General features: G+C 46.4%; 5 non-coding genes and 1 pseudogene across 5 annotated transcripts; all 6 read right to left on the reverse strand.

The window, feature by feature from the left end:
• Nucleotides 1-6,188: 6,188 nt before the first annotated feature.
• On the reverse strand, nt 6,189-20,126 carry LOC113177690 (uncharacterized; annotated as a pseudogene).
• On the reverse strand, nt 19,331-19,424 carry Trnay-gua (transfer RNA tyrosine (anticodon GUA)). Its single transcript has 2 exons — nt 19,388-19,424; nt 19,331-19,366 (listed from the first exon to the last, which is right to left on the reverse strand). It is a non-coding gene; the product is annotated as a tRNA-Tyr (tRNA).
• A 2,947-nt stretch (nt 20,127-23,073) lies between the features above and the next one.
• On the reverse strand, nt 23,074-23,167 carry Trnay-gua (transfer RNA tyrosine (anticodon GUA)). The gene is made up of 2 exons: nt 23,131-23,167; nt 23,074-23,109 (listed from the first exon to the last, which is right to left on the reverse strand). It is a non-coding gene; the product is annotated as a tRNA-Tyr (tRNA).
• A 3,682-nt stretch (nt 23,168-26,849) lies between these two features.
• On the reverse strand, nt 26,850-26,943 carry Trnay-gua (transfer RNA tyrosine (anticodon GUA)). Its single transcript has 2 exons — nt 26,907-26,943; nt 26,850-26,885 (listed from the first exon to the last, which is right to left on the reverse strand). It is a non-coding gene; the product is annotated as a tRNA-Tyr (tRNA).
• Nucleotides 26,944-30,628: 3,685 nt separating this feature from the next.
• Nucleotides 30,629-30,722, reverse strand: Trnay-gua (transfer RNA tyrosine (anticodon GUA)). The gene is made up of 2 exons: nt 30,686-30,722; nt 30,629-30,664 (listed from the first exon to the last, which is right to left on the reverse strand). It is a non-coding gene; the product is annotated as a tRNA-Tyr (tRNA).
• A 3,662-nt stretch (nt 30,723-34,384) lies between these two features.
• Nucleotides 34,385-34,478, reverse strand: Trnay-gua (transfer RNA tyrosine (anticodon GUA)). The gene is made up of 2 exons: nt 34,442-34,478; nt 34,385-34,420 (listed from the first exon to the last, which is right to left on the reverse strand). It is a non-coding gene; the product is annotated as a tRNA-Tyr (tRNA).
• Nucleotides 34,479-59,794: the final 25,316 nt, after the last annotated feature.

Below are 59,794 nucleotides of genomic sequence, written 5' to 3' on the forward strand. Positions count from 1 at the left end.
TTGTGGTACTGGGGATCAAACTCAGTGCCTCCCACATGCTAACCAAGCACTCTACCACTGAGCTACATCCCAGTCCTTTTTTATTTTAAGAGATGATCTCACTAAATTGTCCAGCTTAGCCTAGAATTTTTTATTCTCCTACCTATCTCCCGAGTAGCTGGAATTACAGGTGGGTGCCACTACAATGCACAGACATTGAATTCTTTATTGTTCCTCTGGTTAAATTGTGTTTGGTGCTATTTCTTTATATCATCATTTGATCTCAGTTAAAAAATATTCAAGAAAATTTTAGTCCCTGCCAGAGTGGCAATTACACTTCTCCAATGGCAACAAACATGGATTGAATATTATATAGGCTCTGAGGTATTTTCAAGAATGTGTATGCATCTATGTGTTCATTTATAATAGATACAAATGAACACTGCTCTGCTTCTGTTGGGGTATAAATGGCAGATAATTATAGCTTATGTTTCTATAGTTTTTGTTATTTTAGAATAGCTTATAAAGTGCTTTATATGTGGTCATTCTATTAACTTGAAACAAATAGAAAAATTTTTGTTGCTGTTATTGTTGTTGTTGTTGGTACTGGGGATTAAACCCAGGGGCGCTTAATCACAACAGAGCCACATCCCCAGCCCCTTTTTTTTTTTTTTTTTTACTTTTTTATTTTGAGACAGGTTCTCGCTAAGTTGCTCAAGTCCTCACTAAATTGCTGGGGGTGGTCTCAAACTTGTGATCCTCTTGTCTCAGCCTCTCAAGTCACTGGGATTATAGGCATGCACCACTGGGCCCAGTCCAAGTAGAAATTATTAATGGAACAATTTTTGTAGCAAGCCTATAAGAAGAGAAGGAAGGCGGACCCAGGGCACATGCCTATAATCTCAGTGACTTAGAGGCTGAGGCAGGAGGATCACAAGATTAAGACAAGCAACTTAGCAAAGCCCTAAGCAACTTAATGTTGCTGTCTCAAAATAAAAAATAAAAAGGGCTGGGGATGTAGTTCAGTGGTAAAAGACCCCTGGGTTAAATCCTTAGTATCAAAACAAGCAAGAGAAGAGAAAGGAATGAGCCCCAAGTTTTAAAAAACTAAGTTTTTAAAAAAATATTTTTAGTTGTAGATAGACACAATACCTTTATTTATTTATTTTTTATGTGGTCATTCTATTAACTTGAGAACAAATAGAAAAATTTTTGTTGTTGTTATTGTTGTTGTTGTTGGTACTGGGGATTAAACCCAGGGGCACTTAATCACAACAGAGCCACATCCCCAGTCCTTCCACGGTTGGTGGAGTGGATTCCTTGAATTTGAATTCCTGGCTCTTACTCTCACTGATTATGTTGTCTCAAGGTGCTGAGGATCGAACCCAGTGCCTCACACATGCTAGGCAAGTGCTGTACTGATGAGTTAAAACCCCATCCCTTCTTACACTGTTTGACCTAACAATCTTTTTAACCTTTCTAGAATGAATGATTCCATATGTACTTTTTCATTTGCCAGTCTAAATTTTTACTTAAAATATAATTGGGTTTACATGAGTGATATATACTTTCTATGAAAACATTTGTTGTGTAAACAAAACTTTAATAATCAATATGTACACATTAATGCCTCATGCATCACCCTCAGTTTATGGATCAAGACGATGGCGGTGGCGATGATGATGGCAAGGATGATAATGAAGTTAAAAGCGTGGTTTCTGGCCAAGCACCGAGGTAGGTGCTTATCTGTCATCCCTACTACTGTGGAGGCTGAGACAGACTGGCCAATTTTGAGAACCCCTGTTTCAAAATAAAAAAAGCCTAAGAGTGTAGCTCAGTGGTTCAGTGTCCCTGGGTTCATTCCCAGTGCCAGGCAGGGTGTGGGGGAAGCACGGTTGGTGGAAATGGATTCCTTGAATTTTAATTCCTGGCTCTTGCTCTTACTGATTATGTTGTCTCAAGCAAGTTACTGAGTCTCTGGACTTCAATTCCCTGATCTATGAGAGGTGATGATGATGATAATGATAGTACCTATTCCACAGGACTGTTATGAGGATCAAATGAATTAATATCTGCACAATTTTAAAATAGTGTCTACCACATAAATTCTTAGTAAATTAGAATAGTGCCTAGCATACAGAATGCACAATGTAAATATTTATTAAACAAAGCAATGATAATTAATATGCATTGTAAACTTACTGTGTGCTGATTTCCAAATTTAGCACTTTGAACACATTATTGCTTTTCATTCTCTCAAGATCCCATATGAAGGACACAGATTCAGGTTACAGATGAGGAAAACTGAAACCCAGAGTGCTTAAGTAATTTGCCCAAAGTGGCACAGGAGTGTGTAGCAGAATTGAGGTTGAGTTAGCCCATCTCTATCTAGAAGTTATATTACCACCCACCACATGTTCCTGATGCATTTAAACCATTCTACTAATTGATCAAGTTGATTCTGTACAATTTGGGATCCTCTATAACCCTAATGAGCTGCATAAATATTCAACTTTGTCATTCTCTTCTAAGAACTTTTCTGTAACTATTCAGATAAATCTTAATTATTTATGTTTTTATATCAAGATATACACATTTTTTAAGACAGTGTCTCCTTATGTTGTTTAGGCTGTTCTCAAATTTATAACCCTCCTGCCTTGGCTCTCTGTGTAGCTGGGATTTCAGACATGTGCCACTATGCCTGGAGTGGAGTGTGTTCTCTCTCTCTCTCTCTCTCTCTCTCTCTCTCTCTCTCTATATATATATATATATATATATATATATATATATATATATATACCTTTATTTTTTATTTATTTGTATGTGGTGCTAAGGATAGAACTCAGTGCCTCACACATGCCAGGCAAGAGCTCTGCCAATGAGCCACAACCCCAGCCCCTAGAGATATATTTAATGCCAAACAAAATAACATGGCTGTCTTTAATAAGCATACCAAGGAAAACAAAGATGACTTTAGATTCACAAAAATTCTGTTTTTGCTTATAAGGAGATTACTTGAATAATTGTTTGACCTCAGATTGAATCCTCCTGAACTAAAGCAAGACCAGAGGTACCAGGAATTGAACCCAGGGGTGCTCAACCACTAACCCACATCCATAGCACTTTTTATGTTATTTTGAGACAGGGTGTCCCTAAATTGCTGAGGAACTTGCTAAGTTGCTAAGGCTGACCTCAAACTTGCAATCCTTCTTTGTTAGCCTCCTGAGTAACCAGGATGTCAGGCCTGTACCATCATACCTGGGAAAGTCCATATATTTCAACAAACAATAGGATCATTATGTGGCTCTTGAAATATCAAAAAGGTAAACATACAGTCATGGCATTCTAATACTTTGAATTTTTTTTCTTTCCTAGAGATTAAACCCAGGACCTTATGCATACTAAGCAGGTGCTCTACCAATAAACTACACCCCTAGCTCAGCTTTGAATAATTTTCACTTCCTTTCTTATATTTGTAAATGTTTTTAGTTGTTGTAAGAGATGCTTCAATAAATATAGCTCTACTTCAGGGAGAAAAAGGCAGGATGAAAGAAGTCTCCTAGAGAGTCAAGGTGCATTCCTTTAAAACCCTCCTCCAAGTAAAGGTGTTGGATGGTCCCTCACTCCTGCTCCCCTGGGACCCAGTCCAGACCCATCAGTCATTTTCCCCTCTTGGGATTCATAGTGTCTGTGGTGTTGTGTGCATTGGGAATTGAAGAGGGAGATGGTGTTAGCTGCAAGTCCTCCTAGCCCTAGTAGGGATGGATGATGGAGGAATGACATCCTCATGGACCCCAAGGGAAGACGGTTATCACTGTCCCCTGGAACAGGTATTGGAGACGTTTTCTTGAATGAAAGCAGGACCACCTCCAGTGATGGCTCAGTTCCCAAGAAATTCCTGGGTCCAAGACCAATAATCCTCACAGAGGTGCTTTCTCCATCTACCCAGATCTTCCTGGGCGATGTTCTCCCCACTCCCTTCATATTGGGGGTACTAGGTATTAGTCCCAGGATGCTTTACCACTGAGCTATATTTTTTTTTATTATTTTGAGATAGGATTTTGCTAAGTTGCTGAGGGTCTCACTGAATCGATAAGACTGCCCACCAACTTGACATTCTCCTTCCTCAGCCTCCTGAGTCACGGAGATTGATTACAGGTTTGAACCATGGTTCCCAACTACTCTTTTCCTTCTTCTTAACCCTCTTCCTCTTCATCTTCTTGGTGGTACTGGTAGTTGAACCCATGGACATTCTAGCATGGAGATACATATCCAACCCTTTTTATTATTTTTTTTTTAAATTCTGAGGTAGGGTCTTGCCAATTTGCCCATGCTGGTCTTAAATTTGTGATCTTTCTGTCTTAGTCTCCTGAGTAGCTGAAATTACAGACACACACCATGGTGCTCTAACGTCTTAAAAAACTCTTCCTGGGCCCCAGTGCAGCCACAAATTCTGTTTTCTCTTTCCTTCTTCCTCATGTATCCTTTTGGTTTTAGGAAAAAATCCTTGTATTTTTTTTTTATTTCCTGGATTTCCCTAAAATCCTTCTTTCTCTTCCTCAAACCTAGTCTTTGTTGCTTTATACTAGACTGAAATATTTAGTCTAAGAACCCATTCCTTTCCCTGACTTTAAAAATAGGGAGAAATTGACTGTCGGACTCTTCCAAGATAGGGGAAAAATCATTCTGTATTAATTGCTCTTATTATGCTTATAAAAATGTAATATCAAAATTATTATATTATTATATTATTATAATCATCATTATTATATTATATATAGCATGATTTTTATATTATTATAGCATCTTGTTATTATATTTTGATGTGATTAAATTAAAAACACTATAATATTTTCTCATAACAATATTGTTATATACTTATATAATAATTAATATACATTTTTATATTTAATGTATAATATTCTTTTTTTTAAAGAGAGTGAGAGAGAGACAGAGAGAGAGAGAGAGAGAGAGAGAGAGAGAGAGAGAGAGAGAGAGAATTTTTTAATATTTATTTTTTAGTTCTCGGCGGACACAACATCTTTGTTGGTATGTGGTGCTGAGGATCGAACCCGGGATGCGTGCATGCCAGGCGAGCACGCTACCGCTTGAGCCACATCCCCAGCCCCGTATAATATTCTTATACTATTTTAATGTTATAAATTTTCAAACCTAAATTTAATTAAAACATAAATATAAATTATTACTTTTAGATATTGTTACATCATTATTCCATGAAACTGGCCCAGACATTCACTGTTTGGTTACATTCCACATAGTCTTCACACTTGTGTGTCGTAGGTGGCAGTGTAACTAAGCCTCCGAGTTGGTGGGAGGGACCTGCTCTAAACACTGACGCTAGCCAAAGCATCTGCTTCATCATTCCTTGGGCTAGTCATGGGGGGCATGGCCCATAACATGTCCTATAGTCACCTGTTTCTGGTAGCTTAGCTCCCAAGGTTCTTGCCACAGAACTTGTCCCCAATACACAACTGTCAGTACATATCACTGTTGGGAATGTTTCATTTAGCTCAGCTCACTGGCTTCCTTGTTGTAAACCTGCATCAAACCAGACAGTGCCTGTTTCTGACTCCACAGCCACTGCCATCCACATAGGCAGTTGTCTACAACTGGAGGCATCAGTGTAACAAACACTGAATAGTATGGACGCCTTACCTCCAAGGTATGGGTGATAGATAATAGGCTCTATCACCTCTCTCTTTTTTGGCTCCTGCAAGCTCCTAATACACTTGGGCTCTCTCTTGGCATGCCCACCCCACCTCCACTCCTGGCACACTTGGCTCTTTCCACCCTGCCAGCTTCTAGCACATTTGGGCTCTCTCGGCCTCTGCCAGCTCCTAGTATAGTTGGGCTCCTTTTCAGCCCCTGCTGGCTCCTGGAACATTTGGGCTTTCTGGCCCCTTCCAGCTTCTAGTATACTGGGATTTCTTGGCTCCTGCTGGCTCCCAGCACATCTAAGTCACAAGGTTGTGCAGGAACAATAACACGTAGCACATGGGCGTCTTGCCCCTGTCAGCTACTGGCACCTTTAAATCTCACTAGCATAAAAACAAATTGGCCAGGGTCTCTTGGACTCTGTCCAAATTATTTTCCCAAGTCCACCAACTCCAACTCTGATTTACTTACTGGTGGAACATGGTGAACTTGGTCACTGGGCCGGCCCTGCTGGCAGCTGCGCATTGGAACTATCAGCTGTGCTGTTTCGTTTTCTCCATTACTACTGGCTGGGCTTGCAGGCGCGAATCTTCCTCCTCCTCCTGGGACTCCATCAGCACTATGGGGAGGCTGAGGGGTATTTTCAAGGTATGGAGCTCCTCATTCAGTAACCATACTCTGGCTCTCAAGGCCTCTTCCTTATCTTGTAACTCCTCCACCTTGGCAGTCTCTGGTAAAACTGCATCCGTTTTTGCTCCTAGAGCTGTAAGAAACATTTATCCTATAGAGGGCTATGTGGAATGTAGCCAAACAGTAGGGTCTGCCTTTAATGTGGAATGCCTTGGTAGGGGCTTGCTGGGCATGTGTGGTTTGTGCTCAGAAATATCCACATCCCCATGTCTTGGATCAATGCATGGCCAGGTAATGTGGGGACACATCCCTTTGACATGATGGCAGGTTGACTACATTGCCTTTACTAAGGTCAGAAGGGGCCTTGACAGCAGTGGATATGACTACAGGCTTGTTGTTTGCTTGGCCCAGTTGTCAAGTGAATCAGTGTGCCATGATTTGTGCCCTGATGGGGTTGACAGCCTTGTCTAGTCAGCCCATCACAATGGAAAGACCAAGGGACTCATTTTACAGGTCAGGATGTGCTGCCATGGGCAACTCAGTTACAGATTCAACGGAAGCTGTACGTCCCATATCATCCGCAGGCTGCAGGCATGATGGAGAGATATAAAGGCCTGCTTATGCAAGGATTTAGGACTGCAGTCAACACACCTTTCATGAAAGAGTGGGCACAGTGAGAGCTCTGAAGGAGGGTCCCCAGCAAAGGGGACCAGCTCCTGTGGAAGCTTTGGTGCATTGCACAGCAGCACCAATACAGGTGCAGGTGACAACAAAGGATATTGTAATTAAGCCTGGGTTTGGGAAGCAAGGGAATGTTCTTTTCCCTGCATAGGGGGCAAACTGGATGGGACATGAACTTGGACAATGAAGGTCTCCCACATTCATTGTGTAGCCCTGTTAGCCCCATGGGGAAGAGGTTTGGATTGTGATCTCCAATGGGTAACTAATGAAGCCCCCCACCCTCCACCCGCTGTGACTTGGCCCGTGTACCATAGATGGGACACAGATTTTAAAGTGCATGTTTGTTTTTTCCTTTGACCAATTATGAGTTCCCTGGTTCTGGTGCACACTGAGCTTGCTGGGGTATAGGACCCAGCTGTATGAGTATGATATCACCACTCAGGGAAGCCACCCCAGGTGGCCACTGTGCTTTCCCAGGACTCAAAGCTGGCATGGATTTTCCTAGATGGATGTGATTTACCTGTTCTTTCATCTGCAGGTGTGTCCTTGCCAACACCACTGTGAACTGGACACACACCTACAGCAGAGATGCCTGATGGGTATGCACTGAAATGCCTCTGAGTTTTGCTGGATAACCCTGGTGAATTCAGACTGTCCCTTGACAATTAGATGTGAATGAGAAATACTTTTATCACCACCTCACTATAGGGTGAAACTGGCAATGGCTTTTAGTAATCAGAAGGGATGGGACCTTTCTTTTGGCCGTATGTTATTGTACCTTATATTGTTATAGATACAGGGCTCTGCTCTCCTCGCTAAGGGATCATTGCAGAAGACTTCAGTTGTGTAGATTGAACAATGAGAAATCCTAAATGGGGTGGATTGTTGGGGAAGGCCAAAAGTGGCTGTAGTTAGGCTGCCTTGATGAGACTTCTGGTGGGCTATGTTATGTATCCAGGGCTGGAAACTGACTATGTTATGGCTAGTCAAGGCCAGAAACACTGTGATTCAGCATATACACTCAAGGTCATAAAACATGAACTTGTGAGCATGCACACTGCCCCCTGCTCCTTAGGTAACCTGTTAGTAGCGTGCCTTCTTTTTTTGGCCTGCTATAAAAAGGGCCTATGGAAATGAGTGTGAAGAGGGACTAAAATGAAGATGAAGCTGAGGCCTGGTTAATAGCTATGGTTGCCTCTAAATAAAGGATGACCAATACTCCCTCCATGGCTTGCATTTTCTTCCACCTGCCAAACCCTAAATCTCTTTCTGGGGCCAGAGCCCCTGCTCGACACTTGGTATAATTAAAACCAGTTGAGCTCACTGGTATTTTTTTCCTCTTGAGCTAATGCTGAGACCTTGACATCTCTGAAACATAATTAATACACACAGGTAAACATTAAGGCCTGATGTGTCCTCTACACTCTGAATATACAAAATGAATAAATGTTTCAGATGAGATTTAAGGCAGAACTGAGCTCAAGGAAATCTTTCTCATCCATGTAAGGCAAAGAAAAGATTTTTAAAATCCCACTTTTCTGAAGATTAGAAGATTCAGACACCTGAACCCTGAATCATACTGTTGGTGTGTGTGGCTTTGCTGACCTGGCACTCTGTGGAAGGACGGCCTTGAGGACGTTTACTTAAGGAGGGTAAAAAGATAAGATTGGGACTGAAAAACATGCATGCCTTAATTACATATAATTGAGACTAGGTTCATTTTTCTGCTTGAATTACATGACTTGAATTAGGCAAAAGGACAAGACTAAAGCCAAAAAAAATATGTATTGAATAAATTATCTACATAATTGAAAACAATATTAAAATGTTTTTAAGGCTTGAACCCTATCATCCTATGGCTCATTTTAGATCTTTTAGGGTTTTTTTTTTGTTTTCTTCCACATTGCTCTCATGAGCTCTCCTAAATTGATTTTTGTTGTTGTTGTTGTTGTTGATGATGATGTTGTTTTTGTTTTTGTTTTTGTTTTGAGGTAGTTCTATTAGGGACTTTGCCCATTAAGTTAAATTCGATTAGAAATTAGGTCATAATTGGGCTGGGGTTGTGGCTCAGTGGTAGAGTGCTTGCCTAGTACACATGAGGCCCTGGGTTCAATCCTCAGCACCACATATAAATGAAGTAACGGTATTGTGTTCTCCTACAACTAAAATAAATAAATAAATAAATATTTTTTAAAAAGAAATTAGGTCAAAATTGTAGATAAGTAATATGGCATATTATATATATTAAAGTTCAAAGTAAGATCAGAAGAAAGAATGATTTTACAAATTGTTTGAAGAAGTTACCCTAGAATCCTTTATGTTAAAATGATTATTGTTGAGAGCCACAACCAAGTCAAGATGGCGCCTGGCATTTTGCCAGGGGGAGTGGTTGAGGGGTAGCGCTGGCGGGCCATGAGATAGTGATAATTGGATTAAGCTGTGTATAATTATTGGGATGGTGACTGATTACTGTGGCTGGATGATGCTGGATTGGGGCAGGCTGTGTGTTCAGTTGTTTATATAGACCTCTGCTGTCCGGCAATGGGGCAGCTCCTGCTGCCTCGGGTGCCCGTTGCTTTTGAGTTCTCGCTGAGTTCCCCTTGAGTTCCCGTTGGGTTCTTGCAATAAAGTAGTTTCTGTATGAACCTACAAGTGGCTCGTGACCTCCCGGTTATTTGTGCCCAGCCAGACTGCAGCAGATTATACAGATTTTTTATGTTATGCTCTCAAATTTAATTTAACATCAATAATGTAACTGAATTGTTTTACTTCTTTAAGCCCAGGTAGGCATTTGTAAGCTATCTTTTATGCAATAACAATGCTAGCATTTCTCAGAATTTAGCAAAACCTTAAAGAAACATAATAGGTGCTGGGTGTCATGGCGCATGCAGCTCCAGAGGCCAAGGAAGGAGGATCAAGAGTTCAAAGCCAGCCTCAGCAACAGCGAGGCACTAAGCAACTCAGTGAGACCCTGTCTCTAAATAAAATATAAAAAATAGGGCTGGGGATGTGGCTCAGTGGTCAAGTGTCTCTGAGTTCAAACCCCAGTCTCCTCTCCTCCCCAAAAAAATAAAGAGAAAAGAAACATAATAGGTATGGGCAGGGGGGCTGAGCAGAAATAATTATTGTAGGCAGATAAACCTGGCTTCAGGAACCAGTTTGAGGCTGTAAAAATAAGATGAAAGCAATTTTTAATAAAATAATATGTCTTTCAATATATAACTATTATGCAAACAAACACATTTCAACTGAGAGTGGCTCAAGAGGAAGATTCATCACCTCACTTTCATTGTTTAAATATCCTGGTCAACAGCAATGAGTTGGGTTTGGTTTCTAACCTGCTGGGAAACTTTTATTTTTTCCATCAATTATAGCCCAAGTGAAAATTGGCTGTGACAACACTGTGGTATTTATGGTCTCCAGTGGAAAACAATTAATTTATGTAATGTTAGAATATTATCAGCTACAACCTACAACTTGGAAAACAAAATGGAAATAGCACCCTGGTACTCTGTTTGTCCAGTCTTTGAATAACCAACTCAGTGATTTACATGCTGCTAGCTAAATGAGTTCTTCAAGGCTACTGCATATAATTTTGATAACCAATAGTTAAAAGCCTTTCAAGCCAGTCAGTATTCCAGGCCATGAACATATATTATAGAAATTCATTTTTGTACTTTGCTTCCTTTTTGTTTGTAATATCTCAATTAAAACATAGCAAATAACATACAGACATCAACTCTGCTTGGTTGTAAACAAGTTTCAATGGAAAATGTTTGTAGTTCTTTTGTGTGCTACAAATCTTAACAGTTAAGACAAGTGTAAAAGAATGTGCAAAAACAGTTGCATCCCAAAGGGAAGTCTACAAAAAAAAGGGAAAATGATGGGAACTATAGTGGTACAATAGAAAATTAAGTCTTGTGTATAACGAGTAGCACCTATTTATATATAATTCTGCTTGAAATAGATACAATTTTAAACTATTATTAATTTGTAATACTTGTTTTTTTATATTTATTTTTTAGTTGTAGTTGGACACAATACCTTTATTTTATTTATTTTTTTATGTGGTGTTGAAGATCAAACCCAGGGCCTCCCACGTGCTAGGCAAGCACTCATACAAAGAGCCACAACCCTAGACCTGTAATACTTGTTTGTAAAAATATTTTTAGATAGATGGACACAATATCTTTGTTTATTTATTTATTTAATTATTTATTTTGTGGTGCTGAGGATCAAATCCAGTGCCTCACATGGTTTAGACAAGCACTCTATCACTGAGCTTCAGCCCCACCCTACATAATACTTATTTTTAACAAAACCTTGTAGCATGGAAAAAAATCATAAATAAATTTCATCCATAAATTTAAATGTGAATAAATCTATTCATAATGTTGGTGATGAACTCCCCTTAACTCCATGTTAAAATTGGGAGCCATCTCGTCACAAAGTCTGTTTTACTATAAAAATACTAAGATTTCTATTTGGCCTTACCATAATTTGATGTTTTAAAAACTTGCTTCAGATTTCTGCCTATGCTTTGAACTCACCAGTGCCCGGTTCTCCTTGACCAGATAACAACCTTCCCTGAAATCCCGGCTGCTGGAATCTGAGTTTGCTCCCTACCTTGAGATGCTAAACAATGTAGATCATAAACCTGCTATCTGCCCTTGTATTACGCTTGTCTGAACCCTGTCAGCTGTAAGTTCCCAAGACAACCCCCTTTCTGTAACTTTTTGTGCTATAAAAACTTCTCCGTAATCAGATCAGTTGCTGTTCTCTGGCCCCGATTTTCCAGGTGAGATAGTCACTGATCAGCTCTCTTGTAATCTTGCTTTAATTTGGTTTAAATGGAAGACAGTGGTCTTTTCTTTGTGTCATGGTTCAAGTTGGTACCTTAACATTGTGCTTTGTTTTCCATTTCTTATTTCATTATGATTGTAGAGACCTGGCTTGTGGCCTTTCCTATGTCTTCTAGGAATGGAGGAAAATCTTTCAAACTTGATTCTCTAGGATAGCAACACGTTTTCATAAACATCCTTAGGTCAGTGTTTAGACAAGAAATTCATTGCTGTGATGGATCCTCCTATAGCCTGGCTGGAATGGAGCTTGCTTTGTCATTTGTTTGGTACAGATTCTAGAACAGCCTCCTCTGCTTTATACAGCTGGAACATGATGCTAGACTCACAACCCATAGTCCCTGAGATGACTGGGTGGGTTCCATTCCCAGGGCTTTCTCCTTACTGTACAAACGGTGTCTCTCTCATACTTTTTGTTGAAATCTTGACAGGCCAGCAAGGCTAATTTTTTAAAAAAATGTGGCTCTTCAGAAGAGAAACTTCTGCAAGAAGCTGTTGCTGGTGCCCTTAAAGGAAATCTCTATCTGGCAGTGCTTCCTGAACTTTACTGTGACTCTGAATCATCTGGGGGTGCTGCTAAGGTCAGATTTTGATGCTGGGGTGGGGTCTGAGATTCTGAGATTCTAGCAAGCTCCCTGCTGCTGTTGCTGCTGCTGCTGCTACTGCTAAGGGAACAAGAACTGCAAGGATGTACACACCTGTGCAGAGGCAGGAGACTGCCTTTCAGTGTAGCCAGCTGCTGGCCAGATGATTTGTTTGGGCTGACTTCAAAAGTCATGCTAAACAGTGAAATCTGAACTCACTTTCTCCCACATTGTCACTTGTGCTGGGGGCCACACAGTGGAAGGAGCAAGCTGTAACTTTTGAACAAAAGACACATAAGCAAAAGAAAGCTCCAGAAGGAGTACCCAAGGCCAGCCTGTTGCCATGACACCAGATTAATGACACTGGGCTGGAAGAGGGATGATCCCTGGAGGAGTTATTAAGTGACACCATCTTATTTACTCATTGAAAAGAGTGCTGCTTCCACCAGAGCTTTATTTCCTGATCAATACCCCTGTCTTGTCAAATATGCTTCCTGACCATTTATAACTGAACCTTTGATGTACTTGTCCTGAGAAAGAGAATCACCTTCTCAGCCATCTCTACTTATCAGCAGCCCACATCCCACAGGACTCAGAGACATTTCTGTGTGGAGCTATTCTGAGTGGTTGGAAACTTCTCATCACTTGTTGTGTGTCAGGGACTTGGGGCTATGGATTACAGAGGCAGGCATCTCCCCTTGTAGCCCCTTGTGTTATGCTCCTGAGGCAGACCTCTGTTTGAGGGAAGGGAGGGGGTTCTTGTGAGCCCCTCTTTGAGGCATTTTGCCCTGGGCTTCCTGTTGTTGCCTGAAAGCCTTGTGACTGGCCATTCCATGATGTGCTGAGATACCATGATACCACCTCATTGATTGGAGAGGTTATCGATGAATACAGGGGATTGAATAGTGTCCTTCTAAAGTTTCCGTGTATTCCCTTCCCTGGATGCCTCTGATTAGAGTTAGCCATTCCTTTCTTTCTTTTTTTTTAAACAGGGTTGGTGTTTTTTTATTTCATTTTTTTGAACCTTTATTTTGTTTATTTATATGTGGTGTGGAGAATTGAACCCAGTGCTTCACACATGCTAGGCAAGTGTTCTACCACTGAGCCACAACCCCAGCCTTAGGCATTTCCTTTCCCATGGATCTTTGGTCTCTTCACTGAGGAGGCCTGGAGACTTGGCAGAGTTAGCAGAGAAGTCCCTGTCACAATGCAGTGATGCCAGCTGACACCTTCCTGCTGAAGACCCCTGGACAGAGAAGATATCTTGGTCCTGATGCTTGGCAGTGATCTATAGAAGACCCTCTGTACAGAAGGGAAGTGAACCAGGAACCCAGAACAGCTGGCTTGAGCCTTGAGCACCCCTGTTGGCTGATGCCTTCTTGGGGTTCTCAAAAACTAAAGTGATGGGAATGTGTAGGATCTAGGGTGCCAGGTCCTGCTGCTCCTGATGAAGGCCTAGTTTTTTCAATCGACTCTAATTCCTACCTGTGAGGGTATTGTCTGCACTCAATCATTTCTTCTGCCTAGTTTATCAACTGTGGTGTGTTGATGAGTTCACCTGTGGGGTTCCCAGCCTCAGCCCTGGTCAGGAGGTCAAGTGTTCTACCAGAGGTCAGCAGGGGAGGGGCTCTCTCTGTCAGAAGAGGGCTGCTGGCTTTCCCCACTGGCCTGTGTGGAGCAGTGTGAGCACACAGACAAAGAGCACATTGATGGGGCCTGGTACAGAGAGTCAGCACGGAGGGCCTGTTACCACCTGGCAGGGCCACTTCCCAGGGCTGAGCACCAAACAGATCAGAGACTCTGCCATCCTGCCAAAGCGTGTCTGGGGAAGCCACCACCAGAGGTTGATGAACCAATCACATATGCGCAGCACTGAGAGACTGGTCTGTCCAGAAAGGCTTAGCTTCTGAATGGAAGAGCAGGGCTTGTAGCAGTGCAAGTACAGCCAGTCCCAGAGGATCTTCACAGACCCCTTGGGCAAGTTCCCCCTGCACTTCCTCTTACCAGACAGGGAGAGAAAGCCTTCGTCCTCACCCAGACCATAGCATTCTCGTCCTCTTATTTTATAATTGTGTTTTGTCAATCGTCGTTGATTTCTTCCTCTGTCTTCTCACAGCATCCCTTTTGTGTTTTTCGTGTGTCATGTTGCCTTTAGGGTAATTTTGGTTGTCTATGTTGGACCTCAGCTACTACTAAAGATGAAGTTCCTTGACAGTCAAAAACTTATTACTCAGACTGGGGCTGAAGCTCAGTGGCAGAGAACTTGCCTAGCCTGTGTGAGGCACTGGGTTCGATTCTCAGCACCACATAAAAAATAAATGAAATAAAGTCATGCTGTCCATCTATAACTATAAAATTTTAAAAATTATTATTCATATTTGTCTCCCTCACAACACATCAAAGCTCTGTGCATATACACATTTGCTGAATATTTATTGAGTGAATAATGACAACTGATTGAATTGTTAACTTTCAGATTCCTACAGGGCCGGGTCTGCAATGGCCTGGAAGAGTTACCTGGTAGATGCTTACCTAGGATCTTTACTGTGTCCTTTAAAAAATTATGTAGAATATGATTTTTAAAGCAGATTCTTTTTTAAAAAAGTTTTAATGTATTTTTTAGTTGCTGATGAAAGTTTATTTTATCTTATATGTGGTGCTAAGAATCAAACCCAGTGCCTCACATATTCTAAGCAAGTGCTCTACCACTGAGACACAACCCCAGCTCAGCCCTGCTTTTTATTTTAATTAATGATGTTTACATTCATAGCAAGTTTGTCTTCTTCTTCTTCTTCTTCTTCTTCTTCTTCTTCTTCTTCTGGTGCTGGGGATTGAACCCAGAGTCTTGTACATGTGAAGCAGGTACTCTACCAACTGACCTATATCTTTTAGCCCATAGAATATGATTTTTAAAAAGCTGTACTTATCCATCAAATCTACCTTATTTTATTTTTTGCCATCCTCGGGATTGAACTATGGCCTGGCACATGCTAGGAAGCACTGTGGTGTCCACCTGTGGGATTCCCAGCCTCAGCCCTGGTTAGGAGGTGAAGTGTACTACCAGAGGTCAGCAGGAGAGGGGCTCTCTCTGTTGGAAGAGGGCTGCTGGCTTTCCCCACTGGCCTGTGTAGAGCAATGTGGAGCACACAAAGACCACTGGGTTGCATCTTCAGCCCTGCTTTGTTCTTTTGACAAAGAACATGTATATAAGGATATTTGAGAATTTTTTAAATGACCAAACACATCCCAGGATACATATTATTTGAATAGAATTTATTGTCTGTAGAAGTCTTGGAGCTTCAAATTTCATTGAAAGGAAATACTGATGAAGTCTAAATCAATCACAGTAAGACAAAAATGAAGGTAAATTTGTCACATGGAGTCATTAGGATGGTTTCAAACTAGCCCTTTTTTCCTTTTTTTCTCTGTTTGAAAATGATGTTCAGTTAATCTATACAGCCTTTTACATAAACTAAAAGCACATTCTAAAAGCTATACCTTTAGTCATTAGCTATTGAAATCAAACTCTGATCGTTTTTAAAAATATATTTTTAGTTATACATGGACACAATACCTTTATTTTACTTATTTGTTTTTATGTGGTGCTGAGGATTGAACCCTGTGCCTCATACATGTGAGGCAAGCGCTCTACCACTGAGCCACAGCTCCAGCCCTCAAACTCTACTAGTTTTGATGGTTCACTTCAACAAGCCCTTACTCCACTGGGTCACCATATCCCTCTGTTAGAAAATAAATGCTGTTAAGAAGAAGAAAGAAGGGATGTGACAGTTCATGCTGAGAATGACTCCTCCTGTCCATCCATCTGTCCATTTAGAGCACAGGTGACTCTAAAATGGGTCCGAGACCACCTGGGTTATTTTTATCTATGATACCCAAATATCAAGCGTCCCATAAAACTGTGTGAGGCTAAACCAAATAAAATAAATAACCAAAGGTGAAAAAAAATGAGAACATTTGGAAAATTATACAAAGAAGTTAATAAAAGGGTAGAGATCACTCACTCATACTTGAATTAAATTTTATAGTCATATAATATATTAAATAAGAAGTATTGGGTCTCTGGTTACCATTATCTAGATCTTTAGGCCAGATATGAGTGTTCAATTGATCTGGCACTGTGCAGGACATAATTAAGCCTATGTGAAATGAAAATGTATCTAACAAATATATCACGGGCTTTGTCCGATTCAGGGAAATTAAAATGATACGAATAGGAAAAGAAGAACTCACTATACCTGTTTGCTAATGACATGATTCTATATTTGGAGCACCCAAAAAATTCCACCAGAAAATTTGTACAACTCATAAAATAATTCAGCAAAGTAAAAGAATATAAAATTAACACCCATAAATAATTGTGTTCCTGTACATCAGTGATGAATCCACTAAATGAGAAATTAGGAAAGCTACTCCATTCACAATAGCCTCATAAAAATAAAATAAAATACTTGGGAATCAATCTAACGAAAGAGGTGAAGACCTCTACAATGAAAACTATATAACACTAAAGAAAAAAATTGAAGAAAACCTTAGAATATGGAAAGAGCTCCCATTCTTGGGTAGGCAGAATTAGTATAGTCAAAATGATCATATTACCAAAAGATTTAATGCAATTCCTATTAAAATCCCAATGACATTCTTCATAGAAGTATAAAAAGCAAAAATGAAATTCATTTGAAAAAATAAGGGTCCCAGAATAGCCAAAGCAATTCTTAGCAAGAAGAGTGAAAACCTTAAACTATACTACAAAAAGAGCATGGTATTGGCACCATAACAGACTTGTAGGCCAATGGTACAGAATAGAAGACACAGAAACAAACCCACATGAGCACAGTTCATACTAGACACAGTCACCAAAAATAATTGTGGAGAAAAGATAGTGTCTTCTACAAATTGTGCTGGGAAAACTGGAAATCCATATGTAGCAAAATGAAATTAAATCCCTATGTCTTACACTGGATGAAGCTCAACTCATTTTTTCTGTGGAAGGGCATCTAGGTTGGTTCCATATCTTAGCTATTGTTAATTGAGCTGCTAGGAACATTGAGCCCCATGCACTCTTGGAAGGAACAATTGTCCAGGGGTTTTCCTGTATTCAACCATATTTTGCTCAAAGCATATTTTCCACAGATAATATTCACAGGTGTGACTTAGGAGAACTTTATCATGCTGTAACAAGTTTGAAACAATTTTCTAAATGGAGGCCAACAGAACACTTGAGAATATCATTTACAATACCTTGAAAGATTGACAAAGCATTATCTAATTTCAAAAGACTATAATCCTATGGTCAAAATGTTCAAGATTAAAAGATTTTTTTTTATTCCTACTACTTACTGTGTCTCAGCTTTCTGCATCATTAAAGTTCTTTGGGACATCTGAAGTCATTCTTTTGCAGTGGTGAGGGTCCATAGTCCTAGCTTCTTGAGAGGCTGAAGCAGGAAAATTGCTTGAGCCCAGGAGTTCAGGGCCAGCCTGAGCAACACAATGAGACCTCCATCTCGAAATAAATGAATGAAATATAACATTAAACCACTTAAGCCAAGAAGGGCTGCAGGGAAATTGATTATCAAGGATGGAAACACATGGAGATCACCATTTTATAGAATTGTTCCCTTTTTCTTGAGTTTCCATCATTCACATCTGCCTGTCTCCAGCAATAGGGGAATGTGGCAAAACGCAATGTTTACAGGTCCTCAGCACGGTCCTGACACATAAGAAGCACTGAATGTAATATTTACCATTATTGTTGATTTCTTTTATTATTACTTTGGGTCATTAATACATTATTTTAGGCTTTTTGACAGGTGTGCTTTTAAAATCCACTGAAAGATTTATACATAAAAATACAAGAATCTCAGGGAAATCATCTCAAGCCTCTGCTCCCACTACCACAGCCCACCCCCACCCCACAAGGAAAATAAAAATCTCTGAAACAACAGTTGAGGTATTTTCACTCCCTGGATCCAACAAATGAAAATTTTGAAAGGTGGCATGTCATCTTTCACAAATCCAGCAGGTGGCAGGATTCCCAAATGTAAATGCTCTGGGGCTGAGAAACAGGGGTGATGCCCATGAGGGCAGTGCAGTGTGGAATCTGTTGACTTTCAAAAATCTAATACTTCCTTCAAGAAAAATAAGAAATCAAAACAAACAAACAAATAATATTTTAAGGTCTGGAAAAATTCCTGGTTGCATGTCATCTGCCTGGCCTGGCCTGGCCTGCTGCAAGCTTGAGAAATAAACAAAGACAATGTCTGGTATTCATCATCACTATTCTCAGTGCCTTTGGCTCTGGTACTCTGTTTCCATCCTCCCCATATCTTCCCACTTCTTTGTTTCCTTCCCCTATGGAAAACTATGGTTCAGAGAATAACTGGAATATAAATTTTAAAGAAATGGAAATCCTATGGCTTTTATTTTATTAGCAACACAATCAAGACTGTCACCAAAAATAGGACATGTAATTTCAGGTGTGCTGCCAATATACATATTTAAAGTGGCACAATAGTAGTGGTTTAAAGCAAGACCATTGCAAGGACTCACAGACTACTTTGTGTTCCACTCTCAGGAAACTGTGACAGGAAGATTTCCTTGCTATGACAAAAGAACTGAGAGATCAATCTAATAAGGAAATATTTGTTTGGGTTCATGGTTTCAGAGACTTCAGTTTAAGTCACTTGTCTTCCTCACTTTGGTCCTATAGTGAGCCTGAAGATCCTGGAGGAGGGGTGTGATAGAGAACAAAGAGAAAAAAACCCAGGAGTTGGGGGACAAGATGCAAGGGTTGGCAGTGAAAGAGGTGGGCGGTCTGAACAGGCTGTGCCTGCTCTGGGCTCAGAAGGCAGGATGAGGCTTGCAGGGGCGTGCGTGTGCGTGTGCGCAAAAGCGTGGGGCACTTCCTTCGAGCCGGAATCGAACCAGCGACCTAAGGATGTCCACAGCTGTCTGTTCAGTCTACAGTCCTCCGCTCTACCAGCTGAGCTATCGAAGGGTGCACACCGGCGGGGCCGGGTCCTCTGCCTTTGTGCAGATGGGGGAGGCGAGCTGGCAGGTCCTGTCCCGGGGTGGGGTCCCATTACAACTGTCCGCCTTCCATCCCAGGGAGCCCTCCCTGCCCCGCCCTGCCCTGCCCTGCCCTGCCCTGCCCTGCCCAGACAGGCCCAGTCCTTGCCTTCAGGGCCCAGGACCAACACACACGCACCAACACACGCACGAACACACACGCAAACACACACACACACACACACGCACACTTAAATGCGCACACACCCCTTCAGCATGGGAGCCCCTGGTATCCAGCGGAAGCCTGGCATGCCCAGGACCTGGTGGGGACCTGGCCGGGCGGCGACCACCAAGTCCCGCATCGCAGGGCGCGCAGGGCTCTCTCCTCTGGTGCTCTTGCCCTCTTGCCCCGATGCCAAACCTCTGCGTCCCGCCTTGGGCCGGGGTCTAGGAGGATGGTACTAAGGCGGCCTGAGAGGGCCAGGAGCCGGGCACCAGGTGGAGACTGACCCAGGGGAAGGTTGCCTTCTCCACACCCCTCCCCGCCCGCCCCGGGGAAGGTGGGGGTGTGGATACCGCACGGGTGCGGGTTGGTAATGGAGGAGAACCAGATGGCGCGCGGGGAGGCGGCTGCGCAACTAGCACAGCCACAGTCCCCCGCGGTAGTGTCTGGTGGACACCTGGATCCCATCCGACCCTACCAGCCTGGCCCCTGAAGCCCCGGTCCCGTCCCCCCGTCCGGGTTCCAGGTCCCCGTGCCCCAGCGGACACGCCCTGCTACCCACAGCGCCAGCCCCGCCAGCCGCTCCCTCTTTGGTGCCTTCAGACCTCCTGCACACCACACGTGTGGCGGAAAGGACAGAGGGTTAGGGGAAGTGGCAGCCTCGCGTGCCCCGTCCAGGCCTTGCACAAGCACCAGAGATACTTGTGCCAGGGAGCCAGCCCGGACAGGGCACAGGAGGCCCCGCTTCCTGCCTCTCCTCACCAAATAACTCCACCTGGTCCTGGGCGCTTCCGGGAAAGGCCAAAGGGACACAACAGAGGCGGCCCAGCTGGGCTGGACTCCTGACCCCGGAAGCAGGGCTTCTCCCACCCAGATGGGATCCCAATTCGGTGTGCCCTAACTCCTGGCCCTAAATCACCTCCCTCTCCCAGCCGCTCAGCCCAGATTCCCCGGGGAGGTGGGGATGTGGGGAGGTGCAGGCGGGCTCCTCCGCAGTGACCCAACCCGCCCAGTTTCTTGGGGCTTAGGGGGCGCAGAGGGCCCGCTCGCCCTGGCACAACCCCCAAACCTTCACTCACGCACCAACCCCACACCAAACCCACTCCCACCGGGACAGGGCAAGGGCCCAGCTGCGGGGGCTTCCCAAAACCCAGTGCTGCTGCTCAGCTGCTCAGCTGGCCGGACTGCAAGAGCAGCCTCCAGGGACCCCCTTTCCTCTACCCAAAGCCACAAATCCAGGTGCCAGGACCCAGGGGACAAAGCCCAGGGGGGATACCCAAAGGGCCATTCCTTCTAAGTTGGGACCCCACTGCTGGTCTCTGTTCATGGGGTCACTCAAGTTAGGGGGCTCTCTCTGGCAGCACAACTCTTTTATCCTCTGGAAGCCCTGCGGGCCTCACAGTCTCACCCTGGCACTCCTACTGTTGCTGCCACTGGCACTTGATCTCTTTCGCTTAGAGGTACCCACACAGTGTTGGAGGGAGGGGTGCCTGCAAAGGGAGCCAGGCCACTAAGGAGCCCTCCATGGGTAGAGAGGAACAATCCCTTGTGTCTTTCAGTTTCACATACCCCACCCCCACCATTCCTGCAGGATCCCTTGCTTGTTCTCTCTCTCTCTCTCTCTCTCTCTCTCTCTCTCTCTCTGCCACACACACACACACATACACACACAGAGACATACACAAATACCTGCACTCCATGAAAGCATTCAAGCGCCCAGGGGAATGCAGGTCCAAGGCTGTCCCCTTTCCCTCCCATTTCCAGACTGCATTGAGCTGCCCTCCCATGCAGGCTCCAGTGACCGTCCAGTAGGTGACTGGATTTCTCTGCACATCAAGCTCTGGACTTCTCTTCTCGGGAAAGGCTGAGATCAAGGGACACTCTGGGCTGTTTGTCTGGCAGCCGGCGCACCCCATCCCCTCTTGATTCTCCAAAGCCCAGCCCATTGCCTCCTGCACACTCTCTGGCTGGTCCTCAGCATCTTCTTGCTAGGTAGGTTCCATTTCCAACTGGGCGCTCAAGCCATCAAGCAGCTCACACCCCAGTGGTCTGTGTAAGGAGGGGTGCGATTCCGTGCCCTTTGCCAGACAAGACAATAGCCGCTGCCCAAGGTCACTTGGCTGCCTGCCTTGGAACCGCCAGCTCCCACTCCCTGGGGAGGGGGGGGGAGCCTGAGTTCTGGCCTGACTGGGCTTTTCCTCTCACTCCCCCTCAGCTCACCCCAGGCAGGACGATAGCAACAGGTAGGTGCTTTGGCCACCTTCCCCAGGTGAAGAGCAGAACCTGGCGTGTGCTGGCTCTTCCAGGAGGACCACTGAGTCCTGCTGCGGCTCCAACCCTATTCCTTAAAGTTCAGGAGAGGTGAGGCTGGTGGCATGTGGGCGGGAAGGGCACATCCCACTCTTCAGCCCCAAGGGAAAACAGAACACAGGCCACCGCCACCGCCACCAGGGCACCATGTCACCTAACCAAGCTGGGATGGACACATCCCTCCCTTGTCCATCCACGCATTCCTCACCAATAGACAGAGAAAGAGAGGAGCAGAGACAGGGGTCAGCGTGGGGGACAGAAATGAAGGCGGGGAGGTGGTGAAAGACAGACACAGAGACAGAGACAGAGGCAGAGATTGATTGCCTGTGGCTGGAGAGATGGAGGAGAGTGAGGGAGGAAAGGAGAGAGGTGGCAGGGCATCATGGAAAGGAAAGAAGATGAAAGAGAGAGGTAGAGGCAGACAGAAAGTGAGAAAGATGGAGAGGGGCAGACGTGGGGTGGGGGCACGAGGCCAGTGGCTCCTGGGCCCCGGGCCAGTCGTGGAGAGGGATGGAGCGTGGCGATCCCAGGGAGGATGCCAGGGTGAGATCCCAGGGAGGATGCCAGGGTGATCGCTGAGCAACACATCCATGGCTCTGGACATTTGGCTTTTCCCAAGAGCCAAGTCCATGATGATCCAGGTGGGAAGGGCTGGGTGGCAGGGAAGCCTGCCTGTGTGTTGTCAAGAATCTCAGGCGGGAGGAGTGCCCTGTGGTTGAAAGTGCAGGAGCGGTGGGGGTGCGGCAGGGGCGTCCCTGGCGGCAGCGGCAGGGGCAGCGGCAGCATTAGGGGCCAGGGATAGGGGTGTGGTATGTGGGGGCACGAGTGTTGGGTTGCTTGGGTGAGGCGACCTGAGAGCAGGAACCCCTGCGGGCAGCCAGCGAAGAATGGGCCTTCCCAGAACTGGTGCCTGGCGTTGGCGGGCAGCAGCAGGCAGGACCTAGCTCCTGGGGAGCGCGGGGGAGTTGGGGCCCAAGATGCAAGGGTTGGCGGTGGAAGAGGTGGGCGGTCTGGAGAGGCTGTGCCTGCTCTGGGCTCAGAAGGCAGGATGAGGCTTGCAGGGGCGTGCGTGTGCGTGTGCGTGTGCGCAAAAGCGTGGGGCACTTCCTTCGAGCCGGAATCGAACCAGCGACCTAAGGATGTCCACAGCTGTCTGTTCAGTCTACAGTCCTCCGCTCTACCAGCTGAGCTATCGAAGGGTGCACACCGGCGGGGCCGGGTCCTCTGCCTTTGTGCAGATGGGGGAGGCGAGCTGGCAGGTCCTGTCCCGGGGTGGGGTCCCATTACAACTGTCCGCCTTCCATCCCAGGGAGCCCTCCCTGCCCCGCCCTGCCCTGCCCTGCCCTGCCCTGCCCTGCCCTGCCCTGCCCTGCCCAGACAGGCCCAGTCCTTGCCTTCAGGGCCCAGGACCAACACACACGCACCAACACACGCACGAACACACACGCAAACACACACACACACACACACACGCACACTTAAATGCGCACACACCCCTTCAGCATGGGAGCCCCTGGTATCCAGCGGAAGCCTGGCATGCCCGGGACCTGGTGGGGACCTGGCCGGGCGGCGACCACCAAGTCCCGCATCGCAGGGCGCGCAGGGCTCTCTCCTCTGGTGCTCTTGCCCTCTTGCCCCGATGCCAAACCTCTGCGTCCCGCCTTGGGCCGGGGTCTAGGAGGATGGTACTAAGGCGGCCTGAGAGGGCCAGGAGCCGGGCACCAGGTGGAGACTGACCCAGGGGAAGGTTGCCTTCTCCACACCCCTCCCCGCCCGCCCCGGGGAAGGTGGGGGTGTGGATACCGCACGGGTGCGGGTTGGTAATGGAGGAGAACCAGATGGCGCGCGGGGAGGCGGCTGCGCAACTAGCACAGCCACAGTCCCCCGCGGTAGTGTCTGGTGGACACCTGGATCCCATCCGACCCTACCAGCCTGGCCCCTGAAGCCCCGGTCCCGTCCCCCCGTCCGGGTTCCAGGTCCCCGTGCCCCAGCGGACACGCCCTGCTACCCACAGCGCCAGCCCCGCCAGCCGCTCCCTCTTTGGTGCCTTCAGACCTCCTGCACACCACACGTGTGGCGGAAAGGACAGAGGGTTAGGGGAAGTGGCAGCCTCGCGTGCCCCGTCCAGGCCTTGCACAAGCACCAGAGATACTTGTGCCAGGGAGCCAGCCCGGACAGGGCACAGGAGGCCCCGCTTCCTGCCTCTCCTCACCAAATAACTCCACCTGGTCCTGGGCGCTTCCGGGAAAGGCCAAAGGGACACAACAGAGGCGGCCCAGCTGGGCTGGACTCCTGACCCCGGAAGCAAGGCTTCTCCCACCCAGATGGGATCCCAATTCGGTGTGCCCTAACTCCTGGCCCTAAATCACCTCCCTCTCCCAGCCGCTCAGCCCAGATTCCCCGGGGAGGTGGGGATGTGGGGAGGTGCAGGCGGGCTCCTCCGCAGTGACCCAACCCGCCCAGTTTCTTGGGGCTTAGGGGGCGCAGAGGGCCCGCTCGCCCTGGCACAACCCCCAAACCTTCACTCACGCACCAACCCCACACCAAACCCACTCCCACCGGGACAGGGCAAGGGCCCAGCTGCGGGGGCTTCCCAAAACCCAGTGCTGCTGCTCAGCTGCTCAGCTGGCCGGACTGCAAGAGCAGCCTCCAGGGACCCCCTTTCCTCTACCCAAAGCCACAAATCCAGGTGCCAGGACCCAGGGGACAAAGCCCAGGGGGGATACCCAAAGGGCCATTCCTTCTAAGTTGGGACCCCACTGCTGGTCTCTGTTCATGGGGTCACTCAAGTTAGGGGGCTCTCTCTGGCAGCACAACTCTTTTATCCTCTGGAAGCCCTGCGGGCCTCACAGTCTCACCCTGGCACTCCTACTGTTGCTGCCACTGGCACTTGATCTCTTTCGCTTAGAGGTACCCACACAGTGTTGGAGGGAGGGGTGCCTGCAAAGGGAGCCAGGCCACTAAGGAGCCCTCCATGGGTAGAGAGGAACAATCCCTTGAGTCTTTCAGTTTCACATACCCCACCCCCACCATTCCTGCAGGATCCCTTGCTTGTTCTCTCTCTCTCTCTCTCTCTCTCTCTCTCTCTCTCTCTCTCTCTCTCTCTCTGCCACACACACACACACACATACACACACAGAGACATACACAAATACCTGCACTCCATGAAAGCATTCAAGCGCCCAGGGGAATGCAGGTCCAAGGCTGTCCCCTTTCCCTCCCATTTCCAGACTGCATTGAGCTGCCCTCCCATGCAGGCTCCAGTGACCGTCCAGTAGGTGACTGGATTTCTCTGCACATCAAGCTCTGGACTTCTCTTCTCGGGAAAGGCTGAGATCAAGGGACACTCTGGGCTGTTTGTCTGGCAGCCGGCGCACCCCATCCCCTCTTGATTCTCCAAAGCCCAGCCCATTGCCTCCTGCACACTCTCTGGCTGGTCCTCAGCATCTTCTTGCTAGGTAGGTTCCATTTCCAACTGGGCGCTCAAGCCATCAAGCAGCTCACACCCCAGTGGTCTGTGTAAGGAGGGGTGCGATTCCGTGCCCTTTGCCAGACAAGACAATAGCCGCTGCCCAAGGTCACTTGGCTGCCTGCCTTGGAACCGCCAGCTCCCACTCCCTGGGGAGGGGGGGGGAGCCTGAGTTCTGGCCTGACTGGGCTTTTCCTCTCACTCCCCCTCAGCTCACCCCAGGCAGGACGATAGCAACAGGTAGGTGCTTTGGCCACCTTCCCCAGGTGAAGAGCAGAACCTGGCGTGTGCTGGCTCTTCCAGGAGGACCACTGAGTCCTGCTGCGGCTCCAACCCTATTCCTTAAAGTTCAGGAGAGGTGAGGCTGGTGGCATGTGGGCGGGAAGGGCACATCCCACTCTTCAGCCCCAAGGGAAAACAGAACACAGGCCACCGCCACCGCCACCAGGGCACCATGTCACCTAACCAAGCTGGGATGGACACATCCCTCCCTTGTCCATCCACGCATTCCTCACCAATAGACAGAGAAAGAGAGGAGCAGAGACAGGGGTCAGCGTGGGGGACAGAAATGAAGGCGGGGAGGTGGTGAAAGACAGACACAGAGACAGAGACAGAGGCAGAGATTGATTGCCTGTGGCTGGAGAGATGGAGGAGAGTGAGGGAGGAAAGGAGAGAGGTGGCAGGGCATCATGGAAAGGAAAGAAGATGAAAGAGAGAGGTAGAGGCAGACAGAAAGTGAGAAAGATGGAGAGGGGCAGACGTGGGGTGGGGGCACGAGGCCAGTGGCTCCTGGGCCCCGGGCCAGTCGTGGAGAGGGATGGAGCGTGGCGATCCCAGGGAGGATGCCAGGGTGAGATCCCAGGGAGGATGCCAGGGTGATCGCTGAGCAACACATCCATGGCTCTGGACATTTGGCTTTTCCCAAGAGCCAAGTCCATGATGATCCAGGTGGGAAGGGCTGGGTGGCAGGGAAGCCTGCCTGTGTGTTGTCAAGAATCTCAGGCGGGAGGAGTGCCCTGTGGTTGAAAGTGCAGGAGCGGTGGGGGTGCGGCAGGGGCGTCCCTGGCGGCAGCGGCAGGGGCAGCGGCAGCATTAGGGGCCAGGGATAGGGGTGTGGTATGTGGGGGCACGAGTGTTGGGTTGCTTGGGTGAGGCGACCTGAGAGCAGGAACCCCTGCGGGCAGCCAGCGAAGAATGGGCCTTCCCAGAACTGGTGCCTGGCGTTGGCGGGCAGCAGCAGGCAGGACCTAGCTCCTGGGGAGCGCGGGGGAGTTGGGGCCCAAGATGCAAGGGTTGGCGGTGGAAGAGGTGGGCGGTCTGGAGAGGCTGTGCCTGCTCTGGGCTCAGAAGGCAGGATGAGGCTTGCAGGGGCGTGCGTGTGCGTGTGCGTGTGCGCAAAAGCGTGGGGCACTTCCTTCGAGCCGGAATCGAACCAGCGACCTAAGGATGTCCACAGCTGTCTGTTCAGTCTACAGTCCTCCGCTCTACCAGCTGAGCTATCGAAGGGTGCACACCGGCGGGGCCGGGTCCTCTGCCTTTGTGCAGATGGGGGAGGCGAGCTGGCAGGTCCTGTCCCGGGGTGGGGTCCCATTACAACTGTCCGCCTTCCATCCCAGGGAGCCCTCCCTGCCCCGCCCTGCCCTGCCCTGCCCTGCCCTGCCCTGCCCTGCCCTGCCCTGCCCTGCCCAGACAGGCCCAGTCCTTGCCTTCAGGGCCCAGGACCAACACACACGCACCAACACACGCACGAACACACACGCAAACACACACACACACACACACACGCACACTTAAATGCGCACACACCCCTTCAGCATGGGAGCCCCTGGTATCCAGCGGAAGCCTGGCATGCCCGGGACCTGGTGGGGACCTGGCCGGGCGGCGACCACCAAGTCCCGCATCGCAGGGCGCGCAGGGCTCTCTCCTCTGGTGCTCTTGCCCTCTTGCCCCGATGCCAAACCTCTGCGTCCCGCCTTGGGCCGGGGTCTAGGAGGATGGTACTAAGGCGGCCTGAGAGGGCCAGGAGCCGGGCACCAGGTGGAGACTGACCCAGGGGAAGGTTGCCTTCTCCACACCCCTCCCCGCCCGCCCCGGGGAAGGTGGGGGTGTGGATACCGCACGGGTGCGGGTTGGTAATGGAGGAGAACCAGATGGCGCGCGGGGAGGCGGCTGCGCAACTAGCACAGCCACAGTCCCCCGCGGTAGTGTCTGGTGGACACCTGGATCCCATCCGACCCTACCAGCCTGGCCCCTGAAGCCCCGGTCCCGTCCCCCCGTCCGGGTTCCAGGTCCCCGTGCCCCAGCGGACACGCCCTGCTACCCACAGCGCCAGCCCCGCCAGCCGCTCCCTCTTTGGTGCCTTCAGACCTCCTGCACACCACACGTGTGGCGGAAAGGACAGAGGGTTAGGGGAAGTGGCAGCCTCGCGTGCCCCGTCCAGGCCTTGCACAAGCACCAGAGATACTTGTGCCAGGGAGCCAGCCCGGACAGGGCACAGGAGGCCCCGCTTCCTGCCTCTCCTCACCAAATAACTCCACCTGGTCCTGGGCGCTTCCGGGAAAGGCCAAAGGGACACAACAGAGGCGGCCCAGCTGGGCTGGACTCCTGACCCCGGAAGCAAGGCTTCTCCCACCCAGATGGGATCCCAATTCGGTGTGCCCTAACTCCTGGCCCTAAATCACCTCCCTCTCCCAGCCGCTCAGCCCAGATTCCCCGGGGAGGTGGGGATGTGGGGAGGTGCAGGCGGGCTCCTCCGCAGTGACCCAACCCGCCCAGTTTCTTGGGGCTTAGGGGGCGCAGAGGGCCCGCTCGCCCTGGCACAACCCCCAAACCTTCACTCACGCACCAACCCCACACCAAACCCACTCCCACCGGGACAGGGCAAGGGCCCAGCTGCGGGGGCTTCCCAAAACCCAGTGCTGCTGCTCAGCTGCTCAGCTGGCCGGACTGCAAGAGCAGCCTCCAGGGACCCCCTTTCCTCTACCCAAAGCCACAAATCCAGGTGCCAGGACCCAGGGGACAAAGCCCAGGGGGGATACCCAAAGGGCCATTCCTTCTAAGTTGGGACCCCACTGCTGGTCTCTGTTCATGGGGTCACTCAAGTTAGGGGGCTCTCTCTGGCAGCACAACTCTTTTATCCTCTGGAAGCCCTGCGGGCCTCACAGTCTCACCCTGGCACTCCTACTGTTGCTGCCACTGGCACTTGATCTCTTTCGCTTAGAGGTACCCACACAGTGTTGGAGGGAGGGGTGCCTGCAAAGGGAGCCAGGCCACTAAGGAGCCCTCCATGGGTAGAGAGGAACAATCCCTTGAGTCTTTCAGTTTCACATACCCCACCCCCACCATTCCTGCAGGATCCCTTGCTTGTTCTCTCTCTCTCTCTCTCTCTCTCTCTCTCTCTCTCTCTCTCTCTCTCTCTGCCACACACACACACACACATACACACACAGAGACATACACAAATACCTGCACTCCATGAAAGCATTCAAGCGCCCAGGGGAATGCAGGTCCAAGGCTGTCCCCTTTCCCTCCCATTTCCAGACTGCATTGAGCTGCCCTCCCATGCAGGCTCCAGTGACCGTCCAGTAGGTGACTGGATTTCTCTGCACATCAAGCTCTGGACTTCTCTTCTCGGGAAAGGCTGAGATCAAGGGACACTCTGGGCTGTTTGTCTGGCAGCCGGCGCACCCCATCCCCTCTTGATTCTCCAAAGCCCAGCCCATTGCCTCCTGCACACTCTCTGGCTGGTCCTCAGCATCTTCTTGCTAGGTAGGTTCCATTTCCAACTGGGCGCTCAAGCCATCAAGCAGCTCACACCCCAGTGGTCTGTGTAAGGAGGGGTGCGATTCCGTGCCCTTTGCCAGACAAGACAATAGCCGCTGCCCAAGGTCACTTGGCTGCCTGCCTTGGAACCGCCAGCTCCCACTCCCTGGGGAGGGGGGGGGAGCCTGAGTTCTGGCCTGACTGGGCTTTTCCTCTCACTCCCCCTCAGCTCACCCCAGGCAGGACGATAGCAACAGGTAGGTGCTTTGGCCACCTTCCCCAGGTGAAGAGCAGAACCTGGCGTGTGCTGGCTCTTCCAGGAGGACCACTGAGTCCTGCTGCGGCTCCAACCCTATTCCTTAAAGTTCAGGAGAGGTGAGGCTGGTGGCATGTGGGCGGGAAGGGCACATCCCACTCTTCAGCCCCAAGGGAAAACAGAACACAGGCCACCGCCACCGCCACCAGGGCACCATGTCACCTAACCAAGCTGGGATGGACACATCCCTCCCTTGTCCATCCACGCATTCCTCACCAATAGACAGAGAAAGAGAGGAGCAGAGACAGGGGTCAGCGTGGGGGACAGAAATGAAGGCGGGGAGGTGGTGAAAGACAGACACAGAGACAGAGACAGAGGCAGAGATTGATTGCCTGTGGCTGGAGAGATGGAGGAGAGTGAGGGAGGAAAGGAGAGAGGTGGCAGGGCATCATGGAAAGGAAAGAAGATGAAAGAGAGAGGTAGAGGCAGACAGAAAGTGAGAAAGATGGAGAGGGGCAGACGTGGGGTGGGGGCACGAGGCCAGTGGCTCCTGGGCCCCGGGCCAGTCGTGGAGAGGGATGGAGCGTGGCGATCCCAGGGAGGATGCCAGGGTGAGATCCCAGGGAGGATGCCAGGGTGATCGCTGAGCAACACATCCATGGCTCTGGACATTTGGCTTTTCCCAAGAGCCAAGTCCATGATGATCCAGGTGGGAAGGGCTGGGTGGCAGGGAAGCCTGCCTGTGTGTTGTCAAGAATCTCAGGCGGGAGGAGTGCCCTGTGGTTGAAAGTGCAGGAGCGGTGGGGGTGCGGCAGGGGCGTCCCTGGCGGCAGCGGCAGGGGCAGCGGCAGCATTAGGGGCCAGGGATAGGGGTGTGGTATGTGGGGGCACGAGTGTTGGGTTGCTTGGGTGAGGCGACCTGAGAGCAGGAACCCCTGCGGGCAGCCAGCGAAGAATGGGCCTTCCCAGAACTGGTGCCTGGCGTTGGCGGGCAGCAGCAGGCAGGACCTAGCTCCTGGGGAGCGCGGGGGAGTTGGGGCCCAAGATGCAAGGGTTGGCGGTGGAAGAGGTGGGCGGTCTGGAGAGGCTGTGCCTGCTCTGGGCTCAGAAGGCAGGATGAGGCTTGCAGGGGCGTGCGTGTGCGTGTGCGTGTGCGCAAAAGCGTGGGGCACTTCCTTCGAGCCGGAATCGAACCAGCGACCTAAGGATGTCCACAGCTGTCTGTTCAGTCTACAGTCCTCCGCTCTACCAGCTGAGCTATCGAAGGGTGCACACCGGCGGGGCCGGGTCCTCTGCCTTTGTGCAGATGGGGGAGGCGAGCTGGCAGGTCCTGTCCCGGGGTGGGGTCCCATTACAACTGTCCGCCTTCCATCCCAGGGAGCCCTCCCTGCCCCGCCCTGCCCTGCCCTGCCCTGCCCTGCCCAGACAGGCCCAGTCCTTGCCTTCAGGGCCCAGGACCAACACACACGCACCAACACACGCACGAACACACACGCAAACACACACACACACACACACACACGCACACTTAAATGCGCACACACCCCTTCAGCATGGGAGCCCCTGGTATCCAGCGGAAGCCTGGCATGCCCGGGACCTGGTGGGGACCTGGCCGGGCGGCGACCACCAAGTCCCGCATCGCAGGGCGCGCAGGGCTCTCTCCTCTGGTGCTCTTGCCCTCTTGCCCCGATGCCAAACCTCTGCGTCCCGCCTTGGGCCGGGGTCTAGGAGGATGGTACTAAGGCGGCCTGAGAGGGCCAGGAGCCGGGCACCAGGTGGAGACTGACCCAGGGGAAGGTTGCCTTCTCCACACCCCTCCCCGCCCGCCCCGGGGAAGGTGGGGGTGTGGATACCGCACGGGTGCGGGTTGGTAATGGAGGAGAACCAGATGGCGCGCGGGGAGGCGGCTGCGCAACTAGCACAGCCACAGTCCCCCGCGGTAGTGTCTGGTGGACACCTGGATCCCATCCGACCCTACCAGCCTGGCCCCTGAAGCCCCGGTCCCGTCCCCCCGTCCGGGTTCCAGGTCCCCGTGCCCCAGCGGACACGCCCTGCTACCCACAGCGCCAGCCCCGCCAGCCGCTCCCTCTTTGGTGCCTTCAGACCTCCTGCACACCACACGTGTGGCGGAAAGGACAGAGGGTTAGGGGAAGTGGCAGCCTCGCGTGCCCCGTCCAGGCCTTGCACAAGCACCAGAGATACTTGTGCCAGGGAGCCAGCCCGGACAGGGCACAGGAGGCCCCGCTTCCTGCCTCTCCTCACCAAATAACTCCACCTGGTCCTGGGCGCTTCCGGGAAAGGCCAAAGGGACACAACAGAGGCGGCCCAGCTGGGCTGGACTCCTGACCCCGGAAGCAAGGCTTCTCCCACCCAGATGGGATCCCAATTCGGTGTGCCCTAACTCCTGGCCCTAAATCACCTCCCTCTCCCAGCCGCTCAGCCCAGATTCCCCGGGGAGGTGGGGATGTGGGGAGGTGCAGGCGGGCTCCTCCGCAGTGACCCAACCCGCCCAGTTTCTTGGGGCTTAGGGGGCGCAGAGGGCCCGCTCGCCCTGGCACAACCCCCAAACCTTCACTCACGCACCAACCCCACACCAAACCCACTCCCACCGGGACAGGGCAAGGGCCCAGCTGCGGGGGCTTCCCAAAACCCAGTGCTGCTGCTCAGCTGCTCAGCTGGCCGGACTGCAAGAGCAGCCTCCAGGGACCCCCTTTCCTCTACCCAAAGCCACAAATCCAGGTGCCAGGACCCAGGGGACAAAGCCCAGGGGGGATACCCAAAGGGCCATTCCTTCTAAGTTGGGACCCCACTGCTGGTCTCTGTTCATGGGGTCACTCAAGTTAGGGGGCTCTCTCTGGCAGCACAACTCTTTTATCCTCTGGAAGCCCTGCGGGCCTCACAGTCTCACCCTGGCACTCCTACTGTTGCTGCCACTGGCACTTGATCTCTTTCGCTTAGAGGTACCCACACAGTGTTGGAGGGAGGGGTGCCTGCAAAGGGAGCCAGGCCACTAAGGAGCCCTCCATGGGTAGAGAGGAACAATCCCTTGAGTCTTTCAGTTTCACATACCCCACCCCCACCATTCCTGCAGGATCCCTTGCTTGTTCTCTCTCTCTCTCTCTCTCTCTCTCTCTCTCTCTCTCTCTCTCTCTCTCTGCCACACACACACACACACATACACACACAGAGACATACACAAATACCTGCACTCCATGAAAGCATTCAAGCGCCCAGGGGAATGCAGGTCCAAGGCTGTCCCCTTTCCCTCCCATTTCCAGACTGCATTGAGCTGCCCTCCCATGCAGGCTCCAGTGACCGTCCAGTAGGTGACTGGATTTCTCTGCACATCAAGCTCTGGACTTCTCTTCTCGGGAAAGGCTGAGATCAAGGGACACTCTGGGCTGTTTGTCTGGCAGCCGGCGCACCCCATCCCCTCTTGATTCTCCAAAGCCCAGCCCATTGCCTCCTGCACACTCTCTGGCTGGTCCTCAGCATCTTCTTGCTAGGTAGGTTCCATTTCCAACTGGGCGCTCAAGCCATCAAGCAGCTCACACCCCAGTGGTCTGTGTAAGGAGGGGTGCGATTCCGTGCCCTTTGCCAGACAAGACAATAGCCGCTGCCCAAGGTCACTTGGCTGCCTGCCTTGGAACCGCCAGCTCCCACTCCCTGGGGAGGGGGGGGGAGCCTGAGTTCTGGCCTGACTGGGCTTTTCCTCTCACTCCCCCTCAGCTCACCCCAGGCAGGACGATAGCAACAGGTAGGTGCTTTGGCCACCTTCCCCAGGTGAAGAGCAGAACCTGGCGTGTGCTGGCTCTTCCAGGAGGACCACTGAGTCCTGCTGCGGCTCCAACCCTATTCCTTAAAGTTCAGGAGAGGTGAGGCTGGTGGCATGTGGGCGGGAAGGGCACATCCCACTCTTCAGCCCCAAGGGAAAACAGAACACAGGCCACCGCCACCGCCACCAGGGCACCATGTCACCTAACCAAGCTGGGATGGACACATCCCTCCCTTGTCCATCCACGCATTCCTCACCAATAGACAGAGAAAGAGAGGAGCAGAGACAGGGGTCAGCGTGGGGGACAGAAATGAAGGCGGGGAGGTGGTGAAAGACAGACACAGAGACAGAGACAGAGGCAGAGATTGATTGCCTGTGGCTGGAGAGATGGAGGAGAGTGAGGGAGGAAAGGAGAGAGGTGGCAGGGCATCATGGAAAGGAAAGAAGATGAAAGAGAGAGGTAGAGGCAGACAGAAAGTGAGAAAGATGGAGAGGGGCAGACGTGGGGTGGGGGCACGAGGCCAGTGGCTCCTGGGCCCCGGGCCAGTCGTGGAGAGGGATGGAGCGTGGCGATCCCAGGGAGGATGCCAGGGTGAGATCCCAGGGAGGATGCCAGGGTGATCGCTGAGCAACACATCCATGGCTCTGGACATTTGGCTTTTCCCAAGAGCCAAGTCCATGATGATCCAGGTGGGAAGGGCTGGGTGGCAGGGAAGCCTGCCTGTGTGTTGTCAAGAATCTCAGGCGGGAGGAGTGCCCTGTGGTTGAAAGTGCAGGAGCGGTGGGGGTGCGGCAGGGGCGTCCCTGGCGGCAGCGGCAGGGGCAGCGGCAGCATTAGGGGCCAGGGATAGGGGTGTGGTATGTGGGGGCACGAGTGTTGGGTTGCTTGGGTGAGGCGACCTGAGAGCAGGAACCCCTGCGGGCAGCCAGCGAAGAATGGGCCTTCCCAGAACTGGTGCCTGGCGTTGGCGGGCAGCAGCAGGCAGGACCTAGCTCCTGGGGAGCGCGGGGGAGTTGGGGCCCAAGATGCAAGGGTTGGCGGTGGAAGAGGTGGGCGGTCTGGAGAGGCTGTGCCTGCTCTGGGCTCAGAAGGCAGGATGAGGCTTGCAGGGGCGTGCGTGTGCGTGTGCGTGTGCGCAAAAGCGTGGGGCACTTCCTTCGAGCCGGAATCGAACCAGCGACCTAAGGATGTCCACAGCTGTCTGTTCAGTCTACAGTCCTCCGCTCTACCAGCTGAGCTATCGAAGGGTGCACACCGGCGGGGCCGGGTCCTCTGCCTTTGTGCAGATGGGGGAGGCGAGCTGGCAGGTCCTGTCCCGGGGTGGGGTCCCATTACAACTGTCCGCCTTCCATCCCAGGGAGCCCTCCCTGCCCCGCCCTGCCCTGCCCTGCCCTGCCCTGCCCTGCCCTGCCCTGCCCTGCCCTGCCCAGACAGGCCCAGTCCTTGCCTTCAGGGCCCAGGACCAACACACACGCACCAACACACGCACGAACACACACGCAAACACACACACACACACACACACGCACACTTAAATGCGCACACACCCCTTCAGCATGGGAGCCCCTGGTATCCAGCGGAAGCCTGGCATGCCCGGGACCTGGTGGGGACCTGGCCGGGCGGCGACCACCAAGTCCCGCATCGCAGGGCGCGCAGGGCTCTCTCCTCTGGTGCTCTTGCCCTCTTGCCCCGATGCCAAACCTCTGCGTCCCGCCTTGGGCCGGGGTCTAGGAGGATGGTACTAAGGCGGCCTGAGAGGGCCAGGAGCCGGGCACCAGGTGGAGACTGACCCAGGGGAAGGTTGCCTTCTCCACACCCCTCCCCGCCCGCCCCGGGGAAGGTGGGGGTGTGGATACCGCACGGGTGCGGGTTGGTAATGGAGGAGAACCAGATGGCGCGCGGGGAGGCGGCTGCGCAACTAGCACAGCCACAGTCCCCCGCGGTAGTGTCTGGTGGACACCTGGATCCCATCCGACCCTACCAGCCTGGCCCCTGAAGCCCCGGTCCCGTCCCCCCGTCCGGGTTCCAGGTCCCCGTGCCCCAGCGGACACGCCCTGCTACCCACAGCGCCAGCCCCGCCAGCCGCTCCCTCTTTGGTGCCTTCAGACCTCCTGCACACCACACGTGTGGCGGAAAGGACAGAGGGTTAGGGGAAGTGGCAGCCTCGCGTGCCCCGTCCAGGCCTTGCACAAGCACCAGAGATACTTGTGCCAGGGAGCCAGCCCGGACAGGGCACAGGAGGCCCCGCTTCCTGCCTCTCCTCACCAAATAACTCCACCTGGTCCTGGGCGCTTCCGGGAAAGGCCAAAGGGACACAACAGAGGCGGCCCAGCTGGGCTGGACTCCTGACCCCGGAAGCAAGGCTTCTCCCACCCAGATGGGATCCCAATTCGGTGTGCCCTAACTCCTGGCCCTAAATCACCTCCCTCTCCCAGCCGCTCAGCCCAGATTCCCCGGGGAGGTGGGGATGTGGGGAGGTGCAGGCGGGCTCCTCCGCAGTGACCCAACCCGCCCAGTTTCTTGGGGCTTAGGGGGCGCAGAGGGCCCGCTCGCCCTGGCACAACCCCCAAACCTTCACTCACGCACCAACCCCACACCAAACCCACTCCCACCGGGACAGGGCAAGGGCCCAGCTGCGGGGGCTTCCCAAAACCCAGTGCTGCTGCTCAGCTGCTCAGCTGGCCGGACTGCAAGAGCAGCCTCCAGGGACCCCCTTTCCTCTACCCAAAGCCACAAATCCAGGTGCCAGGACCCAGGGGACAAAGCCCAGGGGGGATACCCAAAGGGCCATTCCTTCTAAGTTGGGACCCCACTGCTGGTCTCTGTTCATGGGGTCACTCAAGTTAGGGGGCTCTCTCTGGCAGCACAACTCTTTTATCCTCTGGAAGCCCTGCGGGCCTCACAGTCTCACCCTGGCACTCCTACTGTTGCTGCCACTGGCACTTGATCTCTTTCGCTTAGAGGTACCCACACAGTGTTGGAGGGAGGGGTGCCTGCAAAGGGAGCCAGGCCACTAAGGAGCCCTCCATGGGTAGAGAGGAACAATCCCTTGAGTCTTTCAGTTTCACATACCCCACCCCCACCATTCCTGCAGGATCCCTTGCTTGTTCTCTCTCTCTCTCTCTCTCTCTCTCTCTCTCTCTCTCTCTCTCTCTCTCTCTCTCTCCACACACACACACACATACACACACAGAGACATACACAAATACCTGCACTCCATGAAAGCATTCAAGCGCCCAGGGGAATGCAGGTCCAAGGCTGTCCCCTTTCCCTCCCATTTCCAGACTGCATTGAGCTGCCCTCCCATGCAGGCTCCAGTGACCGTCCAGTAGGTGACTGGATTTCTCTGCACATCAAGCTCTGGACTTCTCTTCTCGGGAAAGGCTGAGATCAAGGGACACTCTGGGCTGTTTGTCTGGCAGCCGGCGCACCCCATCCCCTCTTGAGTCTCCAAAGCCCAGCCCATTGCCTCCTGCACACTCTCTTTGTGTCTTCAGAATCTTCATATTTAAGATTAATTTAAAACAAAAATTTTCTTTGTTTAGTTGAATCCTTGATGCAAAATGATTTATACTTATTGGCAGTGGCGGGAAGTCTTCCAAGTGACCAGAGTTTAAATCTTGAATGTTGTACCATTTGGCTACATCATCTACCAAGGTTGGACCCTGCAAGTTCTTTCCCCAAATTTGTTGATTAGATGGAAGGTGTTGACCTTCTCTATTCACTTGAAAAAAAGAAGTTCCTTCTTTTCCAGAAAGTTAACTTTTGGAGCTCAGGGTCCTGTCCTTTTAAGGAGATCTTAGTTCCCAATAAATAAGTAGTCCTCATGAATTTGTTTAATGTATTTTATATCTGGATACCATCTCCTATTAGTGCTGAAGAGGAGGGAGTAAGAGTGGAAAAAAATAAAAAAACATTGCTTTTACATGTCAGCCATGCACTAAAATTTCAGTTCTAATCTAGTTACTTAGAGATCTATAAAGAGCTCTAAGAGCCTGGGAGTGACCAGTGACATTAGCCGAGTCTTTTAGTTGCTCCCCTTTTTGCTCCTGGATATCACAATTTTTGAGAATAAAATCAAAAGAACCATGTGCAGGTTGGCTGTTGGGTACAATCCAGCATATCTGAAGAAAAGAAAGTCCTTGAGTAATCAGTTGGATGTACACAGATTTCAGGGATGACCTGAGCTAAGATTTTACACAGATCCTCCATAGAAACAGTTGGGAAAAGGTGCAGATAGATAGGCCTTTTAGAAGTTCTATGACTGTATCTGCTTTTCAGTGAAATAGAAATCTGAAAGTAAGAGTGCCTGAGAGGGTGTGGGCTGTTTAATAATCAAGATAAGGGATAAAATCTTAGATTTTATCATGTGCATATATATTATATCATGTGCATATATCTTAGAATAGGACGGTGAAGAGATTGAAAAAAATGATGATTGTACTTGAGCCCAGTGGCACATGTCTGTTAATCCAAGTAACTTTGGGAGACTGAGACAGGAAGATCACAAGTTTGAGGCCAAGCCTGGGAGAATTTAGTGAGACACCTTCTCAGAATAAAAAGGGGTGAGGATGTAGCTCAGTGGTACAACCCCACCCGATTTCAATCATCATTACCACAAAATAAACTACAATAAAAAGATAGTTTTTTAGACACACTTGAGATAACAGTGATGAATTTAAGTAGAGATCAGTTTAACATCACTGTGTTTTTCTCTGGTCTAGTTTATCTAGATGAGTATGAGGGCAGAATGCTATATTTAGGTAAGGATTGCAATTTTGCTAAATGGATAAGCCTAAGTATAAGAGGGTCAACCATACTCATATCTCTAGACCAAGGCTTCAGCCAGGAACTTGAAATTTTTCTTATTGCCTCTTATTAGGGCATGGGTCATCTCCTTTCTTTCATCACCCCCTTAAGTGAGTATCCTCCTGTTTAGGTGTTTTATCCTTTTCTATCTCCCCTCAGACACAATGAGAAAAAAAATACAATTTGGCTGGATTTAGTGTGGGTTGCTCTGGAAGCCAAATTCCATCCATTCACTCTCCAGGACCCACCCCCAACACAGATCTGGAAGTACAGTATACACATTACTCAAAAGACGAAAATGTCTTATAGGAATTCCGGTTATGAGTAAAACATTCTTGGTCTCTTGAGGGCAAGCATGCAGAGGCAATTAAGATCCTTAATCCAAATCGGTCAGAGTTGAAATACACCCCTTTTCCTGTGAGCATTGCCTCCTTGCTGAGGCCACCAGCTGAGAATCTAGCTGCTGTACTGGCTCTTCACTCTCCTTCTTCTTTACCTCCCAGAAAAAAAAAAAAAAAAAAAAAAAGATAGGGAGGTAAGGGAATAAGCTGCACTGGGAGACAGTAGTGGGGCTTGAATATGGGGAGGCTTAAATGGAGAAGAGCAGTGCCGCAGTCTGGCTGGCTCTCAGCAGAGCAGATTAATAGGAAGCCAAGGAGCCCATTCTAAAGTCATGACTGTTCCCAGGAGACAGTAGAGACCATAGGGTCTGTGTCTTGTGCTCTTGCCAAAGAGGAGGTGACTTCCTGACTCACAGACTGTCTATTTATGTGAAAAAGAAATAAAACACATACCACTTCCTGTCTCTACTCAGTCCTTACACCAGTTCTTCTGCCACATGAACAGATAGCAGCTTCTTTTTCCCCCCATATTTTTATTGATGCATTATAATTATACATAGTAGTGGGGTTCACTGCTACATATTTATATATGCACATGATATAGCAATATATTTGGCCATTATCATTCCCCAGTATTTCCCCCTTTCCTCCCCTCCTTTCTCCCCCTGGTCCCTATTCTTTACTGATCTCCTTTCAATTTTCATGAGATTCCACTCCCCCTCCACATTTCTTTTCCTTTTCCCTCCCTAACTTGCACATCTGAGAGAAAACATATGATTCTTGACTTCTTGTTTGGCTTAATTTGTTCAACATAATGCTTTCAAATTCCACCTGTTTCCTGCAAATGACATAACTTCATTCTTCTTTATGGCTGAATAAAACTCCTTTGTGTACCTCATTGTGTACCATGTTTTCTTTATCCATTCTTCCACTAATGGACACCTTGGCTGGTTCCATAATTTGGCTATTGTGAATTTTGGTGTTATAAACATGAATATGCATGTATTGCTATAGTATGATGATTTTAATTCTTTAGGAGAGACACTGAGGATTGGTATAGCTAGGGCTTTGGTGGTCCCATTCCTAGTGTTTTGAGAACACTTTATACTGATTTCTATAGTTGGTTGATCCTTGCCAGCATTTATTATTGTTTGTATTCTTGATGGTAGATATTAACTGGTGTGAGATGGAAATCTCAGTGTAGTTTTGATTTGCATCTCCCTAATTGCTATGGATGTTAAATGTTGTTGTTGTTGTTTTTTTCTTTTTGCACAAATTTGTTGACCATTTGTATTTCTTCTTTTGAGAAGTGTGTGTTTAGTTAATTTGCCCGTTAATTGATTGGGTTATTTGTTTTTGTTTGTTTTGATTTTTGTGGGGGTTTTTTGTGCTAATTTGTTTTTCAGTTCTTTATATGTTCTAGTCATTAATCTGTCAGAAGAGTAGCTAGCAAAGATTTCCTCCCACTCTGTAGGTTCTTTCTTCACATTTTTGTTTGCTGTGCAGAAGTGTTTTTTTTAATTATATGCCATCCCATTTATTAATTTTTTATTTTATTTTCCCGAGCTCTTCCTATTGAGGAAATCCTTGCCTCTGCCAATATGTTGGAGAGTTGACCCCATGTTTTCTTCTAGGAGTTGCAATACACCTCTCCACCATACAGATGAACTTCTTCTTTTAAGACTTATTGGGATGTTACTAATTGGTAAAAGTAGGACTGCTGCACCTAAACCCAAACCAGGGGCTCAAACCTCACAGTCACTCATCTCCTTGGGTAAAGGTCAATGCAGGGCCTCAAGCATGCTAGGAAAATACTCTACTGTTCCAGCCACAGTGTCATATTTCATTATTGTTACTATCAATAGCCCAACTTCTGCAGTGGTGGGATTTGAACCCACACCTCCAAAAAGACTGAAGCTTTAATCCAGTGCCTTAGGCCACTTGGCCACACTACCAGCTGGTACCCAGCTTTCTGCCTATCTTTCCAATGGTAACTATGTTCCTTTACTTTTCAGCGGTTTTCTAGATTGTGTTGTAGGTGCCCTAACTTTAGGCAATCACCTTTGAGTCTGTGGAGGATAGATTTGGGGAACAGATAGTCCCTGAGCAAAAACTTCCTCTCATTGTTGACTCTGGAACGTTCCTGTTCCACTAGGGACTTAGAGGGAAAGGATGGTTTTAGTGAGTGAGTGGATGAATATGAGTAATGAGCAAGTGAAATCTATACCACACCATAGGCTACAGGCCGTTTGCAATTGTAGATTGTATTTAACCACAAATTTCTTAGGAGGATAAACCAGGTTTGAAGGTAGTTAAGGCCACAAAATTCTGGCTCCAGGGAAATACAACTTAGAGCATTTGCAAATGACCAAGGGTCTACTTAAAGCTCCAATCTAACCAACTAGATAGCCCTGCTCTTCAACCAGCTAAGATATCACAGGGTCATATGTATATGTAGCTGTGCTATGTATATGTATAAGAACACTGTGTGGCTGTGTTCTTTCCTCTGGGAAGGCGAGCCCTTCCCAAGCTTTTACACTCTTCCAAGTCATCTGGGGATGTCTCTGTTCTGTTTCCAGAGACAGAATAGATGCTTATGCCATTTGAATTTCATGATTTTATTTTCCTGAGCTCTTTCTATTTAGGAAGTCCTTGCCTCTGCCAATATGTTGGAGAATGACTTTAATAGTCACCCAGGTCTGTTGAACTGATGGCATTTCAACCTTGCAAATCCACCTTCTGAACCAGCTCTTGTGGTTCCAGAACTTGTTTTGGCAAGCAGAGCAAAGAGCTCCCATTGCTTGCTAACAAAAGCTGGCCCAGTGACACACCCAGAACAATTAAGCCCAGACCTTGGGAATACCTCCAGGCCTTCCTCTCCTATAAACCTGATCTAGTTCAATGACATAGTGGGCATTTTTCTGAGAAAAAACTTTGGAGAGAAGTGAACAGGGCCTGTTATCTCATTGAGGTTTCTAGTCTCAGCAGCCATTTTCTTCACAGCAGGTAGTTTTACTATCACAGAAAACTATGACCTCTTTTATACAACACTCTCATTCGATGAATAAGGTTGTTGCTGTTTTTCAAAAGGGCATTTATTCTTCTTCAATTTGAACCTAGCACTTCACATCCCAAAATAATTATATCTCTGGAGTAACATTGATGACTCATTAAAATCATGTGTGTGGCATTTTAAAAATTCCAATATCAAGACCACTCCACAGACCAATTATATCAGAATCTCTATGGGTGGTATGGAAGCATCAGTAGCTAAGTATCCCAAGCGCAGCCAACCCAGTGTGAAGCTGAAGATCTCTGAAGAAGCCACATATTAAAAATTCTGCAGACTGACCTTGGCAGAGTAGAACAAAGTGACTGTGGAAAGCTAGAAATTTTGCAGGGTGAGAATCAGATTTATCTTGGACTATCTTGGGCCTTTTAGAAAAATAGCCATTTCCTTTTAACCTTTATATCTGACCTCACATTCTCTGGACAATTAGGTAGACCTCTCAGAATGTATTGTTAAATTTAGTGGATCTCTAGCTACCACCAATCTTAAAGCTAAGAGTGCAAAAAAAAAATGCCATCTGACACTTATTGGAAAGACTTTCTCACCTTGCTGTAGCCTACTTACCTGATGCCCCCACCAATGTTTTTGTTGAATATGTGGATTTATAACTTTCTTTGGTTACAAAACTTCATGTAATTTCTTCACTTTGTAACACATCATTTAAGGTACCTTGAATCCATGTTCTTGGACCATGGGCATTCTTATTTGGCTCAGAATTAAACAATTTTCTTATTTCCTTTAAAGTAGAGTTGTTGTTTCATGTAAACATTGTAGAACCAGTGCCTGAATTTACTCTAGCAAGCCATTCTATTCCTTTTATGGACATGTCCCTTGTCCTTCCTGTCATATCAAAACTCCTTTGGGCCAGTTGCTGTTTCTCCAGACATTGCTCAGAAAGGCGAGTACCAGTTTCAGTGCTTGAGTGGCAGCTGCCAAACTACTTCTGCCTGGTGCCTACATGTGATGGTAAATCTTCTTATATGAATATATGTCTCCTGAGTAAAAGTCCCTTGCTTTTTTTGTTCAAAGAGAACACTGTTTTACAAAATTAAATCCAGGGCTCTGCTTATGCGTTGCAAGTAATAAATCCCTCTCCATTCCTTTCTCTCCTGGTTGTATTTATTGGCTTTGCACTCACCATGAGGCAAATCCGTTGAATTCAGTCACAGTAATTTGAACCTTGCACACATGCACTCTACCACTGACATCCCCAGTTCCGGTAAATCTTTAGAGTAGATCTCAAGAGCGTTTTAGAAACCTGCCTTAAATAACCAGCCTCCCCTATAAAAAGAAAGAAGAGTATAGGAAAATGCTTAATTAACAGAAGATAACCAGAAAAAGACCATATACAAAAGTAAATTTGCTGTGCAGATTTAAGTGATGCATTCTCTGTGGATTTAGAGTTTCTAGTTATTAATCATCAAGTTCTTTTTAAGTTTAAAATTTTTTTTTAGTTGTAGATGGACACAATATCTTTTTTTAATAATTATTTTTTAGTTGTAGGTGGACACAATACCTTTATTTTATTTTTATGTAGTGCTGAGGATCAAACCCAGTACCTCACACATGCTAGGTGATCGCTCTACCACTGAGCCACAACCCCAGCCCCTGGACACAATATCTTTATTTTATTTATTTTTATGTGGTGCTAAGGGTCAAACCCAGTGCCTCAAGCACTCTACCACTGAACTACAACCCCAGCCCATCCCTTTTGTTCTGATACAGAGGAGTCACCCTTTCAAATGAAGACTTCCTTTATAGATGGAAGTCTATTACACAAGGGTAACTTTTGGCTTCTCCTCTGTCCACGGTTTCTGAAAATGACTAGCTCAATAAATCCTTGTGGCAAAGAGGCATGTTTTGGAGTGGCTAAGTCATGTTTTGGGGTAGTATGTCCTGAACCCCATCACTCACAACGTGGAACCACATGAAGGAAAGGCTCTTCTCTTGTCCCTCGGAGTTCGTCTGTTTGCTTTTCAGTCCCATTCGCCAAAGACATGAGACTTTCTCAGGCTCTCATGATCCCTACCACACGTGCCAGGCAAAGTCCAGATTTGCTGCCTCAGCTCTTGGAACAAATGTGTTCACAATGACACCTGAGAATGGAGAATGGGTTTTCCTATTCACTGTCGCATAGATCCCAGGTCATTCATTTTCAAACCTAGGAAGCTGACCTGAGTTATACACAGTATTCTAAAAGTATTGGTTTCTCTGTGGTAGGGCTTATAGAAGAGATGGGTCAGAAATCCTCCTCCAAGCACCAAGTGCCCTCTTCCCACAACTTCTGCTGAGAGACTTGGAAGACGTTTGGAAGACAGAAGCTTTGATGAGGTCTGGTATCAGTCTCAGAGGAGTCTGCCCCTTACACATTAGAGATTTTCCCAGGTCAGGAGAGGCAAAGTGGTCATCATAGTGGGCCCATATTTCCTCCAGTGTCAAATACAAAAAATCTGAAGTGGGTAGAAAGCAGGGGTTTCCCCCAGGAGACATTTATACAGATCATGATCCTTGTTTGATCTGCGTCCTTAGCTTCTGGTATCATGGCCTCAGAGAGTAAGTTGCAATTACTTGAGCCTAAGGATAAGTATCTGCTCTTTTTTTCTTCTCTGTCAATTTTGTTAGTTGTGGAACAACAAAATGAAGGTGTCTCCTAGAAGAGCAAATAACACAGTACTGTGTCTCAAGGGTTCGTGCACCAGGAGGTAACTAAAGTGAGTTCTAGCACCCTTCGGGCTCCAGTTATGGCAGTTTTTATACTCTGGGATTTATTTACCGACCTCATATAACTTCACTGGTGAACTTTAGCAAATACTTCAGTAATTATGCCAGGTCTACACAAACAGCTCCTCAGGAAAAAACCCTCAGACCCCAACTGCCACCACCGGCTTCCACAAGCCTCTCACCCCCACAAACCTCACCACCTCCCACAATCTTCCTGCTCTTGAGACCCATTGGCTGGGTCGTGTGGGCAGAGCCAAAGGAGTCCCCCAATGAGCAGCTCCGTGGAGGAGCCAATCAGCTAGATGTTGCTGGGGCCGCTGTGAGCCAATCATCAGCTGGCAGTCTGAAGGGCAGGGAAACAGCCCAATGAACATCACCTCAGAGGAGCCAATCAGCTAGATGTTGCTGGGGCCACTGTGAGCCAATCATCAGCTGGCAGCTGGAAATTTGCTGGCAGCTGGAAGTGAAGTTTGCTGGGGCCCCTTTGGCTGTGGCTCTCAACACATTTAATTTATGTTAATAAAATTAAAACAATCATATGATCTTATAAAAGGATACAGGCAAAATATTTTGACAAGTTCACATTCATTTCTGATTTAAACTCAACAAAATAGGAATAGAAGAAGGCTTCCTCAACCTGATAAAAAGCACCTTTAAAAAACTTTTCAGGGGCTGGGATTGCACTCAGCAGTAGAGCTCTTGCCTAGCACGTGTGAGACCCTGGATTCGATCTTCAGCACCACATGAAAATAAATAAATAAAATAGAGATACTGTGTCCAACTACAACTAAAAAATAAATTAAAAAAAAAAAAGAAAAACAACTTTTCACCTAACATACTGGTGAAAGCCTGAATGTTTTCCTTATAAGATTAGGGACAAAGACATTTGTTTTCCCACTTTTAGCAACTTTGTACTAGGGATTCTTGCCTATTCAATGAAGAATAAATTAAAATGGAAAGCATCAGGCCTGGGGATGTTTCTCAGTGGGAGAACACTGGTCTAGCTTGTGCAAAGCCCAGAATTCAATCCCCAGCACTTTGTGGCGGGGGCTGGGGCTGGGGCAGGGGAAACTGCCTGGTGGGTGGAGGACAAAAGAAGCCATCCACGTTTAAATGAAGAACTAAAACTCTTTTGGAGCTAAGTCATGAGGTAGAGTTCTCATGAATTGAATTAGGGACTATGAATGCACCTAAAGCTAGCTAAACCCCTTTTGCTTCTGTCCCTTCTGCCTTGGGAGAATATAGGACACACAATCTTGAAGGTAGAAACTGTGCCCTCAACAGACATCAAAACTACTAGTGTCTTGATCTTGGACATCCAGCTTGCAGAACTATGAGAAACAAATTTCTGTTGTTTACAAATTGCTCTAAGTATTTTTGTTATAGCAGCAGGAAGGACCAAGACAATAATTAAAAATAGAGCCAGGCGCAGTGGCAAAAAAAAAAAAAAAAAAAGCAAAGTTGAAGGATACAAAATTCATATTTAAATTAATAGTACATATTATTTTCTATATTACATATATATAATTTTATATGAAACAATGAATAATCAGAAGTTGAAATTTTAAAAAGCAATCCAATTTTTTTTGTTGTTGTTTTTTGGGAGATACCAGGGATTGAACTCAGGGGCCCTCGACCATTGAGCCAAATCTACAGCTTTATTTTGAATTGTATTCAGAGACAGAATCTCAATAAGCAGCTTAGTGCCTCACTTTTGCCGGTGCTGGCTTTGAACTCGAAATCCTCCTGCCTCAGCTCCCCACCAACCCCGAGGTTCTGAGATTATAGGCATGGGCCACCGCAACCAGCAAAAATTCCAATTTTATAGTGGAATCATTAAAACTGAAATACTTAAGAATAAAATATGTCCAAGGCATATACTCTAGAAAAAAAAGACAAGCAAAATAAAATACCACCTAAATACATGGAGCAAGTTTTTATATTAGTGAATGCAAAGACTCAATGTTGTTAGGATATCAATTATCCCTAAAATGATTTATAAATTCAATTCAATCTCAATAAAAATTTCAACAGGGTTTCTTAAGAAGAAAATTGACAGGCCAACTCCAAAATTTATATGAAAATTCAAAGACACAGCATGCACAAAACAACTTTATAAAGAACAATACATTGCCTTTAGAAAGACAATATTTTGTAGTAAATCAATGGGAGTCTAGAGGCAGTCAACAGTAGGGAACACAAAGACACTTTCAGCTCTGGGCAACTACCCAAATTCCTTCAGGCTAACTTAGGAGTAAAGGAGACCAAGGTTCACTTCATTTGATGCTCAGCACTCCTACTCTTTCACAGACCACATTTTATGCTTGGAAGATTATTTCAAGGTTCCAATAGCAATGTCACTCCTTAAGGCCTTACTGGCTGCTTTCCAAAGGGAAGGTGAGGATGAAAAGGAGAATTGGAAGCACCTTGCCTGGTAGGCAGTAATAACCACAGCACACCCACCCCCCACCCAATCTAGTAGTAGGTGTTCATGAAGTTCATATGAAAGCTTCTTGCCAGTGGTTAAACCAAGACGCTGGGAACATTTAACGATAATTACAGAATCAAAACTTGGCTGTGATGAGATTCAAACCCACCCCCTCACCTGAGAGACTGGAGCCTAAATCCAGGGCCTTAGTCCACCCAGCCACATGACCAACTAGCAATAGTGCCTCTGTCTACTCTTCCTAGCTACATCATTTTGTACTTTTTCCCAGAACTGTATTCCAGACCTCTGACTTGGAACCATTAATTCCAGGTATCACCGAATTGCTAGGGGAGAAGTTCCCCGGAAGAACCTGTTTTTCACTTCTCTCCTTCCTCCACTCCATTTGAACCTCATCCACCCACCACAAAGACTTAAATTACATTGCTAGAAAAAGTGGCCATACCTCAGGTTATAGTTTCTGACATAGGGTGCTCCCTGTATCAAATGGAGTTCCCTCCTGTTGCTTATGTAAAGTGATCCATATTATGTTTTTAATGTAAGGGTCCCTGCCCTGCCACTGCCACTTATTTTTAGAATGGACATGTTTCTTACTCTTCCTCTTTCCCTGCTCCTTCCTAATCTCTCCCGCTCCCTAATCTCATCGTAAACAGGATTATTTTTCTTCCCCATCCTAGACAGAGTTATCTATCTTTGAGTACATACCCACCTTAGAAAAGAAGTAATCCAGATTTTGGGGATGTACCAAAAGATCTCAGAAATGACTGTCTCACAAATTAACAAGTAAATTTCAACACCAACAGAGAACACATGGAATGCAGCCTTTGGATCACCTCTTTAAAAGCCCTCATTCTCCCTAATGGGCAGAATGACAGCCTCTGGGACAGGAGTTCCCTGTGTTTCTCTTTTGCTAGCAAAGCAATACACCTTCTTTTTCTTTTTTCTCAAAACCATGTCCTCGTTATTGGATTGGCACCAGGGACAAGGACCGAGCTTTCAGCAACACTTAAAAGTGGAAATTACAGAATGCCAAGATGCTGATGTGTCCCTTTGGTTGATGTGTGGCAGTAGCAGAGACTTTAACTCAGTACTATTGAGAGCATAGATGATACCAGGGCTGAAAATAAGAATCCAGTCCCTGTTCCCCTGGTGCTAAAGATGAACACCTGAGAAATGCCAAGGCCAGAGGAAAAAGTTTTACTTAAAGGATAGAAGGGAGAGAGAGAGAATGAAAGAGAGGAGAGATTCCTCCATAGAGGAGGGGATCCAAAGCTGGTGCCCAAGGGAGTGGGGGTGTCCTGCCCTTTTTATCCTTTCTTCTCATGCCCCCTTCTCCTCTTATATTGCCTAAGTGAATAAAAGGTGGGAAAGGAACGAAACTTCCAGAGGTACTTCTCCATAGCTGCAGAAAGGCAGCCACCCAAGAGGTAATTTCTTAACCATTCCTCATTGGGAGGAACAATTCCCTGGATGTATGTAACCTTGGCAACAGGTAGGAAGGAGGGGGAAGTGTCCTGAAAGTATTAGCCTCCATCTTCCGGATTTGACTGGAATGTCTCTCTATACTAGCTGCCTGTCCTTTGTTCTTCCTTCACTGTTGTCTAGACTTGCAGTGATTGTCCAGCAAAATGCAGGGGATGGGATTAGAGAATGTTTTGGCAAATTTTGTACCTTCCAAGGGGAAAAAATGGGGTTCTCTGGTAACACTCAATCACATTTTTAAAAATTTGGTTTATGGTGGGGGGACTCATATCCACAAAGAGCTGTGAACCAGGAAATTGTATGTGTTCATGTTCTGTTTTTTGTTTGTTTGTTTGTTTTTTCTCTCTTGCAAACATATTGTCTACGTTGGAGAAAAAGCACCCAGATCTGGCATACTTCCTTAAACTATGGTCACTACCTATAAATCACTTGTGTTTTCCAAGAGAAGGCAAAACTATTCTCACTGCATGGCAGGGAGGTGGTGGGGAGATATTCTCAGGACATATATAGGGGATTTTCCCATTAGTCTCCCATAAACTTCTATGGTATTTGTTATGGGTTGAATTGTGTCTCTCCAAGAAAGATAATGTTGAAGTGCTAACCCCCAGTACTTCAAAATGCATCTTTAATGCTGAGGATCTTATTTGGAAATAACATTTCACAGAGATAATCTAATTAAAATGAGGTGAATTTGAATGTGAAGTGTTTTCTAAAATTCTGACTATGCTAAGAACTTGATTTTCTAACCAATAAAGATGAGAGTTGACCCACAATCCTAGTAGCCCTAAGAAAAAACACTGGATTTGTAAACTCTGATCGAACAACAAATGTCCTTCTCAGAGTTTCTGCATTTACTTTTCTTCTATATTAGGGGTTTTTTGCTTGTTGGTTTGTTTTTGGGACCAAAGATTGAACCCAGAGGTGTTTAACCACTGAGCCAAATCCCTGGCCCTTTTTGTATTTTATTTAGAGACAGGGTCTCACTGAGTTGCTTAGGGCCTCGCTAAATTGCTGAGGCTGGCTTTGAACTCACAATCCTCCTGCCTCAGTCTCCTGAGCCACTGGGATTACAGGTGTGAGCCACCTTGCCCAACTAAATTGGGTATTAAGTAGTGGTAACTCAAAAGACTAGGGTCTGTGAATGCTCCAGGGAAAGAAAACTCAATGTATAGAGAAAGCTGAAGATGAAATGAAGAACATAGAAATTGTGGTTACCCTTTCAAGTTTGTGCTTAAACTCCCCACTCTCTTCCTTTTCAGAATCCAATCCTAAATCACTGTTTGAGTATCACTGCCTAAAAGGTCTGCAAAACTAATGTGAAGGGAAAACCCTGGACAAAGTGGTAAAAGCCAGGCAAGGCATCAGTCTTTCGTGGCATGTTTCTCACTAGATTGTAACTCCTCAGGTGTTTTGTAGATTGCTGGCTTTCTGTGATTCAGAGTGAGTTGAATCACCGATGATCCTTCCTGTGGTAGCCCCAAGGTCCCATAAGTCTAACTCCACAACTTTTACCCCCTATCTTCTTGGAGGATCATCTCTAATGTGAGATTCCGGACTGTCCCTAGGAATGGGTATGATGAAAGTGCACACACTGCATTAAGCTTTATACTGAAATCACACTAAGGGGAAATTTCCTTAAAGAGACTCCAGAATTACTCAGAACAAGGACATGAGTGACTGAGAGGATTCAAAACGAAGAATTTGGCAGGAAAAAAAATGAAGAATAGAAGGAAAAGAAAACGTGCCACAGATTTAATACAAAGCATTTAATATATACTCAGAGGGTATCAGGATGTATACTAGGATCTCAGCAGTCTTGAGAGTAGCTTTCTCAGCATTCATTACAACACCCATATGAGCTGACTTCTTCTACTAGAGTGTCTGGAAAGCTAAAAACTATATTCCCCAAACATCACAACTAAGATCCTATTGTGACGTAGGCTCTGGTGCTTAAAGGAAGCTAATAAGGAGGAATGAGAATCATAACTTAGCAGCATGAAGGATTTTTTTATTTCTAAAATAACCACATAGCTGGTCCTCAGCATTAAAGATGCAAAATTGTATGAAGCACCAATGGCTTGCCAGATATTTTCTTTTGTTATGTAGTTCTTTTCCTGCCCTTTCTATTGTCTGCATACAGAACACTGGAAGTTTGAAACCTCTCTTTTCCAGACTCCCTTGCCAGGTGGTTTCAGCTTATGCTTTATCAATTGGATTTACTGACAAGAGGTTAGCAAATGGCATCTACAATGAAGCCGTTCTACTTTTGGCTCTGGTAGAGGTAGCAGCAATGATGGGTCAGGTATCTGCAGGCCTCACAAGCTTGAGGAGTCCTGTTGGCAGGGGGGCACTTTCTGTTTGGGTAGCACTGATGCTTTAAACAGCTCAAGGGCAATGTGGCTTTTCAGCTCTAGCTCAGAAGTGATAGCAGGTTTCTGTCCCAGGTAACAATTTCTGTTCTCTTTTGCATCTCCAGCTTTTCCAACATCTGTGTTACCAATTTCTCTCATTAAAATGGTCTCTGCTTTAAATATGTAGTATGGTTTCTATTCTACACATTGGAGATGGTCTAGAATCATCCAGTGATGTACTTGTTTCTGGTGTGGGGCATCTATAGTTGGTACTCTAGCACCCTAGAAAATCTGTAAGCTACTCAATACCCAATAATAGATACTATTCAAAGTAAACTAGATAGAGTGAATTCAAGTTTCAAATAATCTGCACTGATACACAGCCAGGTAAGAAAGAGACAAATAGTCATTGCACTCAATGTGCAAAAATAAATCATACACTAAAGAAAAACCCGAAGAACTATTCAGAGCTTTATAATGGCTTTAAGGAGTAATTATTATGAACTGAGATTTACCTTGGAGGAGGTGATGGATCATAAGGAGGATCTTAAGGAAAGTATAAAAATATTCAGGGCAAGAATTTTTATGATATTCTTAGAAAGGAATATGTGGGGACAAGAATGAAAATCGTGGTGTTCTGCAAACTGTCTTACACTAAATGTAAGGAAAATTGGAAGATAATGCTGATAATGGCAATGGTAGTAGCAATAACAACAACAAAACATTTTCTGAGTCCTTAGTAAATTGGGTCTTAATAAATTCCAGGCATTGTGTTGGACAAGTTACATATGTGGGTTTTTTTAAATATTTATTTTTTAGTTGTAGTTGGACACAATACCTTTATTTATTTATTTTTATGTGGTGCTGAGGATCGAACCCAGGGCCTCACACATGCTAGGTGAGTGCTCTGTCGCTGAGCTATAATCCCAGCCCCTACATATGTTTATTTTAATTTTCACGATAAGCCCATGAAATAAGTAGAAAAGCCTGGATTCAGACCCTGCAACTTATAAGTCAGAATTCCTATCTTCCTTTCATTGAAAAGTAGTCTAAACTACAAAGTGCATTAATAACACCTAAAAAAAACTTCTTTTATTATTTCCATTTGATTAAATGGCTTTCTATTACCTTCAAAAGTAAGTCTAAAGTCCATAGTTTAGCTCACAACCAACTTCTCTATGATTATCAAATTTATTAAATGTGACATCCTGGTCACTGTTCATGGAACTGTGAGGAAATACTTGATACAATAAGGTATAATCCAAAGTCTTCTCCCAGAAATGATGGAATTGAGGGATAAAATACAAATGGTTATGGCTCTACACTAAGGGGAACCCAAATGCCCATCAATAGTATAATAAATAAGTACATTTTGATAAAATATTCATATAATAAATATAGTTCAGCAGTGAGAACAAATAAAATAGAGTTATATGCAAAGATGTGAATGAATGTTAAAAAACATAAATTTAGAAGAAAGGAGAAAGAAACAAAATAATAGTATGCTTCTACTTATATACATTTAAAAACAGATAAAGCAATATACTTAGAAGTGAAGATATAGGTGGTGAAACTTAAAAGAAGTAAGGAAATAATTAGTGTAGGCCTTCAGCCTTCAACTGGGGCTTTGATCCCCTCTTGTTCTAAGGCTTCCAGCTTCTGAGATTGACTAGTTTCTGCTTTCCCCAGCTCTCTCCAGCCTGCAGATAGCCATTGTGGAACTATTCAGCCTCTGATTACCTGTTATGTTTAAAATCTTAAATTTCCCCTGAAAAGTCATGTTTTGAAAGCATGATCTCCAGTGCAAGAAAGCTTAGTGGGGCTTTTAGGCCATGATGAAGGCATAATATCACCAGTAGATCAGTGAATCAGTCCATTTGATAAATTAATAATTTGAATGGACCATTGGGTGGTAACCACAGACAGGTGAGGCATGGCTGGAGGAAGTAGGTCACTGGGAGCATGCCATTGGGGATTATATTTTGTCCCTGGCCACACACACATATTCTCTCTCATTCTCCTCTCGCTTCCTCCCTCCCCCACCCCTCTCCTTCCCAGCTGCCACAAGTTGAGAAGTTTTTCTCCTCCATCCTCTTCCTCCGTGATATTCTGTCTCATCTCAGGCCTAGAGCAATGGAGTTAGCCAATTATGGACTGAACCTCTAGAACCATGAGCCCCAAATAAACGTTTTTCCTTTAAGCTACTCTTGTCAGTTATTGATCAAAGCAATGAAAAGCTGACTAACACATTGTATAAACTAATCTAATAAGTTTAATAAATCCCCCTTTTATATATGTATTCTTTTGGTTCTATTTCTCTAACAAATACAGGAATACTCAAACCATATCCATACCAAAGCATCACCCCATACTATATATATCTTTACCACATTTGGTAAGATGTCAGAAAATACAAATATGATTTTTTAAGCATTCAAGTCTTACTTACTTCTGAATTGTGGCTCCCCATCTATCTTAATATCAATTTTATTCAAAACTTTGCAAAGATATAAACAAAGTACTGAATTAATAGGAAGAGAGAAAGCACTCAAGTCTGGATTCACTTATTTTGTTCTTAGATTCATGTACATTTGCTTAGTATCAACCATGTCTTCAGCTTACTTATGACAGTTATGTGATTATATTTCTATTTCTCCAAAATATTTAAATTCTTGCAGGAGGAACAAAAAAAAATGTGGCTATGTGGAGTGCAAAGGAAATTATTGTCTGTGGGGATATGGAATACTATGGAATTCTTCAGTTTTTTCTTGGAATTTATGAGTCATCTCTAACCTCCCTCTACCTCTGATATTGTATGAGTATGAATTACAGAAAGAAGTCTGCATTTTGGTACAGAATAGAGGACACAGTAACCAATCCACAAAACTACAACTATCTTATATTTGATAAAGGGGCTAAAAGCATGCAATGGAGGAAGGATAGCATCTTCAACAAATGGTGCTGGGAAAACTGGAAATCCATTTGCATCAAAATGAATCTGAATCCCTATCTCTCGCCTTGCACAAAAGTTAACTCAAAATGGATCAAGGAGCTTGATATTAAATCAGAGACACAGCATCTGATAGAAGAAAAAGTTGGTTATGATCTACATACTGTGGGAGCAGGCTCCAAATTCCTCAATAGGACACCCATAGCGCAAGAGTTAACAACTAGAATCAACAAATGGGACTTACTCAAACTAAAAAGTTTTTTCTCAGCAAAAGAAACAATAAGAGAGATAAACAGGGAGCCTACATCCTGGGAACAAATCTTTACTCCACACACTTCAGATAGAGCCCTAATAACCAGAATATATAAAGAACTCAAAAAATTAGACAATAAGACAACAAGTAACCCAATCAATAAATGGGCAAAGGACCTGAACAGACACTTCTCAGAAGAGGACATACAATCAATCAATAAGTACATGAAAAAATGCTCACCATCGCTAGCAGTCAGAGAAATGCAAATCAAAACTACCCTAAGATACCATCTCACTCCAGTAAGATTGGCAGCCATTAGGAAGTCAAACAACAATAAGTGCTGGAGAGGATGTGGGGAAAAGGGCACTCTTGTTCATTGCTGGTGGGACTGCAAATTGGTGCAGCCAATTTGGAAAGCAGTATGGAGATTTCTTGGAAAGCTGGGAATGGAACCACCATTTGGCCCAGCTATTCCCCTTCTCGGTCTATTCCCTAAAGACCTAATAAGAGCATGCTACAGGGACACTGCTACATCGATGTTCATAGCAGCACAATTCACGATAGCAAGATTGTGGAATCAGCCTAGATGCCCTTCAATAGATGAATGGATTAAAAAAATGTGGCATTTATACACAATGGAGTATTACTCTGCATTTAAAAATGACAAAATCATAGAATTTGGAGGGAAATGGATGGCATTAGAGCAGATTATGCTAAGTGAAGCTAGTCAATCTTTAAAAAACAAATACCAAATGACTCCTCTGATATAAGGGGAGGAAACAAGGACAGGGTAGGGACGAAGAGCTTGAGACGAAGATTTTCATTAACAGGGTTGAGAGGTGGGAGGGAAAGGAAACGAGAAGGGGAATCGCATGGAAATGGAAGGCGATCCTCAGGGTTATACAAAATGACATATAAGAGGAAAGGAGGGGTAAGACAAGATAATTCAAATGGAAGAAGTGATTTACAGTAGAAGGGGTAGAGAGAGAAAAGGGGAGGGGAGGGGAGGGGAGGGGAGGGGGGATAGTAGAGAATAGGACAGACAGCAGAATACATCAGACACTAGAAAGGCAATATGTCAATCAATGGAAGGGTAACTGATGTGATACAGCAATCTGTATACGGGATAAAATTGGGAGTTCATAACTCATTTGAATCAAACTGTGAAATATGATGTATGAGGAACTATGTAATGTTTTGAACGACCAACAATAAAAAAAAAAAAAAAAAGAAGTCTGCATTCAGGTGCTAGTTCTGTGTGTGTGTGTGTGTGTGTGTGTTTCCCAATGAATGTACATTCTCTCCCCCCCCACACACATGCATACACACTTTACAGAAAAATAGGAAAATTAATTGGCTATATATTGAGGGTACCTATCTTGAAGTCAATGTTCTTTAACAAAAAAAATATATATATAGTTTAACATATATATTCTGTCTTATTAGGCCAGGATGTTTTGAGAAATGCTGCATTTCCTTTCTCAAGACAATGCGTGATAACAAAGCCTCCAAAAGATGTACTTTGCACAGAGAAGCCCCACCCTATGATGAGTGATTGATTTATTTCCTCTTCCAGGTAGCTTTTTATTGGCCAAAATCCAGGGCTGTCTTGGGTATGATTATCATTCCAACTCTATTGGCTCTTGAACCACAAAAGTTGAGTGACATCTGAGGGGAGACAAAGGGAGGATCTCAGCTTCTTGGATCTCAGCTTCTATAGGGCTCCATTTGTTCAAGTTCTGGCTGTGATTGTTTCCCATTCTTAGGGGTTAAATTTACATATCCAAGGGAAAGAGATATTAGATTTTAATATTGAGTGTGGAAAAAAACAAATTTGAATAATATTGGAAGAAGAACAAATAAAAAGTGGAGAAACAAATACCAAAAGACTTTTCAGATAAATTTCATGGTGTTAAGAGTGGAAATGGGGGGCTGGGGATGTGGCTCAAGTGTAGTGCACTCGCCTGGCATGCGTGCGGCCCGGGTTCGATCCTCAGCACCACATACCAACAAAGATGTTGTGTCTGCAGAGAACTAAAAAATAAATATTAAAAATTCTCTCTCTCTCTCTCTTTCTCTCCTCTCTCACTCTCTCTTTAAAAAAAAAAAAAAAAAAAAAAAGAGTGGAAATGGGGCTGGGGATGTGGCTCAAGCAGTAACGTGCTGGCCTGGCGTGCCTGCGGCCCGGGTTCCATCCTCAGTACCACATACAAACAAAGATGTTGTGTCCGCCAATAACTAAAAAATAAATATTAAAAAATTCTCTCTCTCAAAAAAAAGGAGAGTGGAAATGCACATCATTTATTATTACTATCATTATATTTGTGGTGCTGGGGATAAAACTGAGGACTTTACACGTTAGGCAAGTGCTCCATCACTGAGCTATACACCCCCCCACCCCCGTCCCAAAATGCACGTCCTTTAAACAACTAAGATCTAACTAGTGCTTAGCCCTTTGATAATTTCGTAAGGTAATGATAGATTCCCCGTATTGCAACTCCAATTCAAATCCCAGATGAGCTTTCCTTTTTCAACAACAGCCTTATTAAACAGTAATTGGCAAACAATAAGGTGAACAAATTTAAAGGGTACAATTTCATAAGCTTTGATGAGAAACCATCACCAAAATCAAGATAATCATTTGCAAGTCTCCTTTTACTCTTGTGTATTTTCTCCTTTCCATTCTTCCCTGTCATTCCTAGGCATTTCCTAGAATTGGCACACTTATTTTGGTACTCATCCATGTTTTGCACATTTTACACTCATCAGATATGCATGACTTTTGGCATGGTAACTCTTAAGTTTTAGCCAAGGTAATATCACATTGTGGTTATGATTTTTATTTCCCTAGTGATTAACAATGTTGAGCATCTTCTCATGTATTAATTGTCTATTCCTATACTTTTTTGTGTGTGAAACATCTGTTCAAATATTTTACCCACTTTTAGTTTTCTTACAGTTTTGCAAAATATATACACACACACATACACATTATATACATATATATATATGGTGGGCACATACACATACCATATACACTAGCATATATATTATATAATATTTATATGTGATGGGTATTAAATCCTTTTTCATATGTGTGATTTACAAATATTTTCTTTAAGTGTGCTTTCTTTTTTCATTCTTTTCAATATGTCTAGAAGAGTGAAAGATTTTAGTTTAAACAGGATCTAATTTATCCGGGTTTTTTTCCTATGAATTATACTCTTTTTTTTTTTTTTTTTTTTTGGTACCAGGGATTGAACCCAGGGGTGATTAACCACTGAGCCACATCCCCAGCTCCTTTTTTTATGTTTTAGAGACAAGCTCTTGCTGAGTTGCTAAGTGCGTCACTAATCTAATGAGGCTGGCTATGAACTTGAAATCCTCCTGCCTTAGCCTCCTTAGTTATTGGGATTACAGGCATGTGTCACTGTGCACGGCTGTGAATTAAGCTTTTGATATTACTTCTGTTAGTAAGCTTTCTGTCGGTGCAATACCTGGGAAAAATCAACTTAAAGGAGGAAAAGTTTATTTTGGCTCATGGTTTCAAAGGTGCCGCAGTCCGGCTGCAGCTAAATAGCTGGGGGGTGACGAATAACTTGTGACGTTGATACAGCAGGAATGGGAGCTGTTTATTGTAGGGCAACAGAGCTATTTATACATTTTGCACAGCTTATCTTAATTAGCATAAACTAGATACATCAATCAACCAATAAGGAATCTCCACACTTAATGGCTCGCTTTTGTTACTTCTCAAACCACTCCCTCTGACATTTTGCCAGGCACCATCCAGACTTGTTTACGAACTCTAACATTTCTCTGGCAAAATACCAGGTGTTATTTTTGACTTATTTACAGACCTTAACACAAAGGTTTCAATGCATGATCACGTGTCCTTCTTGCCTTTTGGTCTGAGGTAAGTCAGTATGTCATAGAGGAAGCATGTGGAAGAGAAAATATCTCATTGCATCAGAGAAGCAAAGGGAGAGAGAAGAAGGGACTGGGGCCCCCAAAACCCTTCACAGGGACACTCCAATGACCTACTTCCTCCAACTAGGCCCTAAGTTCCAAAAATGTCTACCTCCTCTCAATAACATCAACTGGGAACGAAGCCTTTAACACATGAGTTTTGGGGCAACATTTAAGATCCAAACTACAATAAAATCTAAACAATCTTTACCTCATTCCAGTTCACAAATATTTTTTTTCTGGTCTTTTTTAGAAGTTTTATAGTTTTGGATCAATGATCACATATGATGTCAGAGATGAATCCAAGTTCATTGTTTTGTATGTGGATATCCAATTGTTCAAGATTCATTTGTTGAAAATATTATTCTTTTTTTTGCTACAAAATAATGGCTCAGCTTTAAAGGAAAATAAGAAAATTATTTATACTGAGCCAAAGTAAGTGACCATGGCCCAGGAAGTTGGATTCAAGTTACCTCAAATGACACGAAAGGGGTTACATGAACTTTTACAGGCACAGAACAAGGAAAGTCATAAATCAATACATTCTCTAAATACACTGATGGGGGTGGGTTACATAGATAGTTTAAGATAAACCTGGGGAAATCTGACCTTTGGACTAAGACAGCATTTCACTGTGTTCTTAGCAAGAAGACTGGTAAAGTCAGTGATAGTCATGAGTATGTAAGGTCAGACAAAAGAGAGAAAGTAATGTCCTGTTTTCCAAAGGGCTTGGAGTAGCTTTTCTCTCCAGCCTCCCAGTCCCTTCCATGCATGCAGGCAGGCCCATTTTATCTCCTTTTGGGAGAAAGACATTGTCCTCTGGAACATGCTTGAAGAGTTCTATTGCAATATAGCTTCTTAGGGAAATGTTTATTTTCACATTTTACTAAATTGTTTTTGCACCTTTGTTAGAAATCAGTCATTGTGGTTAGGATATGAGGTATCACCCCAAAAGCTCATGTATTAATGCAGAAATGTTCAGAGGTAAAATGATTAGATTGTGAGAGCTGTAACGTAATCAGTACACAGATTGAATGGGTACTGGATGGTAATTGTAGGCAGGTAGGATGTGACTACAGAACACAGGTCACCGGCATACCCTTGGGGATTTTACATTGTACCTGGCTCCTTTCTCTCTCTGCTCCACAGCAGCCATAAGCTAAATAGTTTTATTTCCCCATACCCTTCCACCATGAATTTTTGCCTCATCTCAGGCCCAGAGCAATGTAGTCAGCCAACCATGGACTAAGTCTCATCAGTAAAAGGAGGGAATTTAAAAATCCCTTCAATTCAAATGGGTTGGGTGTGTAACAGAGTTTCCTTCCCTTCTTTGTCTTCTCATTAAGATATTTCTTTGTATCTTTTGTAGCATTTTCATAAAGATGGACATGGGAGTAGATAAGATACTACAGTTCAGAAGTAGTTCTGGAAAATTATAAAAGTAAGATTGAAATATGGTTTATCTTTTTCACATGGGATGAAGAATGGCAAGGAGGACAGGACAATTTGAAGACTTCATAATTGACAGAATATATGCACATTAATCATGATGTTGAATCGATAATGTCAATCTGGCTGTTTACTTTTAGGTGCCATGGGCCACCTCCATTGCATGTGTCCTGTTTAATATCTTTAGAGAGGGTGTAAAGAGAGGATAGCAAAGATAAAAAGGTGTTATGGAACTAGAGAAAGGAGGAAGTGCATCTGGGTGAGCAGTCAAGGCATTATAAATAAGAACACTGAATTGGCCTTTCTAGGATAAGTAATTTTGATAGGCATTGAGAGACAGGAAATCATTCTGGTTTAAGAAATAATAAGCAAGTGATCATAATTGAAAAGATGTGAATTAGATTTGGGAAACTATAAGAAGATCAATTTGATTAGAACAAAGATCTCTACAGGGCAACCTGTTGCCAATATATCACTGTAATTTGATAAATGTTGAACTGAATATTAGAAAATAAAGGTAGTAAGTAATGTAGATTGTCAACTAGCACTGAGAGTAAATCTAGTCTTAGTCTTTAAATTGAGAATAGTTTTATTTCAGGAAGTGTCACAGAATCTAGGAATATAGGATACAGCCAGGTCCCTGAATTGGAACTAGGGGTTTGGAGGGTATCCAGGCTTCCTTCTAGCTATCACCAGTCCTCCTTTTTATGCTTTGGCCTCTC

Source organism: Urocitellus parryii, chromosome 6 (genome assembly GCF_045843805.1).
Source record: "Urocitellus parryii isolate mUroPar1 chromosome 6, mUroPar1.hap1, whole genome shotgun sequence".
Classification (NCBI taxonomy): domain Eukaryota; kingdom Metazoa; phylum Chordata; class Mammalia; order Rodentia; family Sciuridae; genus Urocitellus; species Urocitellus parryii.